Source organism: Pinus tabuliformis, chromosome 3_2 (assembly GCF_031772625.1).
Source record: "Pinus tabuliformis cultivar Carrire ecotype Pingquan chromosome 3_2, CPIR1, whole genome shotgun sequence".
Taxonomy (NCBI): Eukaryota; Viridiplantae; Streptophyta; class Pinopsida; order Pinales; family Pinaceae; genus Pinus; species Pinus tabuliformis.
In genome coordinates, this window is record NC_142302.1 from 206,795,478 (window position 1) to 206,867,566 (window position 72,089).

At 37.6% G+C, this 72,089-nt stretch overlaps 2 pseudogenes; both read right to left on the reverse strand.

Moving 5' to 3' along the window:
• Positions 1–36,055: 36,055 nt before the first annotated feature.
• On the reverse strand, positions 36,056–37,899 carry LOC149180476 (DNA mismatch repair protein MSH5 pseudogene; annotated as a pseudogene).
• LOC149180477 (DNA mismatch repair protein MSH5 pseudogene) lies at positions 37,899–39,384 on the reverse strand (annotated as a pseudogene).
• Between the last annotated feature and the right edge of the window lie 32,705 nt (positions 39,385–72,089).

Here is a 72,089-nt window from a genome sequence, read left to right on the forward strand (position 1 = left end):
GATGTCCCTATTCATGGCTCAAACTTAATGACACAGGAACTGCATCACCCCTTCCCTACTACTTCTTTGCTAAGAACAACTTATGTCACTCGAGACAACTATTTTCTATTGTTGCTGCTCCCCTCAGTTAATGACCTCAGTTCTCCTGTGATCTGCAACCACCTTCTGATACCATGTTGGAATTTCTAAGTTTGACTGTTAGAAACCCTTCATGTACTTTTCTAATTTATTTCTGCCTACTTGTTCTGATTAATTAACAAGCTATTTACCATGTAAATTCACTCGGGACAACTATTTTCTACTGTTGTTGCTCCCCTCGGCTAATGTCCTCATTTCTCCTGTGATCTGCAACCACCTTCTGATACCATGTTGGACTTTCTAAGTTTGACTATTAGAAACCCTTCATGTACTTTTCTAATTTATTTCTGCCTACTTGTTATGATTAATTAACAAGTTATTTACCATGTAAATACTAAAAATAAATACAAGTACATGCTCAACACATTACAGATCATCAACTGAAGGAAAAAAAAAGCATATATGTGACACCATTGTTTTTGGACCAATGTCTCCAGAAAAACCAAATGCGGGAAAACCGGTGCAACTATCTGAGGTTTTTTAACTATTAAGCAATTTCATAATACAATCTGGGTACCAAAAATAACTCACCCAACAGAGAATAATCTCAGCAGTAGCACCTCTTAGTTGAAGAAAGATTTTCGGGCTAAAACCCTGGATAAGCACTCTGACAACTCCCAGCTCCAATCTGCCCCACGAAACCCCCAGCGTCATCCTCTAAGGATAGCGTCAGCCCTTTCTGGCCTAGCGTTTGCCCATCATCACCCTAGCTCACCCTGTGTCAGGCTCTGGAGGCACTGCGTAAGCCCTTATAGCCTTTGCATCACCCACACTGGCTCTCTGAGGCACTTTGCAGCTCCTGACTACCTCTATGTGAGCCCTGGATGGCTCTGCATGAACCTTTGGTTGGCTCTACATCCCTCTCTCTCACCTTCTGCACTAATCCTCCTGTTACTATCTCTACCTCTCTTCTTCTGTATTCACTGCCCCTCAGCTACAACTATGATCACTCTTTCCACTTCCTCAACAAACCCTGCCCCAGAAAATCGAAATCTTGATCAACTCGTTATGTTCACCAAGTGACCCTCAAGCCTCCTCTTATAGTTTCCTTATTGATATTTCAACAGCTAAGATTAAGTCCCTAATCAATAGCTAAGATTAACTCTCGCTCGATCCATGCCTTTTAGACCCTTCTAACACAATTTTATATTAATTCACATTAATATTTTATTTTCCCTAAGTTTAGACTTAGGGACTCCATTAAAAATATTAATTATTTTAATATCTCTCAAGATGTTTATAATATCCCCAAACCATTTCTGGGTATTGGATATGTCATGTTCCTTAGCCTCACCACTAGGTTTCGAGGCTAGAGCACATTCGATGCTACCCCAAATCAACATTTGTCTCTCCCCACATGTCCTCAATTCAATTCAAGTCACTCCTCCTACCCCACAGTGTAAACCAGAATGCTATGGTATACCACCATGTATCCTCATGCTCCTCTGTAGACCACTACTCCTCATTGCATAGCCATGCACACGACTACATGATATGGCATAGAATTGGGTTTGTATGCATCAGGACACATCCCTCTATATAACATTGAACGCTATGACCTGACTCTGTGTAGTCTTGTGTACCACTACCTACTATTATACCACCCTGTAACATATGGTATCCTGCATGTGCCAAAGTGTCTGTCACTCTGATAGTGACCCCACCATGACACGTGTCATGTCCCCTCATCCATCCTAGTAGACCTAAGCACCCTAACTCCACTCCTGTGGGGCGGATATCTCTGCTCTGTTAATCATCTGTGACTCCTGAATACTAAACCTCAATGGGAGAACATCGTCTCCATAAAATATCTGGTCTAGTGGCCTACCCAAGCCACCTCCTCAAACCAGCTCCTGCCAGAGAGTGTTAATCATTCTGTGTCCCCATGTGCAACTAACATGCCAAAACAACCAATGGATTCTGCTCACAAACAACCCGGCCACTAGCGTCAACTGGAGCTCCCTTAAGGAATGCATGCGCTCAGGAATGGGGTTGACTACCTCATCAATGCCATAGCCATCCCGCATGTCTGATATCAGATAGGAAGCCCCGTCTGGATCACAATGCCAACTTGGGCCTCCAACACCCTTAATGTCTAAGAGATCCCATTGAGCTTTACTCTGAACTATGACCATCTCCCTAAGTCTAGCCCACTCCACCAGGTACCAACTCATAATCTCTTTCCATCCAACCCCAAGAGATGGATCGAATGCACAAAATATAGCACATAGAGCAAGCTCGACATGTGGATGTTTCATCTTGTGCAACCCTGACTGTCTCATCCCACTACCTAATTCAACACATGAGATCTGACTAGATAACTCTATCTCTCTCTCTCCAATGGGCAAGGGTGACCCAACAGTGCTACTAACCTGGTCATCCCCTTTGGCATGTATAGGCAACTCCACCTATCTCAATACAATGCGTAAGGATGGGCTAATAACGATGTATATCTTGTCAGTGTGCCTCTGAAGCAAACTGTCCTCAAATCCCAACGTGTGGTCTCTATGCTGTCCCTCATCAATGGCTAGCCCAAGGGATGACTTCACATCCTTCGCAATCATGGGCCTGACATGAGCCTTCGACTGCTCCTCCATAGACAGCCCAATATGCATGATATGTTCATCAGTCAGTTGTAGGAGACTATCGTCTGCCAATCCCATCATAGATCTGGAGGCCTATGTACCTATTGGCTCCTCAAAAATAGTGGAGTTGTCTTCCAGCACCTCACCAACCTGTGGTGCATTTTATCACCTGAGAACTCAGCCAAAACCCCAAATACTTCATCAATGGATGATGCCTCATCAATGGGTGTATGCTCAACTATCTCTTTTCCAACCATGGCCCCTTCAACTACTCTTTCATTTTTCTTCTTACTACTTCTCATCATCCCTGCAAAATCCCATTGAATCTCCATTGGTTTGTGCATAACCCTTAGTTCACAAAATTCCCAAAAAGAGAGTGATGCCTAAATTCCATGACCCAATGATTGGTATGCCCTCCAGTTTTCCCCCAATAACTCCACATCAGTTGCAATCATGTCCAGATTCCCAACTAAGGAATGATTCAACTTCTTGCCCACATTAATAATCATTTGCTGTATCATCACCACCTCATTCAAGGTGACTGCCATGTTGTTTGATTCTAATAATTTCCATAGGCTGAGCCAATATTATGGCTCTGATACCACTGTAATGTTCCTAAACAGGAATCTAAGCGATAAACCAATTAAAAAAATAATGCAACAATGGAAAATTAAAAACATTTAGAAAACACCCATGAAACACTATAATACTGGAACTGTTGAGCCATATATTATGATATATGAGAGCATGAGTAAAATATATAAATGGATTAGTGCACCTGTGCTTGTCTCAAGGACAAGCTGGACCAAACCCAAGTAGTAGAATAGCTGGAAAGATGGATGTTCAACTGCTGCTCTACTATGCTCTTTGTTGTCCCAGTGAACTATTGATCTGCTAACTTCGGCCTGCTAGAAAGTGCCCAAACACTGCCCAAAAAATTATTCCCTTTTAGCCTTAGACTCCTTGGACAAAACCCAAAAAAAAATACAAGGGAATTTCTCTAATTTTGACTTTGGATTTTTAGCCTCTTGGGAGCTCCTCTCCAACTACATTTACTGACTCTCGAGCTGCTGGAAAATGCCAAAAAACTTCCTAGAAAATTCCATGCTTTTAGCCTTAGACTTCTTGGACAAAACCAAGAAAAACCCAGAAGAAAATTTCTCTAATATTGACTTTGTATTTTCAGCCTCTTGGGAGCTCCTCTCCAACTACATCTGCTAAATTTTGGCCTACTCGAAAGTGCCCAAAAACTACCCAGAAAATTCTGCCCTTTTAGCCTTAGACGCTTTGGACAAAACCCAAAAAAACCCAGAAGGGAACTTCTCTTATTTTGACTTTGGATTTTGGGCCTCTTGGGTGGCTAAATCAACCTCTGCGTATTTTTGGTTGTCCAAAAAACACGTAGTCCCTTCCTCTACATGGCAGGCTAAGCTATGAATCGCTACTAGAAACTCCTGAAATCTCTGTGGAATAGCCTCCGTAGGGCAGGCACAGATGGTCCCCCGAAGTAGATGTTAAATTTTCCCTGTGGAAGACTCATGGCTAAATAGCCGATAGACTCACTAAGTAGCAGAGCGTACAAGATTGAATTTGTTTGTCAAATATTTAGAATGAAAATGAAATGAGAGATAATCTTGATTTATAACTCCTTGGGCCTCCTTAGCCTCATGTGGACCCCTCCATCCACCCGTTTGATTTTCCCTCCAAGCATATCGAATGGCTAATTCAAACTCCTATGTGGGTGACCCCCACAATCCACTAGCAGCTAAATAAAGTCAATTTGGCTCGTAAGTCCCTAAGTCAAAAGTGTGAGGCCCTCTTCCTTAGTAAAAAATTTGTTTGAGAAGGGATATGACACAATGTTAAACACTTTAGAAATGGAAAATTGTAATTTTAATAGTAAAGTGTTACATTTCACTAAATTTGAATGCTATAGATGGATTTAGACACCCCCTTGACCCCCTTAAAGGGGCTCTCTGAATCCATATGCAATGTTAAAAGTTAAATATTAGATGGATTCGACGACCTCCTCAAAGGGGCCTATGAATTCATCTATAATGCTAAAATTATAACAATTTTATACAATATTATTGAGTGTAAGTTTACAATATATAATAAATTTACATTCCTTTTGGAAGGAGGAATAAGAAAGAGAGTTTGAAACTAATATTGAAGGGATTTAAGAGTTAATAGGAATTTGTTCCTCATGTATTAAAAAGACAACACACTATTTGTTGTGGGGTTTTTGTGGCATTGTTACATACCATGGTTGATTATTGCACTAGATTCATTGAGACAATATTGATTATATTAATTGAATTCAAAGTATGTTGATTAATTTAAACCTTATCAACTAATACAAATGTAGATTACACTAAAGCCATATTATTCTATACATAATTTTACAGACACATGCAAGGGCTGCAAAGCAAAGTTCAATTGTCAATCTTGCACCTAGGTAAAAGTTGCATTATTCTCCACTTAGAACAAATGAAGGAAACTCAATTAGCAAATAATTGAATTATTTAATTTTAATTCTAAAAATTTAATGTGGTTATGTATTTTTAGTTGATAGTAATTAGCATATTCTTATTTATATTCCCTCATTTAAACTATACAATGTAAAAGAAAAGGTATTTCTAAATATTATGATCACAAATATGAAGATGGACACTCATCCTAGTTTTTATACCATCGTGGATAATTTTTCAAGCCAACAAGTATAAATTGTGGAATACCATTTAGTTTGGAAATTATCCCATCCCAAATCTTAATTTTATCTTTTCTTCTTATTTGTTTGTCCAAATACATTATCCCACCAAAAAGATGCATGCCCTTTCAACTTTGTGAATATATGCTTCACTCTCTTGGGGTCCTCAATTTATCAAACTCAAGGGATTTCTCCATCTTTCCAATCTAATAAATCATCTAGTCTTATCTCCCATGGGGCCTCTACTTTTCACTCTTCATTACTCACATCATGAATATCCACTACAACCCCTTTTTTCATAGCTTCCTCCATGGAATCCATTCTAGTTAACATGAACCTCAACATCTAGGTGATTTTATTTGTGGCTATGATTCCCTCTACCCTACGCTTGCATTCCTCATTTTGTTATGTGTTCTTTGGAATTCTCCTTGTTATAGCTCCACTAAACAAATTCCATTGATAACATTGTTCTTCAATTCATATGTGAGCCTCAAACCTACCTTGATACCAAAATAATGCAACCTAAATTATCATTTACATAGGCAACAATAATCATGGTTACAAATCCACTTCAAACATAACACATGATAAACAATTGAAAAAACATAAAATTTTATATCCTAAACAAAATAAAATATGACATTGCTCTTAGAAAGACATGGAACCCATATCAAATCCCCCTTAATTCTTCAGCAAAACTAATTTCTTACACTCAACCATTCATTATAATTTACACTCTCAATAAATTAGAAAAAATATATATTTTAGAACATTTTATATTTCAACAAACCAATTTTTAATTCACCAATAACTTAAAATTTTTAATAATTATAAACGAATAAAATAATAAAAAGCTTTATATATTTTATAATTGGAAGAAAAACATAAAACATTTAATATAAAACTAAATATTTATATATCCTTTAATACCAATCAACAAGCTTTGATTATATATATATATATATATATATATATATATATATATATATATATATATATATATATATATATGATCACAAACACTCTCACTATAAATAATTTTCCACAACAAATTTAAATCTCCCTCAATAATCTCAGTCCATGAGTTTACATCAATGAAATCATTTGATCTTAAGCATCTAAACCCTCAATGACTTGGATAAACCTGACCAGAATAATATGCGTCCAGTAAAATCCTCTGATATGCTCATGTAAAATCCACCATTATTCCACAATGACCTCGGAAAAGATGATGAAGATGGAGGCCATGAACAACGATGAAAGGAGGTGAATAGGGATCTGACCGCTGGTTTTCCTCTGGTGATCGTGATGAATGAATAGAAATGGAAAGGAGGTGGATTGGGATCCGACCACTAGTTTTCCTCTGGTTATCATGATGATTTCCTGAATGATAGCAGAATCGACGAAGAAATAGTTTGTGGCATTGCCTTCGTCTAGCATGTGGGCACATAGAATCAGCCATGGATGTGCTCCTTCATTATCTTTCTTATCTCCCCTAGGACACCTAGAGGAGGATTCAGCCATGGCAGTTGATCCTCTGCCTCGGCTCGTCTGACAAGGTCGTCAATATCACCCTCACCACGGATCTAGGGTTGCAACTCCTCCATCTCCACACAACCAGGGTTGAGGAGGTGGTCGATATTGTCATGGTCTTGTTGCACATGTACTTTCTATTGAAATAGGGCTTTTCCAGCTACAGTTGGCTTGGATCACTCCATCCTTAGTGCCAAGGTACCCACTGCCATGGTCTCGTGCTCTGAATCATTGACCGACCAGTCTCAGCCTACGCTCTTATCACCAAGAGCTTGGCATCCAAGATGACAGTCCTCTATTAGGATTGCGAAGAGGTATGTGCTATTGATACCTCTATTGTATTTTTTAGAACAGTTGCCTCTAAATAAATAATTTTGCAAGTCAACTCTCTAGTGGAATTTGAGAATTAATGAACCCAAAAAAACATTCTAGAATATCAATATTTTTTTGGCATTTGAATGTTGGATCTGTGTACATTTTTTAAAATTCCCTAACAAACAATATCTTTAAATAAAGACTGCCCAAGGGTAATTTTCAATGACCTTCCGTGTTTTTTCGAAGGATGAGCCCTAACAAAACATTTCAAGCCATGGAGCATTTCTTTTGCTTTAGAATGATGGATCTTCAAACATTTCACTCAAAGGAATTATACTGCAACCAACTTCATCTCAATGTGTATAGCATTTACATTATCCTTTTCCTATGCTTGGGGACATGAGTAATGATAGAGGTCATTTTAAACTTCTCTTTATGTGAAGGGAAAAGTTGTGAGAGGGTGCATATATTTCCCTCTAGCCACCGAATAGATGGATACTTTTAATGATTTTCTTTCGACAAGTGACTTTGTATCGCTCCACTGTGATGTGACAAAAGAAACACTATAGATTCTCAATCTTGAAACTTTGCAACACATAAATCTAGGTAATGGATCTAGTTTATTTCAAACTATTTCTCTTTGACACTATTAGTTTATTACATTCTCCAGAACATAGCATTCAAAACCAGAACCAGTGACCAGACTAGTCTACCTATCAAACTAGGTTTCAAACCAGAACTAGTCAAACCAGGACTGGTTAAATCTTGTTAATTTTAGGTTAACATGTTCTTTTCTTAGGACAGTTACTTCAAAGATCCATATTATCCCAATTTTCCATTAGCAACCACTTAAGAAATCATTATAATGACAGTAACTTAAGGAAGAACAAAGATGAAAGGTGCAGAAGACAAGCGAAGAAAAGTGTACACAAGGATATGGTGTTGTAGCATTTTTTGGTTTTGATAAGTTAAAAATAAATTAGTCCAAAAAAATGAAAATATTTTTCAAAAAATGTTAAGCTAGGATATGGACAAAAAGAATACTGAATAAAAATGTCAGGAAATAGTTTAATAAATATGTCCATATCAAAGAAAATGTTAGAATAAATTCCCTAAAGAATGAAGGAAAAAATAAAATGTTTGGTTAGAGAGAAAAGCAAAAAGCAATAAACTACGAAAGTGTGTAAGTCCAAGTGCCACTACTTTTTACTTTATTATGAAAAATAATGGTTGTGTGCAGCTTGTCATAAATGCCACAACCCATGATAGTTAAATAGTTTAATCTTAACTAGTTCATGCTTTAAATTTCATGTTTATAGTTAGAGAATAAAGATCTAGCCAAACTGTTTGATCTTGGAAGATCAGTAGTTAGGTAGAGAATAATAAGGAGCTCATTAGTTTAATTTGAGCCCTTGGATGTTATAAGGTTAGAATTAGATAGTTTTCTTTTCAAAAGAAAAAGGAAGAGAAGGGTCTCCTAGCCTAAATGCACCAAATTAAGTGAAGAAAAAATGTTAGGATAAGTAAAGGGTAGGTAGAATAAAGGTTGCAGAAGTACAAATTTGATTGAAGCATAAACACATTTATCATGCATAATCCAATGTTTTAGTGTGCAGGAGCAGTCATGAAAGTGAAAGGATGTTCACAAGTTGATTTGGTTAACTTCCCCTCATTCCATTTCACCCCCCACTACTTATTTACTAATTTCCCCCATTTTTCCCTCATTTCTTGTTAAAATACCCTTTTCCCTTCATTTTCACCCTTTCCCTTGGTTTCACACATTTTTCCTAGCAAATTACCCTCCAAACTCATTTCTCTACCCAAAAACCCCTTCTCCCTAGTGTGAAACCCATTCCCCTTTGAAGAAATCACTTTCCCCTTGTAATTTCCTTAAAAACCCATAAAACCCCCATTGTCCTAAGTTTTTATTGCCCCCTCCACTTTACTTAACAAACCTCCACAAATCACCTTTTTCCCGATATAAGAACTCTTTTAACCCACCACCCTTGGTAGGGTTAAATAAACCCCGCCGCGGTTAACTCTAGTCCCACTCCATAAACCTACTTATGTTTAATCCCTGCTTATATCATAAAATAATTACAAATCACTTGTAATTATCCCCCGGGCCCCGCTAATCTCTGTGCCTGTGCCCTCCGTGCAACTTCACCGTGTGATAGTCGTTAGATTTTTCACCCCCAGATCTAACGGCGTGCATCCATATCGCGCACTCCTGATCTCCGACCTTTACCTGCCCAAGAGCATGTGAGATTCATGGTTTTGCTCGGGCCCCTTGCGGTTACATGGAAACTCTATGTTAACTCACGTGCCCTCAAGAAAATACCACCCCACAACTAAAAGCGGTGCGATGGCCTCTGAAACCGCCTCCCCACGTAGGCTAAAACCTCACTATTCACAATTATGAATTTCCGCGCCAAATTTAATCGTTAACCATTTAAACGCGAAAACCGTTGTTTTCACTCTTTTCGCTCGTTTTTTCAATGAAACTTGTTTAACCCTCCTTGTCAGCTTGTGTTTTTCTTAACAATTGTTGTATTTTGTAGGCAATCATATGAAACCTATTTGTTCCAGATTCACAAGGAAATCAATTCAAAAGCCTTTATTCAGAAGAAAAAGACATTTATTACAGAGCAAAAGGAAAAAATCTATAAAGGCAGTAAATGATACAACAAGGAAGAAATTCTTCACACAGAGACAGTAAATGTTAAACATAGGAGGCAGATAAAGACATACAGTTAAAAGACAAACATATCAAATATACAGAAATATGATCAATATCCAACTACCTGATATTGAGACATGTAAAAACTAAATGATTTACTGTTTAAATACATAGTACAAACTTGAAATGTACAATAAAAGTAAAAAACACAGTAAAGGTTATTGACAGGTCAACAAGGTCAAAGAGTATCAGATGAAAGTTCATAAGTAAGTATGACATCCAGCATGAAGACCAAACAACCAAGCAGATTAAAGGGAAAAAGATCAAAGACCAAATCTAGTAGAACCTAAATAACGGGGATAGCAAGCAGCGGTTCAATAGATGTCTCTATCTTCTTACATGAAGATATTTCCTTTTCCTTGAATAAATCTATTTTTGTAAAATCAGTTTTGGATATTTTCTACTACTGTATAAATAACTCTCTTCACGAGTTATTATGGGTTCACCATTGAACTAGGTTCACCATTAAATAAGGGTTGCACTCTTGAAGAAAGGTTGCACCTTGATGAAGCATTTGTAAACATTTGATGTACTTAGCTTTTTCTAGACCCTTACAAAGCAAAGGATTCTGAATTCAGTTTTACACAGTTTGTGTTTCCTCTAAGTTTTTCCAGTGTTACACATTATGTTTTTCTTCATATTCTTATGTCTTACAGAGATACCTAGGTAGGAATAATTTTGTTTCAATGTATTCCTATAAGCTTATGAAGTGATAATCTATAAAGAGAATGGATTAGAACTGTTTGTTTAATTAATTCCCTCTAAATCAATAAATCATTAGCATCTAGTTATAAGCATAGGCATATTCTCTTGAACCATTTGAACATCGGTCAGAGGTTTTCATACTTATGATTATTTAATTTTCAGTCTGAAAATTGTGATAATCATATTGGATTTCAGAGATCTGTGGTTTGTGCTTTTTTAATTTTTGACCGGAGAATCCACAGTAATAGAATTTTTACACCAACGTTTCGAATCCCAAATGGGATCCATCATCAGGGCTGAGAGAAAGATGATAAAAGAAGAGCCAGATGGAAGAAATAAATACTCATGAGGGAATGAATATTAAAGAAACAGCACAGGTCGGTCAGAAAGATTTATAATGAAACCTAAATTTAATTTTAATTTTATAAATTAATATCATTTATTTAATTATCTATAAAACAAAATCTTTAAATAACCTAAAATCTATATTAATATTAATATCTAAAAAACTAATATATATATTAATATTAATATCATAAATCTTTAAATAACCTAAAATCAATATTAATATTAATAACTAAAAAACTAATATATATATTAATATTAATATATATTAACTTTATGATATTAATATTAATATATATATTAGTTTTTTAGTTATTAATATTAATATTGATTTTAGGTTATTTAAAGATTTATGATATTAATATTAATATATATATTAGTTTTTTAGATATTAATATTAATATAGATTTTAGGTTATTTAAAGATTTTGTTTTATAGATAATTAAATAAATGATATTAATTTATAAAATTAAAATTAAATTTAGGTTTCATTATAAATCTTTCTGACCGACCTGTGCTGTTCCTTTAATATTCATTCCCTCATGAGTATTTATTTCCTCCATCTGGCTCTTCTTTTATCATCTTTCTCTCAGCCCTGATGATGGATCCCATTTGGGATTCGAAACGTTGGTGTAAAAATTCTATTACTGTGGATTCTTCGGTCAAAAATTCGATAATCATATTATTTTTTGTTTCTTCTCACCACTATTCAATTTTTATCACAGTGTGAAATTTGATAGCAGCCCTCTGTTTTGGTATTAATATTATTCAAAAGGTTTGGCATTACAGTGTTACATCTCTTTCATTCATTGGTCCTCCAAATTAAAAAAAAAAAAACCCCAAAAAAATTATCTTAGATTCTCTAGCTTGATAGCTGACCCTTATCAACTCAAAGGTACAACATATGGCACAAGCCAGGGAAAAACCCTAAGATGGGGAAAACCATTGATCAATACTTCATCTTATTAATAATATCAAATGTTCAACAGAGAGAGAAAGTACAATAAATTAAAGTCAAAATGACTTGCCAATTTGAAGATCTAATATGATTTCCCTTGGACAAGTGAATAACCCAAAACTACAATATCATCATTCTGTCAACAGTAGTCAGCTAAGATCTGGTTAGGGTTTCTTACAGTCCACTATTGTTCAATTCAATTGATCAAGAAACCCTCCTTTCAACTGCGGCTTTCCTTGGCAAGAAAGAGGTTTTCCATCGCTGGCCCTTAGAATTGATCTAAGCCTGAGATAGGCTTCTCAACCCCTCTGTCTAACCTGGTGCATGCCTACAAACCTACCTAAAGTAATGGCTCTCAAGTGCAGACACAGAAAGGGAGAAATTATTCCTTAAATTGACCATAGATCAGCTCGAAGTCAATACCCAAACATGACCTAACTTTATGAGGTTGAATTCGGACCTGTAATTACAAGATTACCCATACAAGTTTCCCTGAAATTTCATCATCCTGTGACTATTTATCTGAGTAATCTCGACCCTAGTTGCTGAGGAAGAAACCCAAAATAGATAGCCCTTCGTCCTCCTCAAGAGCTCAACCACCTTAGATATAAATTGGAGCCCTATGAATCAAATGAGGTTGAAGGCACCTCTATATATACAAATTGTTGAGGGTCAAAAGACATGACCGTTGGGCTTTATGATGATGAGGCTGACCTTGACAATTTGCACATGAGTGGACATAAATTCAAAAACACACTTCTACTTGTCCAAATTTGATGATATTTAGGTCGATTTTGGTCCTCTCGAAAAGAGGAGTTCAATGCAATAATGATCTCCAATAGATGAGTTGTCCAATGGTGGAATTTGGCCCTAGTTTCCAATTTTAACACTCCCTCTCAACTAGGGAGAATTCCACCTAGTAGTCTATCATGCCATTTGGTCATCATGAACTATCCTAATGTCACATGCCATAATTGTATCTTATCTCTTCTCTGCTTTGTTGAACACTGATAAGAATAACAAAGAAGAATTGATCGAGAGTGAGTCACAAGACCTTACCACTCTCCACCGACAAAAGTCAATCCATATAACCAGATGTAAAACCGTAATCAGCTTTGATCCCAAGTGATCAAGTTTGTTGAACATCATTCATCCTAGACATAGGGAGTACGACAGTACATGATTTGTCCATCGATAGTGCTATGGTCCCAAACCACTTTTCCCAACTCATTGGCTAGATGATAGGTACTTCCCATGTGTCCTAGACTACATGGGTAGGATGATGTAGGAAAACTAGCAGGGAAAAAATATATCACATCCTGCTCACAACCACACGTAGGGAAAGGAGAACCACATCCTACAAACACATGTCACAACCATACGTAGGGAAAGGATAAACCACATCCTACAAACACATGTCACAACCATACGTAGGGAAAGGAGAAACCACATCCTACATGCATGCAAACCAAGAGTAGGAAAAGGATAAACCACGTCCTACATGCATGCCAATCAATAATCGTAGGAAGGATCCTACACATGGGGAAAGGATGAACCACATCCCACCGACATGTCAACCATCAATCGTAGGGAATGAACATCCTACATGTGGGGAAAGGATGAACCACATCCCACCAACATGTCCACAAGTAGATGTCTGAATGCATCTCTCAATGGGGTATTCGCAGGAGAAGGTGAACCACTCATCCTATTCCTGTGCCATAGGAGAAGGTGAATCACTCATCCTATGGATATCTCATCTCTCGTATGGGAAGGTGAACAACTCATGATACACACATGTCAACCATCATGGGGTATCACAGGGGAAGGTGAACCACTCACCCTATTGTTGCTCATAGATCTGAAGAAGTACCCCAGGCCCCCAGGAGCTCCCAGAGCTCAATGTTCAATCGGGATGCTCCTATTAAGGTCTATCCACAATTCCCAACCTCTCTCTAAAGAAATTAATATTCTTATTCAACAATGATGAATTTAGGTAGCTTTCTAATGCACCATAAAGTGGTACCCAATATATGTGGAGTATGGATTCTCTAAATAATATCACAATATAGCATGTGCTCAAATGGCTCACAGAAGAACTTCAATCAAAATTGCTTCCTAATAAGCCATGCTTACTAATTTATACAATCAACCTCAATAGTGATTTTAGAGAAACCAAATCAAGAGATATAGTACTAGATGTTCTCTTTCCATCTATCATACTGCCAACTAAGCCAACATCAGAATATTCATGGAATCTTGGATTTCATTAGTGTACCTCAAATTATAGACAATAGAGTCACTGAGATATCTTACTAAGTAGCTATCAATATATAGATAGAGTCTTCATAGCAAGGCATTTATCTAGGAGATTAGTGATCCCACAAGATATGCATATGCAGACCAACAACTTCTTCATTAGATCTTAAGTGCATGAAATAGATTATCAAGGCTAGGTCAACTCCCTCTTACTTTGAGAGGGTCATCAATCAGATATCATCAATATCTATGCCTTTATGGCTCGACTGTAACTTACTCTAGACATATATAGAAAAGTGACCTTGCCAAAATATAACCAAAGTCATGATCATGCCACTTCCATGCAGTATTTCAAATAATAGGGATATATATGAGTTATTGCCCTTATCAATAAACATTTGGCAAGAATAGTCATCAGTTCATACTGCCAAGGATTCTATAGCTCCCTTTGAAGACTTGTTTCACGTGATCATCTAGCTTTCAATTATGAGCTTCTCAAGAAAGGGATGAGTCTTTTCACGAGACAACCACAACAGTAAACTTCAAGGAAGCTCCAAGTCAAAGAGGAAAATTCTGAATAATTTTCATGGTTCTTCTTCAATCAGTGAGAAGAAATTTTCCCATGAGAATATTTCAAAATATCTAAATTATCGTCCATCGCTAGGTGACATATGTCAAACTCAACACCTTATCTGCTTATTATGCTCATATAGAATTTTTCATGCACTTTCTTCAAGGCACCTCAAATTTCATGTTGATAAGGGTTGTTATAGGGATCTTCTCCAAAGTCCCATGCACTTCCTCACTTAGTTGTTCTTTAAAAAAGAAGGTTTCAAGAGTGTTGCACCCCTTTTCAAAAACTAAGGTGCCGCAATTTATTTTACGGGAAGATCCCTGTAGCTTCTTCAAAAGATAAGCTATCAAATGTTTCCATATGTCTTGTTCACCAATTCGATTGTGAACAAGGCTATAATATAGTCATCAATTTACTAGTGATACAATATATCATTATGGCTACTGGACTATAGTAATATCATGCTTAATAGTGGACTTGGAAAGAGATCATAGATGATGTTGAGCTGTAGAGAAGTGTCACACAAATTAGAACTGATGCCACATATCATTGTGAGGTAACCAACAATATTCACTGTACATGGTTCTATGATAGATTCAGGTCTTCAAACTTCCAGGAGCATGGTTCCTTTCAAACGATCCAAGATCTTTGCTTACAAACATGTCTTCAGTGGAAGCTTTGCTCTGCTACTTAAGGCTTAGTATAGAAAAATTAAAAGAGGCTTAACTATGTTATAAATATCGAATGATTTCATCGCTTGATGCCTATAGCTACTATAAGTCATAAAATCTCCAAAAGTTGGCTCAACTGATATAAGAACTATAGATCATGTCACTGTAGAGAGTGCAAGACTTGGTTCACATTCAACATTTATCATTGTATTATGTATAGATGCATTAATGCTCTGGAGCCTTACTAATGATCCATCGACATAGGGGTCTTAGCTTCTTTTTCTTTATGAGTTGAGTTACAGTTGAGTCTAGAACAATAGGAGAACTAAGCTTCTTCTTTTCTAGGCTTTGAGAGGAAGAGAAGCTCAGAAGTTCAACATAGAGATATAAGAAACAAATGTCAACATACTACCCAAGGCCATGACTGATCATAACTTTGATCAGAATTTCCATACTTCAATAGCTTGCCAAAATACCACAATTGTTTCAGGACTTGCAAGAATTCCATGCATATACCAATAATGACTAAATTTATGTATATATGTTGATTGTTGACACAAATATTTCTCTGCCTGCAAATATGATGTCATGCACATACTGCAGAAACCATGTCAATATATATACACAATACCATAATGTCTTCTTATAATTAGAGTATCTATTGTATGCATACAATGAAGATCATCATATTAGATATCATTTTTTGGGATTCAACTGCGTTAAGTAAGTCATTCAAACGTATGACCATTTCCATGAGAGGTAGTCGTAACTGACTAATTTCTCATGATTTTTGAATAGTTCACTTAGCACTCATTGCATCGGGTGATGCTCACAGGGGTGAAGAAGTGGGATTGAAACTAGTGAAATGTGGAGAACGAATCACATAGCATCAATCATCACTTCCGGGGCTTGCACCCGGTAACCAGGACTTCCCAGGAGGTCACCCATCCCAGAACTCCTCTGGCTCAAGCGCGCTTAACTGTGGAGTTTTTCCCCACAATCAAGCCCACTTATACTTGCTAAGGTTTTGCAAATGGGGTAGCAAGCTAAGTGGGCTTGATTGTGGGGAAAAACTCCACAGTTAAGCGCGCTTGAGCCAGAGGAGTTCTGGGATGGGTGACCTCCTGGGAAGTCCTGGTTACCGGGTGCAAGCCCCGGAAGTGATGATTGATGCTATGTGATTCGTTCTCCACATTTCACTAGTTTCAATCCCACTTCTTCACCCCTGTGAGCATCACCCGATGCAATGAGTGCTAAGTGAACTATTCAAAAATCATGAGAAATTAGTCAGTTACGACTACCTCTCATGGAAATGGTCATACGTTTGAATGACTTACTTAACGCAGTTGAATCCCAAAAAATGATATCTAATATAATGCACTGCGTAAATCCCCCATACTTAAAGATCATCATACACAACTGAGATGACATCCATACCATATGAAACCATACACTGATTTCTATATAGTTTTTTCATACCAAAATGTTGCCTTCTCTTTACATATATTGTTGGAGACATACTTTCAGTGCCAATGTGTCGAGATTGAAAAATTACATATGTGATAAGCCAAAAGAGGTACAGTGGATTCAAAACCATGTGAGGTGCCTAGTAGTGATAGGATTCGCCAAACCATATATTTGAAATGTAATATATAGGATCAAGCCAAAAGAGCTAAGTCATATGCAAGGAGATCAAGTTACCTGTATGATGATATATATAAAAGGGACTGCGCTAAATGAGATTGAGCGATACTATTTATAGATGGTGTTGGAAATAATACTGAGAGGGGGGGTGAATCAGTATTATCAGATCAATCAAACTTTTTCAATGCTCAGAAACATATACGCTACTTCAGTTAAGTGAACCAGCGTGTACACGCTACTGTGACTAAATAAAACAGCGTATAAGAAGAAAACTCATAATTTGGTTAGCTTATTCTTCAGTTAAGTTCATCAGGACATTATTCACCACATTAACAGTAAACAGGTGCAGTATAACAGAACAGATCAAAAGCCACACACATGAACACCAAGATATAAGGTGGAAACCCAATGTGGGTGAAAACCACCTGCTGCAAGTTGTCTCTATCTTTCTTTAATATGAAACTTCAGTTTACAATCTTTTGTACTGGTGCAGCCTTATACCAGTACGCAGGCTACAACCTGCAGAAGGCTACAACCTTCTCTCGTTCTCCAAACTTCCTTGGAAGGGAGCTCCAACCCCCTTTGCTCTTGTACTAGCCAAGATACTAGTACGTAGGTGCTGACCTACAATCTTCTTTCCTTCAGGTACCACCTTTCATACATTTCCAGACTGGATATTCCTGAAGCACAACATTACAATCTGAAGGCCACAATTCATTCACCTTTCACAACAGATCATTGAAGCATAAAACAACCAAACTTTGAATCACTGAACCACTGAACCATGTCAATCACTAGTTACCAGAACACAGAACAGACTACAGAACTCTGCAATAACAGTCAGACCCAACTGTAAACCCAAAATCAAGCTTCAAAAGATATACGCTACTTCAATGAGCAAAACCCGCGTATACACGCGTTTTTACCGAAGCCAACCTGCGTACAGATCTAAAAATAAACTTTCTCAATTTGCAGTTGTACCAGACATCAGTTAGACCCAGAACATAACATTGCGACAGTATGCAGATCTAGAAATACGCATAATCAACCATATCATGATAGTGCATTTCAAACCATCAGATCCCGATCTATCCTTAGATCTAGTCTTCCATCAACCGATGTGATCTCTCCTTGGCTTAGATCAAGCAACCCAGAACCTGCATATCAGATCTCTTTCCTTTTCAGATATTCAAGCCTTTTCGAAAGATTATCTTGCCTAATGATCTTCTTCTCCTTATATAGCCTTAGGCCTTGCTCAATACCAAGAGCCAAAACCATAGAAATCCAAAACCATCAACTGCGAAACTAGAGATCTACACGACTGTCGAGGTACTTTGGTCCAAAGACATGGGCACAAGTACCGAGGACTAACTACCATGGACCAAAAGGAAACTTCCCGACATATACGCACTTTTCTGTTCATGCATCTGCGTGTATACGCGCCTTATTATATAGCTCTCCTGCGTATACGCGACTTAGTATGCATATCACCAGCGTGTATACGCAACTTGGACTTAATTAACCTGCGTATATGAGATTTCTCTTCATTCTGTAGACTGAACGGAGATCTGTCATCAAAGAGAGTTGCCATCAAGGACAACACCTGTATCATAGCGCCATACCTGAGCCAAAATGCCAACAATCTCCCCCTTTGGACTTGATGGCAACCTTCAGATCCTTAGAATCATTCTCCCCCTTTGTCATCAAGGGCAAAGGGCTGTGCTTAAACATGCTCCCCCTGACTGTAGGCAAGATCTGCAAAAGATGTTCTTCAACAAGAACCAAGACTTATACACCATAAGGGACCTTCCTATCACCAAAAGACTCAATACATACATCCATACTCCCTACCAAGAGGGGACACATCAGAGACAATCAATTATATTACATCATTCATCCCAGGCATAGTGGGGAAACCAACATAGGCCGTTACATGACCTTGACATCATAAAAGAGATATGACATAGGGACAACAGATCTAGACCAAGACTTATGAAAGTCACCAGCAGCATCTGAGAAACATCTTTTTAGATCAGCAACCAAGATTTCTTTCTGAGCTCCTTCTCCTGAACCCAACAACCAAAACATCCGAATGCCAACAATGCTTTATGAGACTTTTAAGCTGCTCCCCCTGAACCTGTGCCTGCTGCACCCCCTGAAACTGTGCCTGAAGAATTCTGACATACCCATTGCTGTTCAAAACTCCAGAGATTGCCCTTGCTGTTCAGAACTTCATATACGCGTTTTCTCCTGCATGAAACTGCGTATGTACGCGGATATACTTTCTGCAACAAGCGTCCAACATACACGCGACTTCCTTTTCCGTAACCTGCGTATATACGTGGATAGCCCTTCCGTAACCTACGTATACCAACTTTTCTGTAGAATAAACAAACTTCAACAACAGGATGAAGCATCAACTACTCCCAGCTTTTGTCTGAGATATTCAAAAGTTTCCCTGGGCAGTGGTTTTGTGAGAATATCAGCAACTTGTTCCTTAGAAGGAACATACTCCAACTTGACCTTCTGCTCAAGCACTTGTTCCCGAAGAAAATGGTACTTGATTGGTATGTGCTTGGTCTTTGAGTGCATAACTGGATTCTTTGAAATGCTGATTGCACTTGTATTATCACATAAGATAGAGACGGGTGGAGTGCAAGTGATTTGAAAGTCCTGCAAGGTCTGCATCATCCAAAGAAGTTGTGTGCAACAAGATGCTGTAGCCACATATTCTGCTTCAGTTGTAGATAAGGCAATCGAACTCTGTTTCTTGCTGAACCAAGATACTAATCTGGAACCCATGAAGAAAGCACCACCACTTGTGCTTTTCCTATCATCCACACTTCCAGCCCAATCTGCATCTGTGTAAGCATGAAGAGTGAGATCTGTATTTCTAGGATACCATAAGCCATAGTTTTGAGTCCTTTGAAGATATTTGAAGATTCTTTTGACTGCCTGAAGATGAGTTTCCTTTGGGTTGGCTTGAAATCTTCCAACCATTCCTACTGCATGTGTAATATCTAGTCGAGTACCTGTCAAATAAAGCAAACTCCCAATCATGGATCTATAAGTGGGTTGGTGAACTGCTGCTGATTCATCATTTGCACTGAGGCTGCATCCTGTAACCATGGGTGTACATACTGGCTTTGACTCTTCCATGCCATACTTCTTCAAGATCTGCTTGAGGTATTTGGTTTGAGACAAGAAGATACCTCCTTCATTTTGTTGGATTTGCAATCCAAGAAAATATGTCAATTCTCCAAGAAGTGACATTTCGAATTCTTTCTGCATAACCAAGGCAAAGTTTTGACTCATAGTCTCTTCATTGCTGCCAAAAATAATATCATCTACATAAACAACAAGAATTAGCAATTTGTTATTTTCAACTTTTATATAGAGATTGCTATCTGCTGATCCTTTTGAAAAGCCTTGTTGGTGAAGATATTTGTCCAACCGATAGTACCAAGCCCTTGGAGCTTGTTTGAGTCCATAGAGTGCCTTTTTCAATCTGCATACAAGGTTTGGATCATTCCCAAGAATGAAGCCATCTGGCTGCTCAATATATACTTCTTCTTCTAAGTCTCCATTCAGGAAGGCTGATTTCACGTCCATTTGAAATACCTTGAAGTTTTGAAAGCTTGAGAGAGCAAGGAACATTCGGATGGCCTCAAGTCTTGCCACAGGAGCAAAGGTCTCTTCAAAATCTATTCCTTCTTGCTGTGCATACCCTTTACAAACAAGTCTGGCCTTGTTTCTAATTACTTCTCCATTTTCATTTAATTTATTCTTGAAGACCCATTTTGTTCCTATTACATTCTTATCTTTTGGTCTAGGAACTAATTCCCAAGTGTTGTTCTTTTCGATTTGCTCAAGTTCTTCATCCATTGCTTTGACCCAACATTCATCTTTGCATGCCTCATAAGCCCTAACCAAACAAACCTTGAGAAATCATCAATGAATAATATCAGATATTCTTCTCCTCGAGGTGTCCTTTTCCTAAATGGACCACATACATCTGTATGGACTAGCTCAAGAGGCAAGCTAGCTGATCCTTCCTTCTCTGGAAAGTTAGTTCTGGTTTGCTTTCCAAACTGACAAGATTTGCATATGGTGTTGTCTGGAATTTTGATATCTGGAAGATCGCGAACTGCCTGATATTTGCATGCTTTCCTTATTTGTGAGAAGCTTAGATGTCCCAACCTTCGATGCCATAACCAGTGCTCTTCATCCTTGCTAAGATAGCATTGTTGTTGTCCTTCTTCAAATATGTACAGATTATTTGGAGTTCTTTTGCCTTTGAGAACTGTTTTACCTGTATCAAGATCACGAACAAGACATCCATTCGATCTAAAAATAACCTCGGTTTTTTGATCACACATCTGGCTGACACTTAGTAGATTATGCCTCAATCCATCAACATATAAAACATTTCCAGCCTTGACCTTTTCTTTCAAAGGAGCAATACCTTTTCCTTTTATAGTTGCAGGAGTATCATTTCCAAAAGAAACTTTCTTTCCCTTTTCTAAAGTAGAATAAGATTCAAGTTTTTCTTTGTCACCTGTCATATGTTTCGAACATCCACTGTCAATGTACCATAGATTTTCCTGTCCTTCTGCATAAAATGCTATCCCACATCTTTCTGTTTGAGGTTCCTTTATTCTCCATGTTTTGGTGCTCGTGGCTTGTTCCTTTTTCTCCTGAAACCTGCTCCTGCATTCAGAGTCTTTATGACCAAAATTATTGCAAATAGAACATTCAACTTCATTTTCAAGAACCGAAAAGTTGTTATAGGTTCTTTTTGTAATCCCTGTCATACTTCTTTGTTTTTGAGCTTCCCTAGTCATGATTGTTTTATATGCAACACATTGAGCTGCTTTGTGACCAAAGTTATGGCAAGAAAAGCATTGTCCATTGAAGAAGCTTCTGCGGTTATTGAATCTACCAGCCAACTGATTGTAATTTCTATTTTCATCTATTCTTGAGCCAAACTGAGAATATTTTACCTGTGGTTGGTTGTAGCTTTTGTTCACCCTTAAGAAGGATTGTCCCTGATAGTTTCTGTTTGTAATTCGTCCCTGCTTTACCTGATTATCTTCATTGTTCTTCTGCTCATTTCTTCTTGCTACATCAAGATAACTTTTTGAGGTGGATGCTTGAGAGGTTTCTCCATTATAGCCCAAACCTGTCTTGTTTAGAGGAGACCGCTGCACATTGATAATCTCATCCAAAGTTTCAGATCCTTTGACAAACTTAAGATTAATAGCTTTTGTTTTCTCAATTTCTTTTCTGAGACCAACAATTTCACCTTCTAGTTTTTCAAGATGTTTTTCCTTTTCATCAATTTGAAATTGCAAAGTATCAATGATCACATTCTTTTCTTCTATGCATCTCTTGAGTCTAGTAATTTCATTATAGAGATTATCCACATCTACAGCATCCTCATAATCATCATCTTCAAATGCCATTAACAGCTTATATTTATTACCTTGTTCATCTTCATCACTGTTTGATAAGCCATCACTATCTTCATGGGTGTAGTAGCTTTTCTTATTTGCACTTTGTTTCTTGTTCCATCTAGCAGGTTCTTTTCCTTTATCCTTATAAGGACATTTTGCAGCATAATGACCTACTCTTCCACAAGCAAAGCATTTGAAAGGTAGCTTACCTCTGAACCTTCCAGAACCCCTTTGAAGATTTCTGACAAAATTTGATTCTTCTTCCTCTTCTTCTGGAACATGGCTTGCTTCATAGTAACCTTCTTTTCCTGATGCCTTAAAAGCAGCTTCCCTTCTGTCTGATGGACCTCCCTTTCTCATTTCATAAGCAGTTAGAATTCCATGTAGCTGAGACATAGTGAGAACACAGAGATTTTCTTTTTCTTCTATTGCAGATACTTTAGATTCAAACTTGGGGGATAATGATCTTAGAATCTTTTGAACTACTATAGTCTCTTTTATTTCTTCACCCAAATTTTTCATACAATTAACAATCTCATCTACCCGAAGAAAATAATTAGCCACACTTTCATCATTATACATCTTGAGAGTCTCATATTGAATCCTGAGAGTTTGAAGTTTAGCTTGCTTTACCTGTTCATCTCCTTCATAGCTAGTGATCATTTTGTCCCATATCTCTTTTACTGATTTGAAGTGCATGACCTTCATGAATTCTGTTTGGGATATACTTCCTAATAGAGTACTGACTGCTTTTGCATTTGTTTCATACTGCTTTTTCTCAGCTGGATCTGTAGGAGTAGCTGAAGGAAAAGCATAGCCTGTTTCTACAATGTTCCAAACTTCTGTACCAAGAGATTGAAGATATGCAGTAACTCTTACCTTCCAATAATTGAAATTTGTCCCATCAAAAATCGGTGGCCTGATTGATGCTTCTTTCTCGTAGTTGCTCATGATGAATGATCTACCTTCAAGCGATCAAGCTTCTCTGAAGGACCTGCTCTGATACCAATTGTTGGAAATAATACTGAGAGGGGGGGTGAATCAGTATTATCAGATCAATCAAACTTTTTCAATGCTCAGAAACATATACGCTACTTCAGTTAAGTGAACCAGCGTGTACACGCTACTGTGACTAAATAAAACAGCGTATAAGAAGAAAACTCATAATTTAGTTAGCTTATTCTTCAGTTAAGTTCATCAGGACATTATTCACCACATTAACAGTAAACAGGTGCAGTATAACAGAACAGATCAAAAGCCACACACATGAACACCAAGATATAAGGTGGAAACCCAATGTGGGTGAAAACCACCTGCTGCAAGTTGTCTCTATCTTTCTTTAATATGAAACTTCAGTTTACAATCTTTTGTACTGGTGCAGCCTTATACCAGTACGCAGGCTACAACCTGCAGAAGGCTACAACCTTCTCTCGTTCTCCAAACTTCCTTGGAAGGGAGCTCCAACCCCCTTTGCTCTTGTACTAGCCAAGATACTAGTACGTAGGTGCTGACCTACAATCTTCTTTCCTTCAGGTACCACCTTTCATACATTTTCAGACTGGATATTCCTGAAGCACAACATTACAATCTGAAGGCCACAATTCATTCACCTTTCACAACAGATCATTGAAGCATAAAACAACCAAACTTTGAATCACTGAACCACTGAACCCTGTCAATCACCAGTTACCAGAACACAGAACAGACTACAGAACTCTGCAATAACAGTCCGACCCAACTGTAAACCCAAAATCAAGCTTCAAAAGATATACGCTACTTCAATGAGCAAAACCCGCGTATACACGCGTTTTTACCGAAGCCAACCTGCGTACAGATCTAAAAATAAACTTTCTCAATTTGCAGCTGTACCAGACATCAGTTAGACCCAGAACATAACATTGCGACAGTATGCAGATCTAGAAATACGCATAATCAACCATATCATGATAGTGCATTTCAAACCATCAGATCCCGATCTATCCTTAGATCTAGTCTTCCATCAACCGATGTGATCTCTCCTTGGCTTAGATCAAGCAACCCAGAACCTGCATATCAGATCTCTTTCCTTTTCAGATATTCAAGCCTTTTCGAAAGATTATCTTGCCTAATGATCTTCTTCTCCTTATATAGCCTTAGGCCTTGCTCAATACTAAGAGCCAAAACCATAGAAATCCAAAACCATCAACTGCGAAACTAGAGATCTACACGACTGTCGAGGTACTTTGGTCCAAAGACATGGGCACAAGCACCGAGGACTAACTACCATGGACCAAAAGGAAACTTCCCGACATATACGCACTTTTCTGTTCATGCATCTGCGTGTATACGCGCCTTATTATATAGCTCTCTTGCGTATACGCGACTTAGTATGCATATCACCAGCGTGTATACGCAACTTGGACTTAATTAACCTGCGTATATGAGATTTCTCTTCATTCTGTAGACTGAACGGAGATCTGTCATCAAAGAGAGTTGCCATCAAGGACAACACCTGTATCATAGCGCCATACCTGAGCCAAAATGCCAACAGATGGACTGTGCCCACTATAAGATGCCATATAAAACATGGATATTGTGCTAAGATAGAGATGCTGAGTGAAAGCAGGACCTTTGACATGTAGGAATAGTGATACTTTTGAGATCTATGTAAAATTGCAGAGGGAAAGGTATAGTTGAAAATCTCAAATCTAATACTTATCAACAAAGTCTCTCAAATCAATGCGAGAATCTCAAAGGGAGATATCTCCTGGGCTATTCTCTTGGGAAAAAATGCCATACTCTAGCTATATGCCTGATGTTTTGGTCCTAAAAAATAAGTATTATAACACTTCAAACAAGGCACCACAATGGTTTAGAAATCATAGAAGATTTTTTTTTTAAGACATAATATCCTTCCACAAGTAAATGCACAAAGGAGACTCCAAACTCAGTTAAAAATAGAGTGAACTTATCCTCCAAAATGAGCACATAACTACTGTAATGAACTCTCTGATTAGGTTTTTGGCTTAGTCATAGATATCATAGTGATTATGCCCAAAATTTGATTTAATGCCACAAGGAGCTCGGTCCAGGTAGTGCTTCTATCTTTTGATGTGATGAAGCCATCTTAGTGATTGCATTTTCTTTTTCTTGGGCTCATCCTCACCTGAGCTTTGATACCATGCTAATTTTAGGTTAACATGTTCTTTTCTTAGGAAAGTTACTTCAGAGATCCATATTAGCCTGATTTTCCATTAGCAATCACATAAGACATCATTATAACGGCAGTCACTAAAGAAAGAACATAGATGAAAGATGCAGAAGACAAGCCAAGACAAGAGTACACAAGGATATGACACAAGCCAGGGAAAAAACCCAAGACAGGGAAAACCCTTGATCAATTCATCTTATTATTAATATCAAATGTTCAGCAGAGAGATAAAGTACAATAATTTAAAATAAAAATGACTTGCCAATTGAGGATCCAATATCACTGCCATTGGATAGGTGAATAGCCCAAAACTGCAATACCATTATTTTGTCAACATTAGTGAGTGAAGATCTGGTTAGGGTTTCTTACAGTCCACTATTGTTCCATTCAATTGATCAAGAAACCCTCCTTTCTATTGCGGCTTTCCCTGGAAAGTAAGAGGTTGTCCATCTTTGGCACTTAGAACTGATATGAACCCAAGATAGGCTTCTCAGACCCTTTGTCTAACTTGGTGCATGCTTGTAGACCTACCTGGAGTAATGGATCTGAAGTGTGTACACAGAAATGGAGAAATGTTTCCTTAAATTGACCATAGATCAACTTGAAGTCAATACCCAAACATGACCTGAATTTTTGAGGTTGAATTCGGACTTATAATTATAGGATTATCCATACAATTCTCCCTGAAATTTCATCCAGTCCCATAGCTGTATATCTGAGGAATCTTGACCCTAGTTATTGAAGAAGAAACCCAAAACAGACAACCCTTCATCCTCCTCAAGAGCTTAGATACCTTAGATATAAATTGGAACCCTTTGATGTATCAAATGAGTTTGAATGCACCTCCATATAGACAAATTGTTGAGGGTCAAAATACATGACGTTAGGATTTATGATGATGAGGCTGACCTTGGCAATTTACACATGGGTGGGCATAAATTCAAAAACACACTTTTTCTTGTCCAAATTTGATGATCTTTAGGTCAATTTTGGTCCTCTCGAAAAGAGGAGTTCAATGAAATAATCATCTCTAATAGATGAGCTATCCAATGGTGGAATTTGGCCCTACTTTCCAATTTTAATAGATCTCAATGAACTGAGCTTTAAAGAATACATGAAATAATTAATTTTTAATGAAAAAATATTTTTAATATTTAAAACCATGATTCCAAACCAATAGAGAAAAAATATGCAATTTTTCTCATCTATATACCATGAAATGGTGAATATATCAAAGGGGAACCGAGTGCACTACATATCAACAACAAAATACATAATCAATGAGGCTCCAAATGGCCTTTAGAGTCCAGAAACAATGCTATGAGATATGCGGCCACTAACCTACTAGAAGTCTACATATTAGTGATCAACATGATCACTGCTCATCATGATCAAACTCATCACCACTACTAGACATGGGAGGATCAACATGAGCTACATAAAATAATCTGTCCTAGAGTTTGAGGGCTCCTAAGACTCCTCTGCAACCTCAGTAGTAGTGGTAGTAGTAGCAACAAAACTAGACATAGAAACTACAAATCACTGATCAACATAACCACTCGTGAAACTCATCATTGCTTCAACGCTACTAGAAATGGGATTATCAACAAAAGATACATAAACATCATCTAGCTCAAAGTCTTCAGACTTGGATTGCTCAACATTTTAACATGCCTAACCAATGATTTTTGTTTGTGTGATGGGTTTATCCCCTCAACCTTATAATGTGGTAAAAAAACTTAGCATTCCTAACCAATTATTTTCCTTTGACTCAAGGGTACATTTTTGTTAGGGCTGTGTTAGAGGAGTTGAACAATCAATACCACCAACATCAACGCAATTCAACAATCAATGCCACCAACATCACCTTGATCAACCTTGGCAGTTACCTATAGAAAGACCTCTTTCTTGACAACTGAAGTATGCAGTTCTAGTCATGCTCTCATCTCAGCTCGTATTTGGTTTGGCATGAAAACTTGAAGATTGGTTCCTTTGTTGCTAGTATATGTCCAGGCTCAGCAAATTTCTATTGCAGAAAGGATTGGTTGCTTTCTTTTCCACTATTTGTTGTTCTCTTGTACCCTTGTGGGGCTTGACAAACACCAACATTGTCAAGATTAGTCTATCAGGGGACTCATCCCTTATCATGGATATTAATAATATGTCCAGTGGTGATATTGAATTTTTAAAAATTTTCTTTTCTCATATTGAACTCACATTCAATCTGTTCATGCCTTCCTGTACTTAGCAGTAGTCTCTAAAGGCTCAACAGAGATGGATCAGTCTACTGAGGTCTAGAGAGATCTGCTTTGATGTGTCTTCTACTCAGATATCTATAAGAAAAAAGTCAAAGAAACATCAATATGCTATTTCAACATCGTCCAGACACTTTTTGTTGTTTTGGATGATAGTTTCATTGAATTTTGTATGGTTCTTAGAGCTGTGTGGAAGGTTGGTAGGTTTACATTCTTATTCAAGAGAGAAGAGGTGTTGTTTTAGTTTATGGGGCAACCAACAAATGATTGTCTTGATGTGAGCTGCCATGGCCCCTAGGGTCAAAAACTTTCCATATTACCTCAAAGAGGCAAAACCATCTTGAAAATTTTAATATTTACATGTTCAAAAGCCTGCATATCGAAAGAAGAAAAGCTTTACTACATGGTTTCTAGAAGAGAAAAGGATTATTGAGGTCAATTAAGACCATTTGCTTCTAAATCTCAGGAGTATCAATGAGAGAATAGCAAGATTGGAGATAAAAAGGGTGGAGTTATGATTCTGTGAATACTTATATGGCTAGAAAGCCTCCTCCATCTCTTCTACTTTTCTCCTTACTTAAAATAAAGTAAAAAAGTAGGTGATTTTGTTTCCTCCTTTTAGAGGACATTGAAATAGTTTAGAAAATTGTACATCTTGAAATTATTACAATTATAAATTGTGTTGACCAACTGTCCAAAAGATGAAATATAGCTATATTTTTTACTAATCATGCAATAACTTATATGGATGACATCTCCTCTTCAATAGAAGGACCCAGGACCACTGGCAACATATCATTGTTCTCCTTCAACAACCAGTAAAGGCCAATTCACAATTTGGAAGGATGGTGTCTCTACTATCTGTATCAATCCAATTACATCAGAAGGAGATTCAGATTGTTTTATGACTTATTATGGTCTGTAAATATGGTGAAAATTGTTTATTCAAAAGTTGAGACAATTTCACTGAGTAGGAAGAAGATCATGAGTGTTTTAATATACAAATCACTGATCAACATGACCACTCATCAAAATCATCATTGATTCAATGCTACTAAAAATGGGATCATCAACAAGAGATACATATACATCATCTAGCTCAAAGTCTTCAGACTTGGATTGCTCAACCTTTTAACACGCCTAACCAATGATTTTGGTTTGAGTGAAGGGTTCATCCCCTCAACCTTATGATGTTGTAGAAAAAACTTAGCATGCCTAACCAATTATTTTCCTTTGAGTGAAGGGTACATTTTTGTTAGGGCCATGGTAGAGGAGTTCAACAATCAATACCACCAACATCAACGAAGTTCAATGATCAATGCCACCAACATCATCTTGCTCAACCTTGGCAGTTATCTTTAGCAAGACCTATTTCTTGACAATTGAAGTGTGTAGTTTTGGTCTTGCTCTCATAACAATCTTGTATTTGGTTTGGCATAAAAACTTGAAGATTTGGTTCCTTTGTTGCTAGTATATGTCCAGGCTCAGAAAATTTCTATTGGAGAAAGGATTGGCTGCTTTCTTTTCCACTCTTTGTTGTTCTCTTGAACCCTTGTGGGACTTGACAAACACCAACATTGTCAATATTATTCTGTCATGGGACTCCTCCCTTATCATGGATATTAATAATATGTCAAGTGGTGATATTGAATTTTTGAAATTTTGTTTTCTCGTATTGAACTCACATTCAATTTGTTCATGCCTTCATGTACTTAGGAGTAGTATTTGAAGGCTCAACAGAGTTGGATCAGTCTACTAAGGCTTGGAGAGATCTACTTTGATGTGTCTTCTGCTCAGATATATATATATAAGAAAAAAGTCAAAGAAACAACAATATATTATTTCAACATCGTCCAGACACATTTTGTTGTTTTGGATGATAGTTTCATTGAATTTCGTATGGTTCTTACGGATGTGCGGAAGGTTGGTAGGTTTACATTCTTACTCAAGAGAGGAGAGGTGTTGTTTCAGTCTATGGGGTGACCAACAAATGATTATCTTGATGTGAGCTTCCATGCCCCCGGGGGTCAAAAACTTGCCATATTACCTCAAAGAGGACAAAACCATCTTGAAAATTTTAATTATACATGTTCAAATGTCTGCATATCGAAAGAAGAAAAGCTTTACTACATGGTTTCTAGAAGAGCAAAGGATTATGGAGGTCAATTAAAACCAGTTGCTTCTAAAGCTCAAGAGTATCAATGAGAGAATATCGATATTGGAGATAAAAACGGTGGAGTTATGATTCTGTAAATACTTGTATGGCTAGAAGGCCTCCTCCGTTTCTTCTACTTTTCTCCCTACTTAAAATAAAGTAAAAAAGTAGGTGATTTTTTAACCTCCTTTTAGAGGAAATTGAAATAGTTTAGAAAAGTGTATATCTTGAAATCTTACAATTTTAAATTGTGTTGACCAACTATCCAAAAGATGAAATATAGCTAGATTTTTTACTAATCATGCAATAGATTATATGGATGACATCTCCGCTTCAATAGAATGACCTAGGACCACTCACATCATATCAATGTTCTCCTTCAACAACCAGTAATGGCCAATTCACAATTTGGAAGGATGGTGTCTCTACTATATGCATCAATCCAATTACATCATAAGGATATTCAGATTGTTTTATGACTTTTTATAGTCTGTAAATATGGTGAAAATTGTGTATTCAATAGTTGAGACAATTTCACTGAGTTGGAAAAGATCATGGGTTTTTTAATCTACAAATCACTGATCAACATGGCCACTCGTGAAAGTCACCATTGATTCAACACTACTAAAAATGAGATCATCAACAAGAGATACATAAACATCATCTAGATCAAAGTCTTCAGACTTGGATTGCTCAACCTTTTAACATGCCTAACTAATGATTTTGGTTTAAGTGAAGGGTTCATCCCCTCAACCTTAAAATGTGGTAGAAAAAACCTAGCATGCCTAACTAATTATTTTCCTTTGAGTGAAGGGTACATTTTTGTTAGGTCCATGGTAGAGGAGTTCAACGATAAATACCATCAACATCAACGAAGTTCAACAATCAATGCCACCAACATAATCTTGCTGAACCTAGGCAGTATCTTTAGCAAGACCTGTTTCTTGACAACTGAAGTGTGCGTTTTTGGTTGTGATCTCATCTCAGCTCATATTCGTTTGGAATCAAAACTTGAAGATTGTTCTTTTGTTGTTAGTGTATGTCCAGGCTCAGAAAGGTTCTATTGCAGAAAGGATTGGCTATTTTCTTTTCCACTGTTTTTTGTTCTCTTGTACCCTTATGGGGTTTAACAAACACCAGCATTGTCAAGATTACTCTGTCAGCAGGCTCCTCCCTTATCACGGATATTAATAATATGCCCAGAGGTGATATTGAATTTGGAAATTTTCTTTTCTCATATTGAACTCACATACAATCAATTCATGCCTTCCTGTACTTAGGAGTAGTCTCTAAAGGCTCAATAGAGATGGATCAGTCTACTAAGGTCTAGAGAGATCTGCTTTGATGTGTCTTCTGCTCAGATATCTATAAGACAAAAGTCAAAGAAACATCAATATGTTATTTCAACATCGTCTAGACACTTTTTGTTGTTTTGGATGATAGTTTCATTGAATTTCGTATGGAATGGCCCTTCTCCAACAAATCAGAGAGAAATTTATTGAGAGCATTAAAGGAATGGAACACTGGTCATGGCTTAACATTCCATCAACCTCACTAGTGAATTTCCATCATGTTGGCTAGTATCAGATTCTTTTTAAGTGGACAAAGTACTTCAATCTATGACTGTGTTCTATCATTTGATATAATTTCAGTTAGAATATGAGTCGTAAAACCATGAACTAGTGTCATCTTTATGGTACTGGATTGATTGCAACTTCTTTATAGAATCAAGTGGTGGTACAATACCATTGCAGGGAAATTTGGGTTGGGAAGAAGGATGGCTACCATGTATACGCTTTTAAGGTCCGCGCTTCACCATACAAACATAATTCAATAGCAAAGCATTGCCACTTTATGTGATTCTTTCCACCGAGATCAAGAAGTGCATATGGTATTGGGAAATGGTACATGTTTAAAAATGTCACTTACAAATTTCTAGAAACTGGGAAAAGGCATGACACTATGTAATGTGTAAATGAAAAGTTTTTATAAATGCATTGCAAAGTAACTAGTCTCACATAAGAGTGTAGGAATAAGAAATTTTTTGAAAACATTACAAATACAATTGGCCAGATTTACTATGGGAACAAGTTTTGAATCAACTTTTTTATTACAAAAGCCTCCACATATATTGTGAGGATTTATCCAACATGTTAAGTTTTGGAGCCACAACCTCTTTTATTGTTCATTTCTAGGACCCTTCTCAGGATTGAGTAGATATAGGTTTTGATACTGTCTTGATAGAAAGCTATTTTTGTAGTATAGCACATGAAATTCCATCAGGACATAAATAATTTAGGCTTATTTGATTGAGCATATATATGGACGATCATCAGTAACTCCAAGTTTCCATTAATTTGGACATATACTTTTGGCAGCCTGACATTATGTTCGATGTCTTCCACTTCTTTTGTTTCCACTTTTCTATTGTCTAAGACTCCATGGATGGACTTAATAGGATCCCCTTCTTCATTGTTTGATGGTTTTCTGTTGTAAGCAATATGGACATAACCAGTCCAGGATAGATTAGATTCCTTAGTCTCCATTTTTTTTATGTATTGACCTTTTTATCACAGGGACAATAGTGCCATCAACATTCTGCACAGGTAGGCTATCAACGATTTCCAGGGTTTCTGAGAGGGAGAAGGCATTATTCCCTACAGAAATGAGTGATTTCCTTTTTTTTCTCAAGTGCATCCTCTGCAGTGAGCAATGGCCTGACATACATGTACTGGTGTGCAACTAATGCCAACGAGAGCAGTCCAGTTCCCCAACGAACTTTGATGTCATATGCAAATGCATTCCTGCAATTTCAAATATCTTATTATGGCTCTTTCCATATATAACATTTTATGATAGACGTCTCCTAGAAGAAGATCCAACACTTTTGTCTTTGAAATACGATAAAAGTATGCTTCCCGATGATCCTTCTCACCTGCAAAAGAAAACTCAGTCTCTTTAATATTTTCCAAATCACTATAGTCGAATTTTAGTCCAGAAAGTCACAATTGATAACCAATTTGACGTATATACACAATGGACTCATGTTTGGGATTATTAGCTTGGTGAGGGACGCATTTTAGCTCAAGTGCTGAAATCTCCTCAAGAAAGCTCTCGTATATTTCCTTCAATTCATTCAACTCTAGACGAATCATGAATGCGATCATCATTCAATATTTGTTTCTTTTGCTTTATATATCTACTCAAACTTCATATACGTGGACAATCTCAACTGTAATGCATATAAAATCCTGTCTTACAATATTTAAATTGAACATTCCTACATGCTCATGTTGTCTTTCTGAAATCTCAATTTCAAAAATTTTCCTTGTATGTGAAATGGAACTCATACTCTTTGACATTGTTGTCCAATCATCCAATGTTGATAGATAACTTGGACACCGAAATCTCGAGTAGATGTGGAATATCTTTCATAGATTTCAAAGTGTTGTGTAGGGCTGGCATCATTTCATCACAATGATGGAGCAGTGGTATAGTGTTGAGACAACCATTCAGAATGTTGAGATCTAATATAGGCCTTATGAACCAAGTCTTCAAAATGCATCAGCCCATGACAATGACACACTTGTTAAACATGCCAAATATCAAAAATCCTTCCTTGGCTTTGCCAATGCCCATGCTGCTTGGATGCTTATCAACTTGAAAAAAATTGCAAGGCATCATAACCTGTAGCATCAATTTTCAGAAATTTGTTTAATGAGATCTCTGAAACCCTATCAAATTTTATTGGTGCGGTGTCATATTCCTTCATTTCAATAGTGTTGACAAGCATCTCTTGTTGTAGCCTAGCAAGGGCCCCAGCAGCATGAACTTGCACATCACTTTCAGTGTTCATCATGGAATTGAGTTGTTCATGAGCACATGCACAAACCACCAAATGCTCTTGTTCATTCAACAATTATAAATTGTGTTGACCAACTATCCAAAAGATGAAATATAGCTGGATTTTTTACTAATCTTTAGCAAGACCTATTTCTTGACAATTGAAGTGTGCAGTTCTGGTCGTGCTCTCATCTCAGCTCATATTTGATTTGGCATCAAAACTTGAAGATTGGTTCTTTTGTTGCTAGTGTATGTCCAGGCTCAGAAAAGTTCTATTGCAGAAAGGATTGGCTGCTTTTTTTTCCACTGTTTGTTGTTCTCTTGTACCCTTGTGGGGCTTGACAAACACCAACATTGTCAAGATTACTCTGTCAGGGGACTCCTCCCTTATCATGGATATTGATAATATGTCCAGAGGTGATATTGAATATTTGAAATTTTCTTTTCTCGTATTGAACTCACATTCAATCGGTTCATGCCTTCCTGTACTTAGGAGTAGCCTCTAAAGGCTCAACAGAGATGGATCAGTCTACTGAGGTCTAGAGAGATCTGCTTTGATGTGTCTTCTACTCAGATATCTATAAGACAAAAGTCAAAGAAACATCAATATGTTATTTCAACATCGTCTAGACACCTTTTGTTGTTTTGGATGATAGTTTCATTGAATTTCGTATGGAATGGCCCTTCTCCAACAAATCAGAGAGAAATTTATTGAGAGCATTAAAGGAATGGAACACTGGTGGTGGCTTAACATTCCATCAACCTCACTAGTGAATTTCCATCCTGTTGGCTAGTATCAGATGCTTTTTAAGTGGACAAAGTACTTCAATCTATGACTGTGTTCTATCATTTGATATAATTTCAGTTAGAATATGAGTCGTAAAACCATGAACTATGGTGTCATATTTATGGTATTGGATTGATTGCAACTTCTTTATAGAATCAAGTGGTGCTACAATACCATTGCAGGAAAAATTGGGTTGCGAAGAAGGATGGCTACCATGTATATGCTTTTAATGTCCGCGCTTCACCATACAAACACAATTCAACAACAAAGCATTGCCACTTAATGTGATTCTTTCGACGGAGATCAAGAAGTGCATATGGTATTGGGAAATGGTACATGTTTAAAAATTTCACTTACAAATTTCTAGGAAACTGGGAAAAGGCATGACACAATAATTAATGTGTAAATGAAAAGTTGTTATAAATGCATTGCAAAGTAACTAGTTTGACATAGGAGTGTAGGAATAAGAAATCTTTTGAAACCATTACAAATACAATTGGCCAGATTTACCATGGGAACAAGTTTTGAATCAACTTTTGTATTACAAAAGCCTCCACATATATTGTGAGGACTTATCCAACATGTTAAGTTTTGGAGCCACAACCTCTTTTATTGTGGATTTCTAGGACTCTTCTCAGGATTGAGTAGATATAGGCATTGATACTGTCTTGATAGAAAGCTATTTTTGTAGTATAGCACATGAAAGTAGCTAGTTTTGTAGTATAGCACATGAAATTACATCAGGGCATAAATAATCTAGGCTTATTTTATTGAGCATATATATGGATGATCATCAGTAACTCCAAGTTTCCATTAATTCGGACATATACTTTTGGCACCCTGACATTATGTTTGGCATCTTCCACTTCTTTTGTTGCCACTTTTCTATTGGCTAATACTCCATGGATGGACTTAATAGGATCCCCTTCTTCATTGTCTGATGGTTTTCTGCTGTAAGCAATCTGGACATAACCAGTCCAGGATAGATTAGATTCCTTAGTATTCAATTTTTTATGTATTGAACTTTTGATCACAGGAACAATAGTTCCATAAACATTTTGTACAGGCAGGCTGTCAATGCTTGCAGGGGTTTTTGAGATGGAGAAGGCATTATTCCCTACTGAAATGTGTGATTTCCTTTTTTTATCTGAAGTGCATCCTTTGTAGTGAGCACTGACCTGACATTCATGTACTAGTGTGCAACTAATGCCAACGAGAGCATGCAGTCCAGCTCCCCAACGAACTTTGATGTCATATGAAAATGCATTGCTGCAATTTCAAAGATCTTATTATGGCTCTTTCCTTGCATAAAATTTTATGATAGGCGTCTCCTAGAAGAAGATCCAACACTTTTGTCTTTGAAATATGATAAAAGTATGCTTCCCGATGATCCTTTTCACCTGCAAAAGCAAACTCTGTCTCTTTAAGATTTTCCAAATCACTATAGTCGAGTTTTAGTCCAGAAAGGCACAATTGATAACCAATTTGAGGTATATACACAATGGACCCATGTTTGGGATTATTAGCTTGGCATGGGAGGCATTTTAGCTCAAGTGCTGAAATCTCCTCAAGCAAGCCCTCATATATTTCCTTCAATTCATCCAACTCTAGACAAATCCCGAATGCAATCATCATTCAGTATTTGTTTATGTTGCTTTGATTAAAGTCAAAGACTCCATATATCAGTTCAAACTTCATATATATGGACAAGCTCAACTGTAATGCATGTAAAATCCTATCTTACAATATTTAAATTGAACATTCCTACATGCTCATGTTGTCTTTCTGAAATCTCAATTTCAAAAAATTTCCTTGTATGTGAAATGGCACTCATAGTCTTTGACATTGTTGTCCAATCATCCAATGTTGATAGATAACTTGGACACCAAAATCTCTAGTAGATGTGGAATATCTTTCATAGATTTCAAAGTGTTGTGCAGGGCTAGCATCATTTCATCACAATGATGGAGCAGTGGTATAATGTTGAGACAACCATTCAGAATGTTGAGATCTAATATAGGCCTTATGAACCAAGTCTTCAAAATACATCAGCCCATGACAATGACACACTTGTTAAACATGCCAAATAAAAAAAATCCTTCCTTGGCTTTGCCAATGCCCATGCTGCTTGGATGCTTATCAACTTGAAAAAAATTGCAAGGCATCATAACCTGTAGCATCAATTCTAAGAAATTTTTTTAATGAGATCTCTGAAACCTTGTCAAATATTATTAGCGCGGTGTCATATTCCTTCATGTCAATAGTGTTGAAAAGCATGTCTTGTTGTAGCCTAGCAAGGGCCCCAACAGCACGAACTTTCATATCACTTTCATTGTTCATCGTGGAATTGAGTTTTTCATGAGCACATGCATAAACCACCAAATGCTCTTGTTCATTCAACAATTCCAAACACTTGTTCAAAATATTAGCATGCTTCAACCTGTTTTTTGGGACCTTTAAAAGTAACAACCTGTGAGCCAGCCAATATTCAAGGCTTCGAGAAATTCCTAAAAAGGTAGCTATTAGATCACCATGATTAGGAATATCAAAGTTGTTGAATTTAGGCTTTTGTGATCCATATCAAGTATTATGAGACAAGTGTTTCAACGTAAATCACATGAAAGAGCATTTGTTGACGCGTTTCAAACCAGCCAGTGTGGTTCATCCTCAGGACAAGTTGAAGAATCAAATCTAGCTCTGCATATTAAAGAGCGAGAGCAGAACATCCAACAGCTAAATTTCTTGACCAGGTAACGACTATATTGACTAACAGCTAGATTTGACGGGGAAATGGCTAGTTATCTGTTTTACAAATGAAGGGTAATAGAGGCCTCCAGATGTTAACAGTGGTGATGCAACCAAAGTTTGAGTTTGCCCTCTTTAGCACACAGAGGAAACCAGTCTAGGATAGATTAGATTCCTTAGTCTCCAATTTTTTATGTATTGACATTTTGATCACAGGGACAATAGTGCCATCAACATTCTATACATGCAGGATGGCAACGCTTGCAGGGGTTTCTGAGAGGGAGAAGGCATTATTCCCTACAGAAAATGAGTACTTTCCTTCTTTTTATCTCAAGTGCATCCTCTGTAGTGAGCACTGGCCTAACATACATGTACTGGTGTGAAACTAATGCCAACGAGAGCATGCAGTCCAGCTCCCCAACAGACTTTGATGTCATATGAAAATGCATTGAGAAAGGCTAAAGTTGCAATTCCAAATCTCTTATTATGGCTCTTTCCATATCTGACATTTTATGATAGATGTCTCCTAGAAGAAGATCCAACTCTTTTGTCTTTGAAGTATGATAAAAGTACACTTCTTGATGATCCTTTTCACCTGCAAAAGCAAACTCTGTGTCTTTAAGATTTTCCAATTCACTATCATCGAGTTTTAGTCCAGAAAGGCATAACTAATAACCAATTTGGGGTATATACACAATGGACCCATGTTTGGGATTATTAGCTTGGCATGGGAGACATTTTAGCTCAAGCACTGAAATCTCCTCAAGCAAGCCCTCATATATTTCCTTCAATTCATCCAACTCTAGACAAACCCCGGATGCAATCATCTTTCCATATTTGTTTCTATTGCTTTGATTAAAGTCAATGACTCGATTTATCAGTTCAAAATTCATAGATATGGACAAGCTCAATTGTAATGCATGTAAAATCCTGTCTTACAATATTCAAATTGGACATTCCTGCATGCTCATGCTGTCTTTCTGAAATCCCAATTTCAAAAAATTTCCTTGTATGTAAAATGGAACTCATACTCTTTGACATTGTTGTCCAATCATCCAATGTTGACAGATAACCTGGACACCAAAATCTCGAGTAGATGTGGAATATCTTTCACATATTTCAAAGTGTTGTGCATGGATGACATCATTTCATCACAATGATGGAGCAGTGGTATAGTGTTGAGATGACCATTCAAAATGTTAAGATCTAATATAGGCACTAAGAACCAAGTCCTTAAAAGACGTCAGCCCGTGAAAATGACACACTTGTTAAACATGCCAAATAACAAAAATCCTTCTTTATCTTTTCCAATGCCCATGCTACTTGAAAGCTTATCAACTTGAAAATTTTGCAAGGTGTCATAACCTGTAGCATCAATATTCAGAAAATTGTTTATGAGATCTCTAAAACCCTATCAAATTTTATTGTTGTGGTGTCATATTCCTTCATTTCAATAGTGTTGACAAGCATCTCTTGTTGTAGCATAGCAAGAAGGTCCCCAACAACACAAACTTGCACATCACTTTTAGTGTTCATCATGGAATTGAGTTGTTCATGAGCACATGCACAAACCACCAAATGCTCTTGTTCATTCAAAAATTCCAAACACTTGTTCAAAAGCTTAGCATGCTTCAACCTGTTGTTTGGGACCTTTGAAAGTAACAACCTATGAGCCAGCCAATACTCAAGGCTTCCAACAATTCCTAAAATGGTAGTTATTAGATCACCATGATTAGGAATATCAGAGTTATCATTTCCAAGAATGTTGCAGTACATACAAAGTTCTGGTGCAATAAATAAAAATATTTCATTGTTTATGTGATCATTTGGATAAAACTTGAGAACCTATTCCAAGATTGATAAGACTAAAGTGACTACCCATATAAGCATATGTAAGAGCTCTAGACAAAATTTGCAGGAAAACATCTCTTTGTCATAAAAGTCTTGTTTTGAGAGCAACCTGGAGTCTACATTTGTATGGATGTCTTGAGCTAGTTTTCCATTTATAATGTAGATGCAAGAGCTGGAGGATGGTAATGTTTTTGCATGGTATTTCTCACATAAAATCAGTATTGCAAGGCCCCAAAGAAAACTAAAATCTTGTATTCCCAATTGAAGGGTAATAGAGGCCTCTAGATGTTAATAGTGGTGATGCAACCAAAGTTTGGGTCTGCCCTCTTTAGCACACAGAGGAAACCAACTTCCCATCGACATCATATACCTCTTGACCATTCAATGGGTCTACACAGTTAAACTTGTAAGATGCCACTGGTATTGAAAAATATTCATGATAGATAAACACCTCATTTGACTCTAAACCAATAGAATTATACCTATCAGCTGCAAAAATCCCCACAAGGTTCTTTTCATTTTTAGGCCCAGAATATGTCAGAATAGGGTTGCAAAGTACACTTCTGTACTTGTTTCCAGGTTCCAAGGCTTGAGTGTACCATCACTTGAAGCTAAGGCAAGGTTGGTCGAATCAAGGGACTTGACATTATCCACAATTTTCTTGTGATGTGACAAAATGCACAATGGTGTTTTTATCTTTCAAAGATCATCACAATATATTTTATAATCTACAGATTTTGATGCAAGTAACCATGCAGAGCTTGGTGGAAACTGAACAACACTTTCTTCCTGATTAATATTCCAAAGTTTCACATAGCCATCACTCATTTGCACAATGCTCATTTCCAATAAACTAGTGCAATTTGTTAGACTATCAGGCCTTTTTGATTTCTTAGAAATGGGTTCCAGTATGTTGGTTTCAGAGTTTATTCCATTATTTTGATAACATATACTACCATATCATTTTACTTGCATTTGTTGAGAAACCATGAGCCACTTAACTTGCAGGACTGGGAAAATTTGTACGTGTGTATAATGATCCACCTCTTGTGGATTATGGGACTACAACTTCTTTGCCTCCAAAACATCTATAGAATGGCCCACCTCCGTAGTTGAGCAATCCTTAGAGAGACTGCAACCTCCCCTTTTAAGCATATATCTTCCCTTGCCTCGATCATAAACTATAATTGTGTTGTTAGGTAACTGAGTAGAAGGATTTTGCTCAACAAACAGTGGCACTAATCCGTTCATTGTTGAAAGTGCTAGGCCATTTTTGCAGGAAACATACGTACTATCTCAAAATCAAAATATGATGATTGATCTCTAATATGTCCTCATAAAAACATTGATATATGGTGCCAAATCTGAGAACAATCACCCCTGGAATCTCAGCCCTCCCTTAGGAATATATTATTAGCATATTAGTCTTCTTCCAAAAGTCTTCTATGAACCCCATTCCCAATACATATTTCCAATGAAAAAATCCCTATTTTTACTAGGTATCCCCTATTTTACTAAATACCTTTTTTAGAACCCCCAATACATAAAAATTCCCCCATATAACCATAATATATTGACTCTATTTCTTAGAATCGTAAAACCCTTTATGAATGAATGTTTTGAGATTGTGGTCAACAAGGTGAAGTACTTGTGCACAAAGATTGGATATGTTTGTTATAAAAACTAGTTTCTGAACTTCAAGGAATCCATGGGAAATAAAAAAAGATAAGGCTTGAGCCTTAGGTATAGGCTTTGATGATTCCTATACCTCATGTCTCCTTAGATGCAATAGGTGTTCCTATTGTTGTGATGGAAGACTTTTCCTCCTCCCTTATTAGCCCAAAGATTTTTGGAGAGATTTCTCATGACATTGTTATGCATTAGATGATGAACCCCAACAATATGAATGTAGATGAGGTGCCAGCTAGAACCTTAGTTCATATTTGAAATTTAGTAGTGTTAGTCATTACCTTCGTCAATAATTTTGAATTACTTTTCCACTCCCGGAATGACCATGTCCAAAATATTCTTGTGTTCGGAAGTTGAAGGGGATACCAATGAATTTACATCTTTGACCCTGTTGAATTCAGGATCAGATTTTATCAACTAAAAAACCAGTGTGGTATCACAAACATTGTATCGACCACTTCGTTTTGTTTTTACACATTGAATTCATGATCCTGAAGCTAGGTAGGTTTGAATGCAGTCCATCATATTTTCCACTCATTCATGTTCCTTCAGGATGTGAGGAATCATCTGCAAAATGCCCATTAATTGGTTTTTTGGTTCCTTGTTTAGGGAGGGGAGTACCTTTGATTAAACCTTGTCCATTCTATGTGATATATATTGTAGAGCTATAAAAAGGGTCTCTTTCACCTCTAATTACCTCACATTAATATGTCAATCCGGGAGCATTTTGTTATTTCAAAGAGTGACTCAGTCTGAGGCTATCATTTGTCAGAGTAATGCTAGTAGTACATCGTTCAAAAATATGAGAGTAAACGGATGCTTGTCTATGTCTAAATCACACACTCAGAAAACTAGGCAACTTATCAGTCAAGGGTTCGGCAGCGATAACCCATCCCTTTGGAAATTGATGGAAAGAAAATTAGAGCATGGACCACGGGTCTGGGAGCTAGATAGTAAATTCCAAGGCTCACTACAGCCACAGATCGTCTCTCACACAACAAATGCAAGTAAATGAAACGACAGGTAGAAAAATGGAACAACAAATAAGAAATCGAAAAACAAATCTGGAATGGAACAACAATGCTAAAATGGAACAACAATTCTGAAATGGAACAGCAATCAAACAACTAAGTCTCCCGAGTAGTAATCAAACTTTATTCTACTAACTCAAATGCACTCATTGTAATCAAACAGCAATCCTTCATTCTCAAGGCAAATCAAGCAGCACACACTAATGGAACATCATTAATTACAAATAAGTTATGGAACAGCGTTTGGAAATCACATACACGCACAACATGCTTGAAGAGTAATCTGATCTAGCATCAATCTTCATTAACAGGAACACAACTGCGTTTCAAAATGGAACATCATTACTCCTGAATCGTAAACAACACAACTTTCAGATAAATTCTATAACATGAATGTACAACATAAGAGCTCTGTAACAAAATAGTAACAATATTCGGTCAAGGCTAATAATATTCAATCAACTCTGAAAGGATCAGTAACATAATGCAGAGTCAATACAACAGTTCTGTCTGTAAAAACCTTAACGAATTAATCTTAACAGAGCATATGATGTAAACTTATAAAGCATATCAGATTACCAAATAACGATGGTAAGCAAACCACGCAGAAATAAAATCGTAGTGATACAGAAGCAAGTGTCCTCCGGGGCCGGGCCCTTAGCCTCCAAGGGTACACCGCTTTAATTTAATCCAGATGCAGGAATAAGATAATCACCAAGTTTATATTAATGCATAAAACAAAAGTACAATGAACCAGTTTCAATGAGACTCGATGATCAAAGTTCGATCTTTAACAGAAAGTTACATAAAAGCATAATCCCCCAAAGCTAACAGTGTCGTCCCTTTATATAAGGGTGATGGCGGAGATGTCTAAGTAACAAGATAAATAAAGCAGTGATCCCTCAGGATCAAAGATCCTGAGGGATTTGCCAAACTGTTAATCCTTAATCACTTCTTTTCTCCTCCGCCGAGTTGGTGTCTTCTCCTGCTTTTCCAGACCGGTTTGCTTCAATCTACTTAGCCTTGTTTGCACTCGGTCCTCCATCAAAGGGACAACAGTTACCCTGTTCTTGTCTTTTTCTTTGGAACAACAGCTCCTCGTTTTCACCCCTTCCTACACAGGAGAATGACAACTATCAACGGTTAAGTCTTGCATGCTAATCCCACATATTTTGTTATAATTCTTTATTGTTTTCCACGTTCATGATGCAAAAAGGTTCACAAGTTCCACTGAAAATCCATTGAAATGATCATCAAAAACATACCTTTTTAGTAATCCACACACCCCCCCGCTTACCCTATTTCATGCCCTCATGAAAACGTTGTAGTTGACATGCAAGGCAGTGAAAGAATAGGCTAGAGAAGGAATCTCATGCGGAGGCCTACAGCCGTGGTGAGTGACTATGTAGTCAAAGAACTGGCCTGTTTGACCCTCAGGAATCTCATATAGGGCTTGATATCCAGGTGCAGGGTGCCAGATAATTGGACTGCGGAATCTATATCCTAACCAAGATGGCCCTGCCCTCAAAATACTTTTGCCATAGAGGTTCAAACAGTTGGCAGCTAATTCAAAATTCTCATACTTAAATGGCTCCCTGAGCTGGATGTTTGGATTAGAGATTCGGTACTGAAATTTGGCTGCATCAATGGCGAGGTATTTGATAGAAAGAAAATACTCTAAAATTTGTCGAATGAGTGCCTCGTGCATGGGTCCTAACATTGCAATGACACCCAGAGTTCTCATGAGGTTTCTATGTGCTTTCCACAACTGCATTGGGTCCCTAGGCTCAGCCCTTACCCACAAGTCTAGGCCATTTTCCTGCCTCTGGAAAGTATTATAGGCTTTGAGCCATTTAATCTGATTAACCCCGAATGAGATGAATGCTTGCAATTGGATGTCTCCAACAAAAGGGCCAGTGTTCAGCTCAGTCTCCTGATCTAGCACGAGGTTATGCAAATAGAATTCACACAGCAATCTCTGGACCTTCACCCCATAATGTTTACAATAGTCTATAAAGTCATTGACAGTGTTAATTTGTATAGGGGCACCTGCTTTAACAACTTTTATTTTTAATTGTAAGTACCGTTCCAGTAAAAACAGAGCATAGTTTTTGGCAGGGGCCCTACATGCTAAAACGTCATTGTATAAAGAACACAAGGTATCCATCTGCTTGATAACAGTATCTAGCCTACGAGTTACCTTTGCAACTTTTTCTTGTTACTTTCGCCAACCTTCAAAGGCCTGGCTTTCGGATTGATTGATGTTCCTTAGTTGCTGCTGTAGTTCTTCATACTTCTCGCGAGGGACTGTTTGCTCTCTAAGCTTTTCTACTTCTTGCTGAGCCTGTTTCAATCCCTTGCGCAAGGTCACTATCTTTGGATCTCTTCTCCATGCAGCAGTGGAGGCTGGGAGTTTTACTTGAACTTTCTTATTGCGTTGTTTCGAGTTCAGAACCCTTATCACCCCTGAGGGTGGTGCCTCTATCTGAATTTTCTTGTTATCCATTTCTTTTTTAACACGAATATTAGCTTGCTACTGTTCCTTTCCAAATGGAACAACAGTCTGTTCCTCACCATCATTTGGAACAGCAGCTGGGTTTTCAGCAGGGTTTTGAACAGCAGGGCGATTTTTGGTCCTCCGCCTTTTTACCTTGTGGAATTTTACTACAGTTGTCACCTTTTTCTTCCCTGCGGTCTTCCTTACCCTCTGCCTTGCTCTCAGGATCCTGATCTGCTGGTGGAGCTGGGCTATTATGCTCAATAATCTCTGATGTTCCTTTCGTAATTCCCTAATTTCTAGCGTTTTATTAGAAGGAACAATAGGCTGTCTGCTGCGTTTTGGGCTGTGACTAGTCCCTGGATCTTTCTCCTGGGGTGCTTCTTCGTTGTTCTGTTCTAGATGTTATGGGGTAGGAACCTTAACTAGTTCCGTCACTTCCTGGGCAACTTCTTTTTCTGCTCCTACTTCCTCCGGAATTTCCTCTGGTGTCTTGGGAACGAATTGTTCCTATTCAGTGTCTCTTATCTCCTCTTCATCATGTACAGGTAGATTTCCTTCTTCTGCCTCTTCTGCATGTGGTTTTCAGATGCATCTTCTTCCTGGGATTTGTCTTGGAGGTCTGCTGGACTGGAAGGTTGGCCATACTCACCCATATTAGCCAAAACTGCGGCCAATTCATCTTCTCCCACTGGGTCCTGTGGTGGGCTACCTTCCTGCTGTCCCATTTCCTCCTCCTACTTGGATTGTTCAGCTTCTGCTTCAGAATGCTCAGCTGCTGTTTCAGAATGCTCAGCTTCTTCCTCATTTTCCTCTTCAGCTTGCTCGGCCTCCTGGGCCTCTGCTTTCTTTTCTCCTTCAGCTTGCTCTACTTCTTCTTCTGGCCGTGAGGACTGCTCGTCCTCAATTTCCACTGGCTGGCTGGTGCTTTCCTGGAGCTTTTCTAGCCTTCCTCGTATCCGAGATAACCAGACTGATTTTCTACATTTCTCTGGCTGTTCGGGTGTGCCGGTGTCATGCTTACGCTTTGCCGATTCCTATCGTGTTTCTGGACGTTCAAATGTACTAGCAACATGTTTTTTTTTTACTAATTCTCTGCATTTTTCCAGACGTTCTGGTGTGCTGGTAGTATGTTTATGTTTTGGGGATGGTGCTGTCGCCCTTCCCTCAATTATTGCAATTAGCTCTTCCCAGCTGCTTTGCTGCTGGGTGAGGTTATGACTAACAATTAATCGAATTAACCCGTGGTGACTGACAACTGACTCTACATGTTGTGCCTTTTTTAAGCTTCGTGCAACGTCATGAAGTAATGAATTCAAAAGTGCAGGCAGATTTACAGAGCATTTCTGCTTTAGAACATCTAAGAGTTTAAAATGCCGTGGTCTTACCATGTCTTTTCTCCCCTCGCAGGTGATGTAGCTTTACACAGTTCTTGCTAATTCTGCCCAGGGCTCTCCTAGCGTTGCTGGCAGAACTCCCTTCCCTTTAATCGTCAAGCTCTCGCCTTCGTCCTGGAAGATTTCCATGATCTTTTGTAATATTTCCTTCTTTAGTGTCCATACAGGTCCAGTGGCTGGTAGTCCCGAGACTTCTGTGATTATATCGTCGGTGACCGCTATCTGCTTCCCCCTTACTATGGAGTGATCCTCCTACAGATTCTGCAGGAAATCAATCGCCACTATTTCATTAGACTCCTGCAAGCGGCTGAGATAAGTCAGCCACCCTGCTCTTTCCAGGATCTCCCGGGTAGCAGCGGAGACTGTCAACTCCTGAGGTTCCCTTCGAATTGCCCTTCCTCCCATGGTTTCACTGTGGATTCTCAATGGAACAGCAACTGCTTGTGCTGTTTGAAACACAGAGAGGGTAATAATCGTAAGATTTCGAAAAAAAACATAGAGTATGCAACAGAAATGGCTTATGAACAACAACTTGTGTAAAAAATAGAAATATCATGCTGTTAAGCCGTGCCATACCCTAGTACACTATCTTTCCCGAATAGTGAGCTGACACATAATCCGGGGAATAATGAGGTTAACCTCCCCCCCACAATGTGATAGGCTGTCCCAACCGTCAAAGAAAGGAGCAGCACCCGATCTGCAACAGAGTCATAAAGGAACAGCGTATGAAAATATGCCATGTTTAGAAAAACAACGAATTACCGAAATCGAGGCATAAATTTGGATCGCGTATTACGTAAGAGGCTGCTGTGATATGATTCGAGGCTGGGGTATAGGACGTTTGTCGTACTTTCCAAATCTCAAGTGGTCATTGTCACCTCCTTTGCCATGATTGGTGGTAATAAATGTTCATGCGATATATGAGTCGGGAGATAATGTATGATTAGTTCCTAGGATATAAGAAACAAAAGAGTATTAGTATCTTACCTATTGGTGTAACCAATGTGACTTCAATACCATTAACAGTGCTCTGCTGTCGACAGGTGTCCATAACCTTGGCAGAGTTGTTTATTTCACCCTTGGAACCATGATCCTTTATGTGCATGTTAAGGAATGTAATGTCAAAGTGTAGGCCATTATGCTGGCTTGGTAACCAGTTAGCCATAATGCCATTCACGAGGAAGGAGCGAAAAGTGGGCAGGTCGGCTCGTGATGAGACCTCCTGTTCCAAGGTTCGTTTATTTGATATACCTTTTGGACCATCTCCCTGGTGTGGTGGCCATAGTGGGAATGCAACTTCACTTCCATCCTCATGATCATGGTAGGCTGGCTCTTGATGAGACCCCTTATCCTGCGTTTGACAACTTATAATTCATCTTTTTACTTTTTTTGTTTTTCATAAAGCACTTTTCCTTATTTATACACAAAGGGTGGTTCAATACTCCTTAAGAGTGGGAATGGTGGAAGAAGTCTTATCATCTCAATAGGAAGATATAAACCCTTTGCTCTTATTCCTAAGTAATAATCAAAGAGGATTAAAGGGAATGTCATGATAAAGATAACCAATCAAAGAAAAATTAGTAAGACAATGACAACAAAAGATGATGAATAAGTGTGTCCTTCCTTTTGTCCTCTTACCAATACAGAGCTTTATAAAGATAGTGATTTATAGTTTGCGGATTTCAGTATGTTGTGATTTTGTGTTCATTGCATAAGTGCATATCTGTCTCTTAAAGACTTTGAAAGAACAGGAGCAAGAAGCATCCTCAATTTAGATCAACAACAGGGATAATCTGTTTCACAAGGAGAGAAAAAGTATGCTAGAAGTGTTTCTTTTGGAAAGAGGAACAACAAAGGAGCATAGATCTCAAAAGTGCAAATGTCGTTCCTTTTGAAAAAGGAACAACAGAACACACCAATGCCGTTCCTTTGAAAAAGGAACAACAGAAATAAATAAAAAAATGCTATTTCCTTAGAAAAAGATAGCAAAACACTCAAAATGACGTTCCTTTTGAAAAAGGAACAACAGCCATGAAAAATGTTGATCAACAAAAGACGCAAAAATGCCTTTCCTTCTGAAAAAGGAACAACAGTAATAAAAAATATGCTACGCCTTTGGAAAAGGGACAACAATCACTCCGCAGTGCCGTTCCTTTTGAAAAAGGAACAACAAAAATCAAAATGTTGTTCCTTTTAGAAAAGGAACAGCAGAACAAGCAAATGTTGTTCCTTTGAAAAGGAACAGCAGAAAATCAAGAATGTTGTTCCTTTTGAAAAGGAACAACAGAAAATCAAGAATGTTGTTCCTTTTGAAAAGGAACAGCAGAAAATCAAGAATGTTATTCCTTTTGAAAAGGAACAGTAGAAAATCAAGAATGTTGTTCCTTTTGAAAAGGAACAGCAGAAAATCAAGAATGTTGTTCCTTTTGAAAAGGAACAGCAGAAAATCAAGAATACTGTTCCTTTTGAAAAAGGAACAGCGGAAAATCAAGAATGTTGTTCCTTTTGAAAAGGAACAGCAAAAACATGCAAATGCCATTCTTTTAGAAACGGAACGGCAAAAATCGAAATTTTGAGAAAGAAAAGGAACAGCAAAAAAATGACAGGAAAACATTAGTCCAAGCATATGTACAAGAAGGACTTAAAGAAAAGAACTTATGTACAAATTTTAAAAAGAAATGAATTCCTTAATGAATTACAGGTGAGGAAGACTTCTCTTCCTCTCCTAAAATCTCCATATTAGTGTCTCGGTGTAGCTGCTGGTAGAAGGATTCCCGAGTGAGTGGTTTACGATAGAGACGAATCGGTCGCCATTTACTTTGAAGGCGTATCCAGAACCATCAATGGTGATTAAAGTAAGGGTCCCATTGTCATGTACCTTCTGGATTTCGTATGGTCCCAACCAACGAGTCTGGAGTTTCCCAAGGAAGTCCTGAAACCGAGAGTCGTACAACAGAGCCCAGTCTCCCTCGTGGAAGACTTTGTTTTTGATGAGCGCATCATGCCATTTGGCTCGCTGTTGTTGAATCAGTGCTGTATTTTGTAATGCAGATAGCCAAATTTCATCCAATTCATTGATCTGCTGTAGTCGATTAATCTGTGCCTCGCTTAGATCTAAGCCAACTTCCTGTGTTGTTCGTAATATTTGGATTTCAAATTCTATAGGAAAAATGGGTTGTTTTCCAAACACTAATTGATAAGGTGAGTAACCAATGGTGCTTCTCCATGTTTTTCTATCGGCCTAGAGTGCTTCAGGTAGTCTGGCAGCCCAATCACACCTATGTGATGGAATGGTTTTCGTTAGGATTGATTCTATTACTTTATTGCTGCGTTCTACTTGTCCATTCGCCTGTGGGTGGTATGGAGTAGTGATTTTATGTTGGACGTGATAATTGTTGAGTGTTGCAGCTAATCTATTCCCAGCAAATTGTGGTCCTCCGTCTGTAATTATTTCCCTTGGAAGACCATAACATACAAATAAATGGAACAGGAACTGTATGACAGAGTCCTCTGTGGCTCTTGGCAATGCTTCTACTTCAACCCATTTGGTGACATATTCTGTTGCCACCAAGATATATGTTTTCTGATTTGATGATGGGCTGATGGGTCCAATGAAATCAAGAGCCCATCGCTCGAATGGTTCAATGACTAACTGTGGTTTCAGAGGCATCTCGTCAACTTGACCTGGACGTCCTGCTCACTGGCAGCTATCACAGGCTTGGACAAATTTCTTTGCATCTCTGAAAATCGTGGGCCAATAATACCCTATCTGCAATACTTTATGTCCAGTTCTACGCTCAGCGAAGTGTCCACCACATGGTCCATCATGATAGCCTTTTAGGATGTCAAAGATTTCATCTTCTCGAACACATCTCCTGATATGCATGTCTGCCCCTGTGTGAAACAAGTAGCCCCCAATCCAGGAGAATCGAGTACTCTTCTGAACAATCTGTTTGCGCTCATTAGGGGTTAGGTGTTTTGGTAGTTTACCTACTGCAAGGTAGTTGGCAACATCAACATACCAGGGTGTTTGAACGGCAACAGCAAACAGATGTTCATCCGAAAACTGATCTTCAACTCCTGCTGCATCGGTTGGCTTTGGCATTCTTGAGAGAAAATTGGCTACAGGGTTTTCTTTACCAGGCCGATCCTTGATTGTGATATCGAATTCCTGCAATAAAATCAACCATCTAGTTATTCTGGCATTTGTGACAGGCTTATTTGCTAAATATTTTATAGCAGAATGATCTGTATACAAGATAACAGGATAGCATGTAATATAATGTCTAAACTTATTGACAACATGTATTAGAGCTAGGAATTCTTTTTCAATAACAGTGTAATTCAATTCAGCAGGGGATAAATTTTTGCTCATGTAATATATAGCATATGGTTTTTTATCCTCTTCCTACCCAAGGACTGCGCCAATGGTTGTATCTAAAGCATCAGATGATATCTGAAATGGTAAATCCCAATTTGGTCCTCGAAGGACTGGGGCTATGGATACGAGCTTCTTTAAATCCTTGAAAGTACTCTCACATTTTTCTGTCCAAAGAAAATCAACGTTACCAGTTAGTGCATATAAAGGTGCAGCAATGTGCGAATAATGTTCTATAAATCGTCTATAATAACCAGAAAATCCAAGAAAGTTGCGTACCTCTGTTTGAGTAGTAGGAGTGGGAATAAGAAAAAGTATTTGGATTTTGGCCGGGTCTACCTGAATGTCGGCTGCTGAAACATAGTGTCCTAGGATAAGTCCTTCAGTCATCATCATGTAACATTTTTCGTGGCTTAAGCAAATCCTGGTAGCTATCCAACGTTGTAGGACTTTCTCTAGGGTGTCTAGTGCTGGATCAAAATCATCTCCATATGGTGTAAAGTCATCCATATATACTTCAAGTCCATCATTTATTAAATCTGCAAAAATACTAAGGATAGCCCTTTGGAATGTGGCAGGAGCATTACATAGGCCAAAAGGTAGAACTCGATAAGCAAATGTTCCCCAAGGACAAGTAAAAGTAGTTTTGTCCTGGTCTTCAGGGGCACTCTGAATCTGATTGTATCCACTGAAGCCGTCCAGGAAAGAAAAGAATTTCTTTCCTGCTAAAGTATCTAGTACTTGGTCTATGAACGGGAGAGGAAAGTGGTCTTTTTGTGTTGCTTTATTAAGTTCCCTGTAATCCACACTAATTCTCCATTTCCCATTCTTTTTTGGTACCACCACAAGCGGAGAGACCCATTTACTATTAGAAATAGGATAGATAAAATTGACATCTAAAATTTTCTGAAGTTCAGCTTTTACCACATCCTTTAGATGAGGATTAAGTCTTCTTTGTGGTTGATGAACAGGTCTAACATCTTTTTCTATATAAATGTGGTGTGTACACAATTGGGGATCGATTCCTTTCATATCAGGGTAATCCCATGCGAATGCTTCTTGATATTTTCTTAACAGATGGATGAGCTTCATTTCTTGTTCAGGTGTGAGGTTGGCTTTCCCGGTTCAATTTCCACAATTTTACTATTTGCAACAGAAGTAACGGGTATTGTTTGGTCATGTGTATCTTTCAGAGGATCTTCTTCTAATTCATTGTCAAATGCTACTTCTATCATGTGACACTGGGTGCAGGATCCTGATTCAGTTTGACTAATGAAGTTGTTAATGGCATCATCTTCTGTTTGATCTTTAAAATCAAGTGCCTCTTGTATAGTCAATGGAGATCTAATGTTATCAGTAAGATATGATACAAGGTGTTTGTTAGTTTTAATTATTGTGACACTTGGCTGCGTTGGAGGATATAGAACTAAATTCTTGATATTTGGTCCTTTGGTTATGGTCATATTGCATTGCTGGCAACCAATGTAAGCATCAGCAGTGGCAAGCCAAGGTCTACCTAGGATTAGCGGGTGTCCGTCAAGTCGGGTTTTTGGATTAATTATCAGGAAATCGGTTGGATATTCCCAGGAATCTACAGAGACCATGACATCATGTAGAGTACCCTCTGGTCTAACCACAGATCAGTCAGCCAATTCCAACAAAGTAGAGGTGGGTTCTATAGATGTAAGCTTTTGGCAAGTAGTGGTTGTTAAAATATTAATTACAGCTCCTAGATCAACTAAGGCATTAGACAGGGTCTGACCATAAATTTGAACAGTTACAATTGGATTTCCTGGGTCTTCATATTTAATGGGTGTTTCTTTCCCGGATAGTAAATCAGATAAAGTACCGACTACTTGGACTCTTGGATTAGTTGTTATATTCCTCCTTGGTTTCTTTATGCACAATTCTTTGATAGTTTTTGCGCATATAGGAATGTCTTGAATGGCTTGGAGGAATGGGATTTTTATGTATAGATTTTGTAATTCTCCCAGAATGTCGAAGTCAGGATACTGTAAAGGTCGAGGTATGACTAATCATTCTGGGAATGGAGGAGAGGATTTGGTTGCTTGGTTATGAGTCTACTACTTATTTACATCTTCTTGTTGCAACTGATGTTCTCTTGGTAACTGATCTTCAATATGAACTGTTTTATCTCCCTCAGTTTCAATAATATGTCCAGATCGTAACTGAAGATCATTACACTCCCTCAGGTCGGGTCCTATTTCTAGTGATTCTATAATTTGGAGAGATTGGACCGGTCTGTTATTTGGATTGGGGTTGGGTTGGGTTGGGAGTTGCGGTCTTAGATTAGACTGGGGATTTTGTTGTAAGGCTGGCAGAGTAGGTTGAGGGAGCGGAATAGTTCCTACTGGCTGGTGCATCGGTCTTTGCCAGTTTGTCTGCCAGGGTGAAATTTGTGAAGTAGGGGGAGTCGATTGTGGAGGATATGGGCTATTTTGCCAATATGGTGGAGTGTAGGGGAAATTCGGCCAACCAGATTGGCTTGCCTGATTCAGCCACGGGTTTGAAGAAGGAAACGACTGTGGTGACCAATTTGAAAATGGGGGTTGGGACTGAATTTTCCACATACTATATTGTTGAGCATTATACTGTGGAGGCTGAAAAGAAGAAGTTGGGTCTGGAAACATACCAGATTGTCTCGGCTGCCACTGGCGGCACTGGTTGATCAAGTACACCGATTCTGGTTCTTCTTCCACTTCCTTATATACTGCTTTTAATCCAGGAAGTGAGGGGCAGCTTTCCGTAAGGTGATCTTTTGTACAGATGGCACATGTTTGGACTGTATCCAGTGGACACTCCTTGTGACTATGCTTTTTCCTGCATCGGGGACAGAAGATCGCCAAATTCTGTTCTGCCTCCATCTGCTTCTGCTTAGCCTGCATAATATCAAGTTGTGTAGTTAGTGTCCCTAGAATATCAGTTTTAAAATTTTCTAATAAATTTCCAATCTCTACACGTGTTACTCCTTCTGTTGATATTTTGTTATCTCTTGCAAACCAATCATATTCTACCGGTTTTACTCTTGTGCTGCCTCTCGAACTCATGATACATAAATCAATGATGTCAGCAAAATTCTCCTGATAAATATCCCCTTTTCCCATGATGTTTAATGTTTCAATCCATTGTTCCTTCATGCCCCTTATCAATGCAGTTTTTAACACATTATCAGGTAAAGGTAGTGATGCATTAGGAGATCTTTGTAGATTGTACTGAAAACGTTCCACATACTCCTCTAATGTTTCATTCGGTTTGGTTGTCATTTGGAATATTTCGTCCTTTAATTCTTTAGACCTACAGTAGTCCTGATATTTTTTTAAGAAAGATTCTTTCATTTGATCCCAATTGTTGATGACCCCACCACCTAGTCCCATAAACCATCTCAAAGCAGCCCCTTTTAATGTAGAGGGAAATAATTTTAATTTCTGGGGATCAGTGGTGTAATCATATCCCCTGCACAACACATCAAATTCGAATAAAAATGCATCCGGATCTTCTGATGTGAGACCGTGAAATGTGGGGATATGTTGAAGAGGGATAGCTTTCATGGGCGCATTTGCTGCAGAATCCACTATAGGATATTGTGATGTAGAGGTTTGAGTATTTGGCTGGTTCTGAGCCATAGGATCGAATATATGCCAATAACCTTCTGGGATATCTAGGAGGGTATTCCTAGGTTGAGAGGGAACGATTTTGACAGGGATAGTTTTAATAGCACTTCCTTTATTTGGGATAATGAGAATACCTGATGTTTGAGGAGATTGGATTCCTTCAACAATGATTTTTGCAGCGCTCCCCTTATCTGGGCTATTTAATGGCTGATTTGTTCCAATAGGAGATTTTGGTTCCTCGGTTTCCCCTGTTTCTCCTTCTCCTTCACAAAAGTTGCTGAAATTCCCTTCCTGCAATGGTTCTGGAGTAGAATTTTCAATTTTTTGAAAGTCCTGCTCTTCAGTTTGACTATGCACCTCAGCAAAGGCTACAGATGGTGATCCTGTGGCCTGAAGGGAACTAATAGGTTGTTTAGAAATGATTTTCCTAGGGCCTACTGATGGTTGAGATTCTGTTTTCTTATAGATTTTGTCTATGAAGGTCGTTCGGCCAAGGGTCACCGGCCCCTTCGCTTTTTCAGGTTTGGATGGAAGTTTAATATTCTTTTCTGGTTTTTTCTGCTTAGTCATGCACTCAAATGAACTACTAAATTCTATTCAAACAAAGCAACAACAAATCTGTTAGGAAAGTGGACAGTGGAGCAGGGCTTTTACATGCCCCGCACGCAAGTTATTACCTTCCGTTTTTAAGATCCAACTCTTCCCTAGCAGGTTCGTACACTACTCTGAAAAAGAAAAATGGCTACACTCTTTCCCCGACAACGGCGCCAAAATGTAGAGCTATAAAAAGGGTCTCTTTCACCTCTAATTACCTCACATTAATATGTCAATCCGGGAGCATTTTTTTATTTCAAAGAGTGACTCAGTCTGAGGCTATCATTTGTCAGATTAATGCTAGTAGTACAACGTTCAAAAATACGAGAGTAAACGGATGCTTGTCTATGTCTAAATCACACACTCAAAAAACTAGGCAACTTATCAGTTAAGGGTTCGACAGCGATAACCCATCCCTTTGGAAACTGATGGAAAGGAAATTAGAGCATGGACCACGGGTCTGGGAGCTAGACAGTAAATGCCGAGGCTCACTACAGCCATAGATCGTCTCTCACACAACAAATGCAAGTAAATGAAACGGCAGGTAGAAAAATGGAACAGCAAATAAGAAATCGAACAGCAAATCTGGAATGGAACAGTAATGTTAAAATGGAAAAGCAATTCTGAAATGGAACAACAATCAAACAACTAAGTCTCGCGAGCAGTAATAAAACTTTATTCTACTAACTCAAATGCACTCATTGTAATCAAACAACAATCTTTCATTCTCAAGGCAAATCAAGCAGCACACACTAATGGAACAACATTAATTACAAATAAGTTATGGAACAGCGTTTGGAAATCACATACACGCACAACACGCTTGAAGAGTAATCTGATCTAGCATCAATCTTCATTAACAGGAACACAACTGCGTTTCAAAATGGAACAGCATTACTCCTGAATCGTAAAGAACACATCTTTCAGATAAATTCTATAACATGAATGTACAGCATAAGAGCTCTGTAACAAAATAGTAACAATATTCGGTCAAGGCTAATAATATTCAGTCAAGTCTGAAAGGATCAGTAACATAATGCAGAGTCAATACAACAGTTTTTTCTGTAAAAACCTTAACGAATTAATCTTAACAAAGCATATGATGTAAACTTATAAAGCATATCAGATTACCAAATAACGATGGTAAGCAAACCACGCAGAAATCAAATCGTAGTGATACAGAAGCAAGTGTCGTCCAGGGCCGGGCCCTTAGCCTCCAAGGGTACACCGCTTTAAGTTAATCCAGACGCAGCAATAAGATAATCACCAAGTTTATATTAATACATAAAACAAAAGTACAATGAACCAGTTTCAACGAGACTCGATGATCAAAGTTCGATCTTTAACAGAAAGTTACATAAAAGCATAATCCCCCAAAGCTAACAGTGCCATCCCTTTATATAAGGGTGACGGCGGAGATGTCTAAGTAACAAGATAAATAAAGCAACGATCCCTCAGGATCAAAGATCCTGAGGGATTTGCCAAACTGTTAATCCTTAATCACTTCTTTTCTCCTCCGCGGCACTGGTGTCTTCTCCTCCTTTTCCGGACCGGTTTACTTCAATCTGCTTAGCCTTGTTTGCACTCGATCCTCCGTCAAAGGGACAACAGTTACCCTGTTCTTGTCTTTTTCTTTGGAACAGCAGCTCCTCGTTTTCACCCCTTCCTGCACAGGAGAATGACAACTATCAGTGGTTAAGCCTTGCATGCTAATCCCACATATTTTGTTATAATTCTTTATTGTTTTCCACGTTCATGATGCAAAAAGGTTCACAAGTTCCACTGAAAAGCCATTGAAATGATCATAAAAAACATACCTTTTTAGTACTCCACATATATTAGGTAGCCCAAGGATTCAACTGCCATTAATTACAGAGGGATCTCTTGTTAGATAGATGTAACATGTTGTACTTATGTTTTGCTTTTGGTGATACATAGAAAATGGAAAAGGGATTAATAATTTCTTTATTAACTCGAAAAACTCAACAATTTGTCTTTTAACCTTGTTACAATGCAATATTCTAGAAAATCATACCAGGTTTCGAGGTTTATTGTCCAGGAAATATTTTCCATGTTTGTTATAAAATCTAGATTCTAAACCAAGAGAAATCTACAAGACATAAAACAAGATATAACTTATAGGGTGTTGAATTAGATTTAATGAGAAATTTATAAAGATCGTCCAAATAAGGTGTATGAGGCAAACATAAAATGGAGCCAATACTCATAATAACCCATCTTTTTTATTGTATCAAAACTTGCTTTTGAGGCCAGGCTATTCTTCCATGATGTAATTTTAGTAACTTAGTTGAGTGATGAGACTTGGGCCTAGTTTATTTGGTCCAATATTTATTACATATGTAAGTTTATTACAATGAAGTGGGTGAAATATTATCACTCTCCTAACTCAAAGAATACTTATATTCACCAAATTTATACTCTTGTAGATACCCAATTTAATTTAGAGTGTACAGTTTGATTTTCTCTTGCACTTTCCTTCTTGTGTGATTGTTCTCATTGCTCTTTCAATTCATGCACATATCAATACGACTTATTTTATTGTTTCTATTGTAGTATGAGTTTTGTTTTGGGTTGAGGTATTATTTTTCTTTCTTCTGATAAAGTGTATTCCTATTTATTCAGTTTAATTGTCTTGTGTTCAATTCTTTCAATGAGTGGGTATTGGCTACAAGATTCACATACAAAACAATGAAACTTTTTTATCTGTGCAAGATAACCAAAGCTTTGCATACCTTTTCTTGTCACATGTGATTTGTTTGGTTCTAATTCATTTTCTTATTTATGGAAGTATTATCCTGAATTTCTATGATGTATGTGGAAACTTGAAATGTTATATCTCTTTATGTGGAGGTACTTCAACATTAAAATGCAAATGGATTTCTTAAAATAGAATATAAGGAATTGAATATCCATTTATTCTTCTTAAAATGCATTGTAAAGAAGAGAGTTTTCCTCTTAGTATTTTTACCATTTTATTTGGTAGAACACATGGTAGAGAATGATGCATTACTCCTTTTCTCATTATGTTTGGAATTTATACTGATTGACTGAGTATTTTGTGTAGCTTCATTGTTGTTTGTTTTATACCTATAACTTCATTTCTATTTTGTGTAGTTACCAATAGAAATTAAGCTTCACTATACCAATAGAAATTAAGCTTTGTTATGTAGCTTCAATGTTGTACAATATTGATCATACAAAGAATTAATTCCTATGGTTATGGAAAATATGGATGAGCATTAGGATCTAGAGATATTGGGGTTGTCTTTGTTTTTGAAACGAATATTTTTTAGGATGTAAATGAATATGAAAAAAGAAAATCAAGTGGGTACATTTGGTTAGATATAATGGAAGGGGGTATAAATGACATAGTTTTGGAAACAATTCCAAAATTCTATTTGTGTGGCATATATGACATTTTTGGTTGGTTTGTGGAGATAACATGCGAAAATGATACTATGGAGTACAACTAGTTAATGATGCACTTTTTTTTTTTTTTTTGGACTCACAAAGGACTTTGGCATCCCAATCCAATACTAGGCACCTAGCCTACAATATCAGGCACTTATTATTATTATTATTATTAGGGGACATTACAAGTTGGGGGGAGATGATGGTCGGTAGGTTTGCATGTTTTTACCTGTTTTTCTCCAGTTCACCTTATCCATTTCATAGCTTTTTGTGAGGTTAATTCATGTCTCAGAAATGAAGGTATGATCAATTGGCATGTCTTTTTCAATACTGATTAATGTAACGTAGTCCAAAGGGGAACTCTGCCTACGCAACTTTCTAACTAAATATTTCTTGTAAAATCGAGATAATGGTGACCAATAGGCTACAAATCAGTGCACGAGTGTTGATGAGTTGGAAGTGCTATTTTTAGACATGGACTGGAATGGTGTTCAACCAACAAGAAGATGATGGATTAATATTATTGCTATCTTTTTCATTCTGTTTCTGCCTTAACGATTGTTGTATATTTGCGTGCAGACATAGTTGTCAAATCTTTGAGTTTGTTAATACTATTTTTGTAACAATACAATGACAATGGTTAAGGAGGCAGAAATGAGAACAGGATCTGAGAAGTGTAACAACATACTTTACTGTATTTCCTATTGATTAATGCAATTTTGATTTCTTGAGCACCGAATAATATTCGATATTTTCCATGACCCTGATCGGAGAGTCAGTCCCACTATCGTGATCAGGTGTTGTTGGATTAGTTGTGTGTGTAGATTTATGTTGGTTATGTTTTCTTTGATTTATTTTTGTAATGATTTATTGAATGCATTACTGTGAATTTAGATTGTTTTTACTCTGATTTTATGTTACTATTATTTTCTTTTTGTTCTTCATTTTTTATGCTTGATTGACTGCTCAATACTAGGTAGGGAAAATGTGGCCTGCATAGAATTTACACGGTAGCCTTGAAATAATTAATGAGCTCTGGGTTGAAAATTAATGTGGGGAAGGGTGAATTTCATAATTCATATCTGAACACCAACAGTTGTTGCACTATATCTATGGAAAACTTTAGTGTGCTCTGGTTATCACACCATATGATCATCGGACGATGGACATTTATACCGAGCTCAGATTGAAAATGTTGTATCCAAATGGCCTGAATTGTGGCATTGAATTCTCCTTTGTACTCGGCTTCTGCTGATTATAAAGTAATGACATCCTGCTTCTTTTCTGAACAACAAATTGGGTTGGATCCCAAACTAAGTACATAACCAAAGGTGGACTTGTGATCAAGGTTTCCGCCAACCCATTCTGAATCGGTGAACCCAATGAGATCCAAGGAACAATTTGCTACATAATGAATCCCATAGGTGATTGTCCCCTAGACATATCAAAGGATGTGCTTTACATATTTCTAGTGTAACTCATGTGGCTCTTGCATGTATCTAGAAACTTCTCCTACGACATATGAGAGATTGGGATGTGAGTGACTGAGATAAAGGAGACTCCCCACAAGTTGATGGTATAATTATCAATCAACTAATGTTGTGTCTTTTCCATTGTCAAGTTTTATCTCTGATAAGAAAGATGTGGTTGTTGGCTTATAGTCACTCATGTGAAATCGTGCTAAAATATCTCTAACATAATTTGGTTGAAAAATTGTAATCCCAAAACCATTCAGATTGATCTCTAGTCCAAGGAAAATATTTAGAAAGCCCATGCTTTCCATAGAAAACTTCTTATGTAGTGTAGTTTTAATCTCAACAATGGTATAAGCTATAAACTACATGTTATCGAGAGATCATCTGCATAGAGTACTATGATCAACAAGGAGTCAATTTTATTTAACAAATAAACATTGGAATCATATCTGCAGTTGATCCAGATTTAAACAAGAATGCAAAAAATTACAGATATAACCATAAATACAGAGATGCAATAGAAATAATACTTCATTTCATTAATGTAAAATACTGAAATATGCCTAGTAACATAAATGGAAATAAACTAGCTTGGGCAATGGTAGCTTATCCCTAAGAAGAGATTTGGTGTCTACATGCCTCTGAACTACCTTACAATGAGGCTCAAGGGCCTTTTTATTATTGAAAAATAAGAGAAAACCCTAAACAACCAAAACCCTAACTAGAGGAGATGTAACACCAAGATTTTATGGGCCCCGTTGGGGTTAGTTGGACAACCAACTTCCCAAGGTCGTGACTTGGTCATATTATCTCTGTTTGATTCACATGATACCCCGTTGGAAATATCTCTTTGAGGACTATGACGGAAAAGACAATTTTATTAGAAAATCACTCGCGGTAGATTGCAAAAAAAACGTGGTTTAGGGCCTCAAAACAACTCCGAAAGTTTAGGGCCCGAAAAACTGCTAAAAATAGTAAACTGTGCGACAATTAAGGAAACTAAAAAACTGAAAGAAACAATGGTGGGGGTCCAAGTGGAATTGGTGGGTGGCCACCAATATCCACCTAGATCAGCAACATACAAAATTTTGAGATAAAAAATAGGAATCCATCTTTGCATGCCACGCTCTAGGATCCTTCTTGAGTCCATAGAGAGACTTATTTAGTTTGCATACCAGAGATGAATTTTACACATATCCTTTTATCTTCTCCATGTAGATTTCCTCCTCGATATATGTGTGAAGAAATGAATTCTTCACATCCATATGATGCACCTCCCATCCTTTTTTTGCTACAATGGAAAGAGATAGCCAAATGGAATCCATTTTTTCCACTTGGGCAAAAGTCTCATCATATCAACACCATGTACAAGTTGAAAACATTTTTCCACCAACCATGCCTTATATCGACTAACTTGGCCATTTGTTTCTTTCTTTGTTTGGTAAATCCACTTGCACCTGACAAGTTTACGATTAGAAGGTAGTGGAACTAGGTCCCAAGTTTGGTTCTCAATGAGATAGTTGTATTCCTTATCCATAGCTACTTCCTATTCAGGATGCTCAACTACTTTTGCATAATTCTGTGGATCAGATGCATGAATCGTATAAGCATGCATGCTGGATCCATAGCTAAAAGTGCTTGTGGATCTTCCTCAAACTAAGGTATAGTGGTAGGATCATCTAATAGATTGCTCATGTTGCGCCATGTATGTGTTGAAGGTGGTCGAGAATCTTCTGAACTGCATGAGGAAGTATTATCTCAATGTTCAAAAACTGGTGGTCCAACATGTGTCAAGGGAAAGGACTCATCTAGGTCAAAATTTTGATCTAAAAATATGTTTTTCCAGTAATATATATTTATGTGGAGAGTCTATTCTGGATGTATTAGGCACAATTGATAGCTTCATCCCATAATTTTGATGGAAGAGATCTTGCATGCAACATGCAATTGACCATCTCTTTCAAAGATCTATTCTTCCTCTTAGACATGCATTTTTGTTGTGGAGTGTAAGGAAATGTATGTTGCAACTTTGTAGTGTCAGTCTTTGAAGCCTTCCATCAACGATCAAACATGCTCTTACGAAGCAGTCTTAGGGTGTCAAAGTCAAATTTTGTCATTTTAGTGAGTCTTCAAGTAAAATTTGGTCACTAGGTATTAGGTCTAGGATTGTTTTCACTCCTTCAAAAGTTTTCAAAGTGTCGGTCCATGTCACCATTCAGCTGAGTGCACCATCATCATTTTATGTTCCAATGGATCATTTTACACCTTGTTCGTGCTTCAGTTGTACTTGGGTAAGGCTCATTTCCCTCTCTTAGGGTTTTGAAGTTAATTTTTCTTGGATGGTCAAATCATCAACAAAACTTGTATCCTGATGCTCATGCACCTTCCCCTATCCTTAATATACCTTCTTAAGCACTTCCCATCACTGATATCTCTCAAATTTGTCATTTTCCTACAAACCCTAACTTATTGCTACAATTTGACAATTTTCTAGGCTAGGCCTATGTTTTTCCCTTTTGGACCCCTTCCCCTCACTCAATCCTTGAAATTACACTTTCCCTTGCTTCCTAACATCTCTCCCTATTTTCCAAAATTTTCTCAAGAATTTAGAAACCCCTTATCCCCTTCATTTCCCTTCATTTCTACAAATCCCCTGTTCCACATATAGGGATAGATATTTCTTCAAATGATGTTTTTGAGAAGTAGAAGATGAATTTGACACAAGTGATAGAGGTTTTTGTCTATCATTGACCCAAGAAGAAAAACCTCTTTCATTTTTTACACAGGTTTCATTTTTTGGGAGAAATGTCGAAAACATCATTTGCCTCAGGAGGGTTGATGCACCTTTGGAGTGACCTTGGTAAAGTAAATTTTTCTCCTAGATAGAATGACTAAATGACTTTCTTGATGAGTCAAATGATACGTAGACACGACGATATTTCCAATGAACTATCATGAGCTCAGTTTGGAGTTGAGGAAGACCTTCAAAAGTTGGCTGCAATAGCACTCTGCATTTGGGCAGCCTCATTCTGCACATTTCTACTAGTCTAGGGAAATTTAACTTTTGACAGAGAAAATGAACTCCAAATTTAAAAATTCAAGCTGTTCTGGAACATAAACTCAAAAATATTTCCAAAACGTTATCACATGCCCAATTTGGACATCGGGAAGGCTATCAAAAGTGAGTTTGAAGTTGGCGCTACACACTAAAGGCAAGCGCTATGATTTTCATTGGAGGACGTTTTAAAGAAATGGCTTGTATATTTGGATTTAGCATGATAAGAGCATCAAACACAGAAAATATCAGCAATTTTGGAGCAAAACTTGGTCACCAAAAGGTCAAAAAACCATCAAAAAATAACCTCTCTGCCTCTATTTGGACACACAGAAGCAGCCTTAGGAGATTTCACTTTTAAGGGGGCAACTAACTTCCAAATGAAAAAATTCAAGATGCTCCAAAAACTAGACAGGAAGACCTTTCAAATGCGCTATCTTGGGCTCAATTTAGCTAAGGGTAAGGCCTCCAAAATTAGCTATGATGTGGCACTATGCACTTGGCCAGTGATGCTACGCATAGAGCCAGTTTGCCTAAAAATTCAATTTTCGCCTAGTTTTTCTACAAGTTGACTTTTTCTCCCATCATGGATGAATTTATGATTGTAAATGATGCTATGATAAGTGAATGTAATTTTAAAATGAACTTAGAGGGTAGATTCATCATTTTGAGGTGGTTTGGTGGTCAATGAATCAGTTTCCATGCTTATAGAGGTAAGTTGTTCCACTGCCTATATTCCAGTTCTTAGTTTGGAAATGGTTGAAATTGCCCCTCTTCTCATGGATTCGACCCCTGAAGGTCAGGATGAGTGGTTTTTTTGTCTATATTATGTATTTTCTTCCTCATTTGTAAAGGTTGGATTCTCTTGGATGCTCTGAGCTACATTGTACATCTCTACAGAAGTTTGGCAAGGAAATAAACTAGGATTTGGAGCTATTTTTCTGGGATTCTTGTGTTAATGTGTTTTTGCATAGTTTCTCATTCTATCATTAGTTTTTCTCATGTGCTATGTGTGCCAAAATATAATTCATTCTTCTAAACTAAATGAAATCAAGATAGATAGGTAGAATACATTGGTTACAGTGCTTTGCCTTGGGAATCCATTTAGTTTTTAATTTTTTCTACAGTTTGAAGAGGATACATAATCTCTACATGCCCTCCTTAGCTCCTCATTAGTCTTATACCTACCATCTCACTCAATTTCAAGTGCCAAAACACTTACCTACCTTACCCCATAGAACACCCTGCATCCTGACCTCATTTCCCGGACCCAAAGCTGCCTGCTCCATTTGATCTAGCAACAAAACCATCAAAATCAACCAAAACACCCTAGAGATACTATACCTAGCCTAAAATCCATATTTGATTCAGTCATATCAACTGATATTGACAAGGAGAGAGCCCTCTCCCGACCTGGTAGGGCTAGCTACCAAGTTAAGCTTGGTTTGTGGTTATCCTAGGGTTGCCTCCCTTCAACCTGAGGTCAATCTAGGCTCTAACATAGTGGCGACCATATTGGGGAATGTAGTTTTATGTTCCTTGGCAAAATGTATCAAGTTCAGATCTGATTGTTGATGGTGGACAACGATTAGATACAGGAAGGCTGAAATCATTCACCTGGCGACTCTAAGTTAGTTTCGAGATTAGATCAAAGGACTCCATTGGAGGATGAACCTAACCAGTAGAAACATGAAAGGACAATATGGAAATATCAGGTATTCAAGTTGGAATTTCATCCAAGACATTTTGTTCTTTGTTATAAATTATTTATTCTCTTTTCCCGAGAATGTCAAGAAGGCTTTACAAATTATACTGTATTTGAGACAAGATCCTAGACCTGCATTTGACTCTTTCCATTTGAAGATTGTGAATACAAAATGTTCGCACGCCTTTGATCTTGATCAAGACCCTTCTTCTAAATCTTTTGATGATTGTCTTCAAACTCATGAACCTCAAGAGACAAATAGTGATTCTACAGCTTCTGTACATATTCCTATACCTTGTAAAATTCCAGATAGATACAAGCCTCTGATTTTACCTCCTATATCCCATGATTTCCCTAAAAATTATTACCTATATCTACCAAGATTTGATGGTGACTATAACAACATCACTGCTTAGAGACATGTACTGAATTTTGAGTCTTTTCTTAACCTTTTTGAAGTTGATGAAGAGGATGTCAGTATAAGGCTTTTTGCTCTTTCTTTACAAGGGAAAGTCAAGAGTTGGTTCAAAACCCTGCCTGATGCAAGCATCTCAGATTTCCATAAGTTCTTCAAAGTTTTCCTTCACAAGTGGGTGGTCAAACAAAACCCTTTCTTGATTCTAGAAGAATATAGCCAGCTGAAAAGAATGTCAGGGGAGACAGTGCAACAATTTTCTGCTAGGTTTAACCAAGTCCATTTTTTGATGCCGGTTAATATAAGACCTCTTCTTGGATCCACTCTCTTACACTACCCAGAAGCCTTTGATCTGGAAATGGAGTTTCAGCTGAGGGAAAGGAACCTTGCAACACTTGAAGAGATGTAGAATAGTACAGTAGATGTAGAGGCTAATTTGCTGATCAGAAGGGAAAAGTTGAAGGAAGAAGAGATGAAGAACATAGATCCAGAGGAATCGACATCTTTAGAGGTAAAGCTCGACATTTTGGTAAGTTTATTGGAAGAGATGATGGAAAAGATCACCACAAGGAATGAGTATGATGTTTGAGACCATGGCTCACTGATTGAAGAAGAACAAGTGGCTGATCCAAAATATTTTCTTTCTTATCCCAGTTGTCATGGATCTGATAATGATTGTTTTATAGATCATCTTGGAGAAGAGAGATCTGCTGATCCGACATGTATGCTTGATGATGTGTTTTATATTGATGATTTCCCTAAGTTTGATCAGTATGATGATGATTATGTTCTCCAAACAGAAGCTAATCTTGTAGAAAAATCAACAGCTGGTTTGTGGGAGGAGGAAGTTCACTTCAGCTTGAATACAATGATCATTCGTTACATATCAGCTATGGAAGTGAGGAGGAAAGTGCATAAAATTTTGAAGTAAGTGAGGGATATTTGCCTTTTTGTTTTACTTCATTTTAGTTCATCAGAGACAACTTTCACGCAATCAGAAATCAACCATCAATAAGTTTTGATCTGGACCATCTTGAGGGCAATGAAATCCTTGTTCAAGACTTCTCATATCTAGATTTGCAGCCCCTGAATTCCATTGATTGTCAGGTTGCAGATGAAGACTTGGAAGCTAGAACATATGATCAAATGATGCAAGATGATTCCGTACCATTCTCTTTTGAATCATTTCAGTTTTTAAGGGAATTTCGCATAATATATCTTCAAATGCGTAGCCTATAGAAAATCATGCAACCTCATTGGAACCAATAGAAAATGGGTTGCAATAGTCTTTTCAAGTTTTTCACGATCCAATAGCTGATGTGTTGGATGATGTCTATAGTCAAATTCCTTCTCCATTAGCTAACTGTATAGCTTGCAAAAAGTATTGATACAAACTTGATCTGGTAGCCAGTTTCTTTGTCATTTTCAGCAGGAGTCTTGTCACAAAGCTCAGATGAAAGTTTGCATTCATGGTACAAGGAGAAGAAAAGAAATCCATTGGATGAGCTAGGTCCCAGTGCACATGAATTTCAAGATCCTTATGTAGCCTTTTTGGACTCAGATAGGGAATCCATATTATTCTATCTGGGAAAATTGAGATCTGTTTACAAGTTTTCATGGGAGTTGCCTTTCAGTAGTTCTCTCTTGTTGTTCATAAGAAAGCACTTGTGGAGAATGCAAACAGCAGCCATAATGCTTACTTGGTTGCATTGGTTGTTTTATTTCACTTGATCAGGTGATGAATGGAATAGTTAGAGTAGGTTTTATTGAATAAGCTCCATAGTACCGAGTCAATTTTTATTTGAGTAAGATTCAGTTTTTGTATTTGAGTTATCAGTATTCGGTCAAGCATTTCAGTTTGAGTTTTTAACTCCATGTCCAATGGATAAGGCTACTAGGTCTACGGTGTTCTTGGTACCTCCAAGGAGCTACCATCCCCATTGGAGCCAATGTTAGTGTCATTCTTTGAAGCCTTCCACCAGCAATCAAACATGCTCTTATGAAGTAGTCTTAGCGTGTAAAAATCAAATTTTGTCATTTCAGTGAGTCTTCAAGTAAAATTTAGTCACTAGGTATTAGGTCTAGGACTGTTTTCAATCCTTCAAAAGTTTTCTAACTGTCAGTCCATGTCACCATTCAATTGAGTGTACCATCATTCAAAGAGTTTTCATCATCATTTCAGGTTCCAATGGGCCATTTTACACCTTGTTCATGCTTCAATTGTACTGGGGTAAGGCTCATTTCCCTCTCCTAGGGTTTTGAAGGTAATTTTTCTTGGATGGTCAAATCATCAACAAATATTGTATCCTGATGCTCATACACCTTCCCCTATCCTTAATATACCTTCTTAAGCACTTCCCATCACTGATATCCCTCAAATTCATCATTTTCCCACAAACCCTAGCTTATTGCTACAATTTAACAATTTTCTAGGCTAGGCCTGTGTTTTTCCCTTTTGGACCCCTTCCCCTCACTCAATCCTTGAAATTCAACTTTCCCTTGCTTCCTAACATCCCTCCCTATTTTCTGAAATTTTCCCAAGAATTTAAAAGCCCCTTATCCCCTTCATTTCCCTTCATTTCTACAAATCCCCTATTCCACATATCGGGATAGATTTTTCTTCAAATGATGTTTTTGAGAAGTAGAAGATGAATTTGGAAAAATTGAGACATGTTTTTTTCCATCATTGACCCTAGAAAAGAAACCTCTTTCTGTTTTTACAAAAGTTTCATGGTCTGGGAGAAATGTCGATAACATCATTTGCCTTAGGAGGGTTGATGCACCTCTCGAGTGACCTTGGTAAAATCAATATTTCTCCTATTGGAATGAATGAATTACTTGATGATTCAACTGATAATTAGACACAAATATCTTTATAATGAGCTATCATGAGCTCAATTTGGAGTTGAGGAAGACCTTCAATAGTTGACTGCAACAGTTTGGGCAACCTCATTCTGCACATTTTGACCAGTCTTGGGAGATTTGACTTTTGACAAGGAAAATAAACTCCACATTGAAAAATTCAAGATGTTTTAGAAAATACACTCGAAAAGATTTCCCACAAGCTACCACACGCCCAATTTGGACATCGGGAAGGCTGTCAAATGTGAGTTTGAAGTTGGCGCTACGCACCAGAGGCCGACGCTACGCTTTTCACTGGAGGAATTTTTGAAGAAATGGCTTGTATATTTGGATTCAGCATGATAATAGCATCAAACCCAGAAAATGTCAACTAGTTTGGAGCAAAAATTGGTCGCCAAAAGGTCAAAAAACCATCAAAAAATGACCTCTCTGCCTCTTTTTGGACACACAGAAGCAGCCTTGGGAGATTTCACTTTTGAGGGGGCAAATGACCTCCAAATGAAAAAATTTAAGTTGTTCCAGAAACTAGATAGGAAGACCTTTCAAATGAGTTATATTGGGCTCAATTTGGCTAAGGGAAGGCCTCCAAAAGAAGCTATGAAGTGGTGCTATGCACCTGGCCAGTGACGCTACGCATAGAGCCAGTTTGCCCAAAAATTCAATTTTCGCCTAGTTTTTCTACAAGTTAACTTTTTTCCCATCATGGATGAATTTATGATTGTAAATGATGCTATGCTATGTGAATGTAATTATAAAATTACCTTATAGGGTAGATTCATCATTTTGAGGTGGTTTGGGGGCAATGAATCAATTTCCATGCTTATAGAGGCAAGTTGTTCCACTGCCTATATTCCAGTTCTTAGTTGGGAAATGGTTGAAACTGCCCCTCTTCTCTTGGATTCGACCCCTGAAGGTCAATATGAGTGGTTTGGTTTTCTATATTATGTATTTTCTTCTTCATTAGTAAAGGTTGGAATCTCTTGGATGCTCTGAGCTACATTGTACATCTCTACAGTAGTTTGGCAAGGAAATAAACTAGGATTTGCAGCTATTTTTGTGGGATTCTGTTGGGTCCCTATAATACTAGTGATTACCCCATTACTATTGTAGTTATACCCCTTATTGGTATTTTTGTGCTCCTATTGCCCCATATTGTTATTACTATGCCCCATAGAATCCCTCTATTGTTATTTTTGTGGCTTTATATTATTTTGGTTAGGTCGGCTGCGTTATATTGTGACTCCTTAGACTCCTATATATAGAAAGGAGGTTTTTTCATTTGAATCATCCAAGAATTGTTCATTTATGTAATTTAAAGGAGGTTTCCCCCCTAGAAGAGGCTGAATTATAAGGCGTTGATCTATCTTTTCTATCTTTTCTTGAGCTGGTTTCATAACATTCGGTATCAGAGCTTTGGATTCTAGGGTTTCGCTGCTCCAAACAGGTCATCGTGGAATTTTCGCTCTAACTTTTTTTCTGCAATGTTTCAGAAGCTGCAAAAAAAACCCATTTGAGAAGAAATCGCACTGAACCTCGGGTCTGAATTTCAGATCTTTTCGTGCTATATTTGCGGAGATATGATCTGAGGAAGTTGGTCTTTTTGCAGACCCCTGAATTACATTCCAAACAGGTGACCTAGGGAAAATAGTCATAACTTTCTCTCTGGGGATCAGATTGAAATTTCATAAGAATTTACAGAAAGAGGACGGACTGTAGTTTCTTGTATGCATTTTTTAGATCCAAAGGTCGAAACACTGACTCGTGGCACGTCGTACAAGTATGCTCTACTGAACTAGTATATAATCAGGTCACTGTGGGAGATTTCACATAACTCTTCCTTGGAGAATCCAAATTGGATCAGACTAGTGGCATTGGAAAGAGGACACAGAGGGCTACCACAGGTTGCAATTTTAGAACTGGATGATCTGAAAATATAGAGGTATATCAGAGGCAATATCGAGCTCCTACAAAGTGAAAAAAAAGGTGTGTAGATTCTTTTAAACTTTTTGCTTAAGAGTGGTTTGAAAATTTATTTTGAAGGAATTCAAAGGGCTAGTAGAGCATTATTATTGGTAACTGATGCCCCGAGGAAATAAAATGCAAACACCTAGTAAGGAACCTGAAAGCTCTAGCATGACTCATGAAGAAGAAGAAGAAATGCTATATGATATATCAAAATTACAAGAACAAGTGCAACAAGTGTCACTTGCACAAAAAGCAACAGAATCTAAGATGGATGGTTTGAGGAAAGATGTAGAAGCTAAGATGGATGGCATGGAAGCTAAGGTGAATGGCATGGATGCTAAAATTGATGGCATGGATGATAAGATGGAAGAATTGAAGATAAATATGAATAAGTTGCTATAAGAAATGGTCACTAATGGTGAAAGGGTACTAAAGGAAACTCATGATGAGAACAAAAGAAATGTTAATCATGATTCCATAGACTCTAATGTTGGATTGAAGACTCACCATATTCCCAAAATTAATATGAGGAAGTTTGATGGCAAGGATTCCGCCACATGGATACTACAGATGGAACAATTCTTCGATCTCAATAATGTGCAAAACACACAAAAGGTACGTATGGCAACTTTATATTTGGAACCAAATCAGTTTGGATGGTATCAATGGCTTTGCTCTCGTAAAAAATTTATCACTTGGGCAATTTTTACGGAAGAATTGATAGCACATTATGAGGATACAAAAAGCAACACTTTTTTTAGCCAATTGATAAGTCTCAAACAAAAGGGTTCAATAATGGAGCACATTGAGGAGTTCCAAAAATTGAACATAGGGGTAAAAGATATTCCAGAGGAGCATATGATTGATGTGTTCATAGGGTCTTTAAAGGATAATATCTAACATGATGTTCACCTTTGGGAACATGATTCATTAGAGAAGGCATTCAGGTTAGCAAGAAAAATGGAAAGCAAAATTATGACAACCAGGAAGCATACCACTCACAACTATAAAGACGTAAGTGTTGTTACCCCTAGTCTTCCACAACCTATAAGGTTGACACCACAACAATTGGAAGAAAAAAGAGCAAAAGGGCTTTGTTACAGTTGTGATAGCAAATACACTAAAGGTCATAAGTGTGCTGAGAAGAAATTATTCTACATAGATTGTGAAGAGGAAGAATAAAAGGAGCAAGAAAGGTCAAAAGAAGAGGATATACTCCAGGAACAAAGCCTAGATGAAGAACAAATAAATCCGACCATATCTTGTAATGCATTGGCGGGAATTACCACTCCTCAAACCATCAAGATAGAAGGACAAATCAAGAAGAAAAAGGTAATAGTGTTGATTGATTCAGGAAGCACCCACAATTTTATTCATTGTAAGGTAGCAAAAGAATTGAATTGCTTCCTATATCCAGCACCAGAGTGTCAAGTGATGATTGCAAATGGAGGAACAATAAATTGCTCTGGAAAGTGCCATAATATCAAGCTATCCATGGGAGAATATGTATTGACTAGCCCAATGCTTTCCATTCCAATGGGAGGTGTTGATGTTGTACTAGGAGTCCAATGGCTACAATCCTTGGGTACAATAGCTTTTAATTTTCAAGAACTTTTCATCAAATTTTCTACGGAAGGAAAGGAAGTTGAATTAAGGGGTATTGCAGGGAAACCAGGAAAGATAATCAGCTCTAATGGTATGACAAAGCTTCTAAAAAATGAGCAAAGAGGTGTAATTGCACAATTATGTTCGCTAGATGTTTCCACATCGGAATCATCTATTTCTCCAGATCTCCAAAAAGTCCTGGACAATCATTTCAAGGTATTTGAGACTCCCAAAGGTCTCCCACCTATGCGTGATCATGATCATGCTATTCATCTGATTCCAGGAAGTGTTCCTCCAAACATCAGGCCGTACAGATACCCTATGTCCAAAAGAGTGAAATTAAACGTATGGTTGCAAAAATGCTAGAGGCTGGTATAATTCAACCGAGTCAAAGTTATTTCTCTGCTCCAGTAGTATTGGTGCACAAGAAGGATGGATCATGGCGCATGTGTCCAGATTATAGAGAGTTCAACAAGCTCACTATTAAAGATAAGTTCCCCATTCCTGTCATTAATGAATTACTGGATGAATTGCATGGATCAATTTACTTAACCTAGTTGGATCTTCGTTCAGGATATCATCAAATCAGAATGAAGATTGAAGACATTTCGAAAACAGCATTTAGAACTCATGAGGGTCATTATGAATTTTTGGTCATGCCTTTTGGCCTTACCAATGCACCTTCAACATTTCAAGGTTTGATGAATTCAATTTTCAAACCATTCCTTAGAAAATTTGTGTTAGTATTTTTTGATGATATACTAATCTACAACAAGTCTTGGAAGGATCATGTTGAACATGTTGACAGGGTGCTACAACTATTGGAGGAGAAACAATTATATGCAAAAAGATCCAAATGTTTCTTTGGAGTCCAGGAGGTGGAATATCTGGGTCATAT